At 41.3% G+C, this 60948-nt stretch overlaps 1 protein-coding gene across 2 annotated transcripts; it reads left to right on the top strand.

The window, feature by feature from the left end:
* The first annotated feature begins 439 nt into the window (after positions 1 to 439).
* On the top strand, positions 440 to 38842 carry GLIPR2 (GLI pathogenesis related 2). Of its 2 annotated transcripts, none has more exons than XM_063304265.1 (6): positions 440 to 521; positions 5747 to 5994; positions 17256 to 17364; positions 29412 to 29515; positions 31468 to 31545; positions 33321 to 34732. In XM_063304265.1, the coding sequence occupies exons 2-6, from the start codon at positions 5982 to 5984 to the stop codon at positions 33431 to 33433; spliced, it is 417 nt and encodes a 138-aa protein (XP_063160335.1). In that variant the 5' UTR covers positions 440 to 521; positions 5747 to 5981; the 3' UTR covers positions 33434 to 34732. The 2 variants fall into 2 exon arrangements, with proteins under 2 accessions (XP_063160335.1, XP_063160334.1); XM_063304264.1 differs by lacking the exon at positions 33321 to 34732 and adding an exon at positions 38360 to 38842 and having other exon boundaries at positions 469 to 521.
* Positions 38843 to 60948: the final 22106 nt, after the last annotated feature.

Below are 60948 nucleotides of genomic sequence, written 5' to 3'. Positions count from 1 at the left end.
GAGCTGGGACGAGCAACGGGAGCTCACCCCGCCGCGCGGTTTCGAACCGCCGATAGGATCTCCCAGGTCTTCCAGCAGATAGACAGACAGACAGACAGATAGATGGGAGTATTATCAGCCCAAATCTATGTACTGCAGGATAAAGGCCTCTTCACTGAAAGTTATGGACTGTAGGACTGCTGGGGGAGGTATGGTGTTTCGCGGAGCCGACTACCACAGCAAAGACCAAGGAACTGGTGAGTAGACCAGTTCCTTGGAACCTCTCCAGATAAGGAAAGGACAGGAGATGGCCCACATGTGCTCTGGATGGCAGCTCCTCATGAGGAGACCACAGGACAGCGGTTTTACATGGGATTGAGTGCTAAGAGACAACAGGACCAGCCTTCTTGCTTGCAACCATGGCTGAACTTTTTAAAGGACATTAAGTTCACAAACCTCACTTTCTAATTACTTTCAGAAATTGCCTATTAACCATCTTATTGGAGACATTCAGAATGACAAGTTTGAAAAGTCTTCATCGGGTGAGTTTGTCTTCAACTCTGAACAAAAGAAAAAATAACTATAAGCTTAAGAACTTAAATAATTTGAAATAAACAGCAAAAAGCTAAATAAGTTACAAAGGGTCCAGATAAATTTGGATTACTGACTTTTACTATAAGACTTTGGAATTAATTATAAAAAAAATAAACAGCTTCTAATGGGAAACAGACTTATTTTGTCTATCCTGACTAGTGTAAGCCATAACAAAAGATAAGTAATGATTTTAGAAACTGGACACTAGAGGGGACTAAAGACTCTAAGCAGAAGAAAAAAAAATACAAGCCTGTTCTTGGTGTCAGTTAATACTGGGACTTACAAAATGACACAAAATGTTATAACATCGGAAATATTAAAGGAGATCTCTGAAGAATGGAGCCAAAAATTAGCAACTACAATATCAACACTGTCAGTAATGATATCTGCTTCTATGGATAGATTATGTCTAAAAGATGTTAATGAAAGAATGAAAGATGTGGAACAAATTTTATCTGACAAGACAGAGAAAGTACCGAAAGTGGAATTACAAATGACAGACCAAGAGAATGATTTGGAAAAGGACGCTTTGCTGGATATACAAAAGAAACTGGCTGAAGTTTTAAAAATTAAAAGGGAAATACAAATGATAAACCAATAGAATGACCTGGAAAATGTTTTCTTATTGGATCTACAAAGGAGGGACCTTGGAGGTCCAACCCCCTTGTTAAAGCCTTGAAGAAATCTGTGTGATGAGATAGAGAATTGAAGAGAAATCAAATCCTATGACAATGTTTGATTGAATTAAAAATTAAAGATTAAGACAATTAGAAGGAAAAGGAAGGAATATAAAGTTGGTTTATTTGATCTAGGTTAAATTAAAACTTTTTTTTTGCAAAGTTCTAGCAACACTTTATGGACTTTTTGCTTATACTAGGATTGAAAAGTTGATGTTTATTTTATTTATTTTTATTTATTTATCAAATTTTATCACAGCCCATCTCCCTCCCAAGGAGGGACTCTGGGCGGTTTACAATAAAATAAAGTTAAAAACCAAAACAATTATAAATACAATACAATAAAATGTAATGGAATCAAGATGGGCGAGAGTTTTTTATCAGCCTGTGAAGTGTAGTAGATCCATCTGAAGTCACTCTAGGGTGCTAGCCATCCCCAGGTATGGCTATTCCCCCTTCCATTCCAAGACTGCTGGCAAAACTAGGTCTTTAATCTTTTTCGAAAGTCCAGGAGAGATGTAGCCTGTCTCACCTCTGAGGGAAGGATGTTCCAAAGGGCGGGAGCTATTGCAGAGAAGGCACACTTCCGAGACCCCACTAGGTGGAATTCTTTTATGGATGGGGTCCGTAACATGCCCGTCCTGCATGACTGGGTGGGGCGGATCGATGTAATTGGGATGAGACAGTCCCTCAGTTATCTTGGTCCCGTGCCATGTAGGGCTTTAAAGGTAATAACCAACACCTTGAATTGGGACCCAGTGCAGCTCATGCAACAAAGGTGTTACATGTGCAAATGTTGGGACACCCCAGGATTGCCTGCGTGGCTGCATTCTGGACCAGTTGTAGCTTCATGTAAAGCGCATTACAGTAGTCTATATGGGAGATGACCAGGGCATGAGTGACTGTTCAAAGGGCCTTTTGGTCCAGGAAAGGGCGTAACTGGCACACAACACGAAGTTGCGCAAAGGTCCTCCTGGCCACGACTGCCATCTGCTCCTCGAGCAGGAGTCGTGAATCCAAGAGGACCCCCAAATTATGCACCAGGTCTGTCTGGGGCAGTGCAACCCCATCCAGCACTAAAGATGATAATTTCCCAGAACCCGAGATGCCATTAATCCACAGCCACTCCATCTTACTAGGGTTCAGTCGAAGCCTGTTGTTCCCCATCCAGACCCCCACAGCCCCCAGGCACCTGGAGAGAGCGGTCACGGCATCACTTACTTCACCCAGGATGGAGATATATAACTGAGTATCATCCGCATATTGATGATACCTCATCCCATGGTGATGGATGATCTCGCCTAGAGGTTTCATGTAGATATTAAATAGGAGAGGAGAGAGAACTGAACACTGAGACGCTCCACAAAGAAGGGGCTGCAGGCTGGATCTCTTGTTCCCTATGTTTTATGGATTTGCTTATAGATAAAGGATGGGATATGGGATGAAGAGGTACCTGTTTGTAACCTTACAGAGGGTGAAGAGTTACTAAATTTGTTTATACTTGTTGTGATGAAGGTTGGAAGTCACTTTATATATTTTCTTTTTCTATATTATATTCTTCCCTTTCTTTTTCTTTTTCCCTGCACTTTTTACTATTTTTTTCTATCCTTTTCTCTTTCTTTAAGTTTAGTTTGTATTGGTTTTTACTATTGTAATTAAAATTCTTAATAAAAGTTATATTTAAAAAAAAGAAAATTATGGACTGTAATCTACCATTTTGGTCTGGTATGGGTCAAGAGATAGATGTTTTTTGATCTAGGGCTGAGCGTGACTGGTCCAAAATTACTCAGCTTCCTTCCATGCTCCTAGTCCACTCCTTTAACCACTGTACCACACAGGCTCTTTTATTTATACACACATACACCCTAGGTCTTCTTCCAAAGTCTTTTAAAACATTGTCTTATCCATATCTCTGGAAGAGGGAGGGAGGAAGATCAGGAAAGATTTCATAGAAAAAAGTTTTGTCTTGAAAGATTGCCCTGGCCTCCTTTCCCCTCTCCTTTTTTCCCCTTTTTGTTTACTTTGAGAGCTTCATGTCTTCTTGTTTGCCTGGTGGCATTCAAGGCAATTATTTACTTTTAGCTCCAAGGAAGCATTTTACCCAGCCTTGAATGGGAAAACAGTAAACATGGAAAAACAAACAGACTTTTTACTGGAGTTGATTTAATTAGCAGAATAATGTTGGGTTTTGTTCCTGTGACTCATTTCTGTCCTGCTTCCCATTTTATTTCTTTACCCAAAATTCTCATTATCTGACTACAGATAATGTAGTTTATCTGAAGTTTCCTTCCTTCCTCATTCTCACATGATTTTTGTTTCCCTCTGAGCTGAAGCTGTTGCTTTTTCTCTGGGATTTCAGTAGAATAGAAAACTTACATGGATACTAATTACATCACATGAAATGTGATGAAATGTATTCATAAACTGAAATGTATTCATAAACTGAAATGTATTCATAAACCACTCAAGGAAGCAAAGAGAAAATTTGTGCATATGAAAGTGTGTGAATATGTGTGAGAAAAATCTAAAACATTTTTACACTATCCCTAAGCAACCTAAAAAGTGGCAAATCCAAGCAATCCAAAAACACAAGTGCAACCCAAGAAAAAAGCACATCTCCATTCACATAAAACATCCCACCTACATCACAAGGAGGAAAAAAAAATCAATAGGGCTATCGATCTTCCAGAAGATTGCTAGTCCTTTTAAAAAGAAAATTAAAAAAAAAAACTCTACTCCATATCTTTCTCTACATCTTTTTCACAAGAATGCCTTCTCAGGAATGTGTGATTTTCACAGATGTGGAAATTCTAAGGGAATAGGCAAATTCAACCATATTTTGAATTGCCCCAAAGGATAAATTCCCTTTGAAAAGAAAACAGGGGCAGTGGAGGTCAGAAATGTGGTCTCTCTTGCAGCTAAGAGAAAATGGCAGTAGAGTTGCCTTGCCCACTGTGGTGTAGAGAGAATGTGACAGCAGCAGACTTAGGTAACAAACAGGAGTTGAGCAGTTTGCTGGCCCTGACCATGTCAGGTCCAGGCTTATCACTGAGGCATCCTAATTCATCCATATGGCAAATTTCATTTCAGGTGTAGAAGGAAAACTCCACTTCCATACTAGATCAACTAAAGATTATTCTAGGCTGCCTCCTCAGCAGACTGGGAATGAAACAGAGCTGATGTAATGAGGATGTATCCATTAAAAATGGAAAATGGTTAACAAAACTTTCTTGTGCTGCAGTAAGTGGAACATGAAGATAAGCCTTAATCAAGGAAATGGAAGTAGCAGAGACATTGGAAAAAATTATGTAATGTAGTACACAGTGTAGCTGAGTATAGTTAAATGCCTATCTTGGATAACCAAAATGTAGATTTTAATGAACTCAAAGGTATGATAGATAGGAAAAGTATATTGGAAAACAGGAGAAAAACTGGAGAAGGGCAGAAGTAGCTAATATGGCTGTACAAAAAGTTAAATGAATATTTGAAAAAAAAAACACATAGAAGGTAGAAAGAGCGACAAGTCATAAAGATTCTGTATCAACAGTTTGGAACAGCAGAGATGGTGCTCAGAAATTTAACATCTCTAATAATCTGTCTCAGTGTAAAGCTCCTGGATATCTTACATGATACTGTCCGCAAAAGAGAAAATTATATAAATTGTTTAGTAACTTACAAGCACCCTGACAGTTGAAAAAGTTGCAGTTAGGTTGAGTTTTAACAAGGTAAAATTGTTCTTGGGCTGTTACTTTGTACTTGACTATGGGCATTTCCTCATGGCTGTTTTAATGTCCGTATCTCCTACCCTTGAATTGGCAGGAAATTATGTTGATATAGTTTGAGCTGCTCTCATGGCTGAGCAAGCCCGCTACATTTATTTTGGCTTGGACTGCAAGAGAGACAGTAAGTGAGGTGCTGTGTTTGGCAGGATGTGAGGATGAGTCCTAAACCTATTCACTTGGTTACATCATCAAGGCAGTAACAGTGATCTCTGATATAAGTAGGACAAAGCCCACTGGGTATTTTGCTTGCATGAGCTCTATTAAATTTAAGAATTAATCAAAGCAATGCTTTGTAACCTGATCAGAAATATATTTATGTGGAATAAAAACTGGCTCATATACTCTCATTTTCTTGTGAGAATAAGCCACCAGGGACAAACACTGTTGATGATATTTCTAGATAGTCTGAAATTACATTTTTATTCCATTAGTTCATATATCTAGTCATAAGAAATGCACGTACAGCAATGAATATAAACAAGTTTTACACTGTTAAAAATGCAATTTGTGGAAACTTCTTAGACCAGTAGTGCACACACTTTATTCAGGATTATAGCATGGAAGAGATTCAACTCATCTGGTGAAACCTGTTCACTGAATATTATGATGTCCTCAGCATATTTTACTCTAATATACTTTCTTCCCAGTTTCCATTTGCTTTCACTGATACATGAAATCATTCAGTGTTTTCTTGTGTTGCTGTGTTACTTGCAGGATAAAGAATCTTTGATTACAAGGAGGCTTCAAGTTTAGAAGAAGAAAAAAAAATCTTTATTCCTTATATGGCATCATTAGGCTATTTGAGCACTGTGAATGGATGATTGCACTTTATTATGCACAGTCTGTTTCATGCAGTCAAGGAGCTCAGACTACCAGGAAATTGCAACCAGTTTCTAGCAAAAGGGAGCACTTAAAGAAGAAGCAGCTTCTTTAAATCAAGAACATAAGTATGGGAAAATCAGGTTGGTAAACAATTATATTTTACATTGTTCATAAACTTTTGTTTGTTTGTTTGTTTTCCCCCATAACTTGATATGTACTTTACATTTTTAAAGATGATTCATTTAGCTTTATCTACACCATTAGGAGTAGGACAGGAAGGAGTTTCTTTGTAGGAAAGAACACAGTTACATTTAAAATGTGGTATCATTTGAACTTCAAGAGTGGGTAATAATTTAAAAGCTAATTTGCAGGACCCTACCAACAAACACCCCCCCCCATTTTTCTGAGAGACACATACTTAATTTAGAGTTAAACACTGTTGTAGAAAGATGTGATTAATGCTGTAAGAGAAATAATGAGTAGTGGAGGAATATCTGTCAGTTCAGATGCTTGCTCGGTATGTTGCTGGTTCTTAGAATTAGTAGCTGTTCTGGCTAGGCTAAGAGGAAGCAAAACATTCTTATCTCTGATTATGTTGCTTCAACAAATGGTAACCTTTTGCATTGTTTTTTATAGTTCATACTTTATGTATTTATTTTGCAGTTTTTATAGTCCAGCCAACTGAGCCAACTCTAAAGATTCTGAGCAAGTTACTACACATTGAAGGTATAAAAGCAAGGATACATATAAATCAAAATGATGAAACTCAATATGATAATAAATTGGGACACCAATAAAATTTAGTTAGGGTTGAAGGCCCAGTGAAATAAAACTGTCTTTAAGGATCCTCTGAAAAACCATGAAGGAGGGAGATGCATGATTCTGGAAACAATGTAATTTTTGTAGAAGCTGCTTTGAATGGAACATTATTCTTTGTTTTTGTGGCTAAAGTGTCATGGATTAGACATGCAGTGCAAAAGATACTTCTTTCCCTGAAGGTAGATAGAAGTCCTGACCCCCATTTTGGGCTATGCGTGATTGCAGCTTGTAATTTCTGGCAAGTCTTTTAAATTTGTTAAAGTGGCATTATGTTGCTGTAGTTTCTTCAGAATAAGAGATATAGTAATAATAAATCTTAATTTAATTTAATTAGATTTGATATGGCCGCCCATTCCAGAAGACTCTGGGCGGCTAATAAAATCCCCAGAAAACAATTAAAACCAGTAAAACAGTTAAAACTCACGTAAACAGGCAGCCTGGGCCAAAATAGCTAGAACAATAAACAGTACAAGTACAACAGGCCCCTCACAAATACATAACAAACACATTAACCCCAGGCCTGGGAACTCCTCTTAAACGTTTACTAATTATGATGCTTTCACAATCCCTATCAGTAATAAATGTGTCAGTTCCTAAAGACCCATGGCCAAATAACACAGTTTCAGTTCAACATCATCTAATGTTATTTGGCATTATAGAAAACTGTTGTAAGAATTATAGTCACTGAAGTTTGATAGGCCAAAGAGGAAGCTTTATTAGTTCCAAAGCCACCTTGAGCCTATATTTGATGGATGATGCAGTTTTTTTCTGATACACTGCTAAACTAGCAGTATATGTTATTCCGTTTTTGGAGAAGGGAGAGATCTCTTATGAATTCAGCAGAGAGATCCAAGCCTCATTGCCTGATAATTGCCCTTCAGTTTCCTTCATTACTCATTCCCGCAACCAATTCCATTTATGAAATTCTTAACAGGGAAAGATGGATGGCAGCATACATTGAACTACATCCTATGCATTTGAAACATTTTTTCAGTTGTAGTACTTTTCAGCCAAGGATAGTGGCTCAGGAATCAAAAAGTTTTATTTGCCTAGCCTAGGCGAAGCTAAGGGGGTTCCTTAGCTGAGCTGAGGGATTACAGGTTGAACCCCTGAATGCCATTATTCTTTTGGTTTAGATAATATCTCCTCTTATTGTTTTGTATTCTAGGAGGTATATCTGAAGAGAGTGGATTTATTATTTATTAAAATTATTTATTAAAAAAATTCTATGCTGTATTTTGAGCTTAACAAAAACAAAATGCCACAGTTTATTTATTTTATTTTTTATTTTCTTTCCCACCTTTATTATTTTTATAAATAACTCAAGGCAGCGAACATACCTAATACTCCTTCCTCCTCCTATTTTCCCCACAACAAGAACCCTGTGAGGTGAGCTGGGCTGAGAGAGAGTGACTGGCCCAAGGTCACCCAGCTGGCTTTCATGCCTAAGGTGGGACTAGAACTCTCAGTCTCCTGGTTTCTAGCCTGGTGCCTTAACCACTACACCAAACTGGCTCTCCAGTTTACCTTCAAAACATTTCAAAAGAAGTACAGTTCCTTTTCTTAAATTAAAAGCCAGAAAAAATAAATGAAATAAATATACTTTTACATTTATATTTTAAGTGTGCCACCTCCTTAAGTAAAATGTAAATTTGGAGTATTCCTTTAAAATATATTCTTTCTTTAAATCTGTAAATGCAATTCTTAGCCCATGCAAAATGGCAGAATTTAGGAGAACATTGAATATTTTCATGTGATTTTTGCTTAACTAATAAAAACAGGATAGAACATATAACTAAATTCATGAAAACAGATCTGCCTAACATTAGTTAGAAATGGGAGCTGGTTACATACTGATGGTTTTTAGCTGATGGTTTTGATGTTGCAATCTTAAACCACTCTTTCCTGGAACAGTTCTGCAGCTGAAAAAAGTGACTTTCTTCCTTTCCCCTTTTCCCCAGCTGCAGAATATTTTTTCACTGAGAGGTTGCTGGGTTGTTTTTTTCAGAGCCCACTGAAGGCTTTGAAAAATAAGTTATTTAATTTTCAAGTGGGTAGCTAATAAGTAAACAAGCAAAAATGAAAGTGGCACCAGGACTACTGACAAATAATCATGCCTGCCTTTCTAAACTGATTGTGGAGGGAGGAGACAGCAGCCACTGAGTCAGCAGAGAGACAAATATAGCTCATGACTGCAGTGCAAGGTGGGGCAAATTGTGCCTCCACTGCCAAGAAACACTGTGCCTGTTTATCAATATAATGTTTGGTTTTATGAAGAGAAACTAACTCTGTGTCTTGTTATCTAACAAGCACAGTTGAAATGTTAGGAGTGAAAACTGGACTCTGCTTTGTATAACTGAAGAAAACTTTCAGAGAGGGAGAATAAAGGGATCACATCACTTTAGGAGCAAAAAGTCTTCAGCAAGAACAGAAAATTGAAGATGGAAATTTAAGGAAAGCATGTAGGAGGGTGCCGCAACAGCTGAGGAAACATTATTTTTTAAAAGTAATAGAAATGTATTAATAGCTTAAACTATGATTTACACTCCTCCTAAATATGGAGGATCAATTACTATTAGGGAAACACAGGGTAAGATTATGCAGCACAAGGGAACATTGTTAGCCAACAGAAGCTGGACTATTTAATGCCCCTAGTTTTGCTTGTTAATTTAGATGAAGCCTTTAGCCCTTTAAGAAATTAAGACATCTGCTATTCTGCACATTTGTAAGAAAGTGTTATTTTTGCTTTTCACTATTTTTAGCCAATGAATGGTCATAAAAATAATTGATAATGTTGTCCAAAGAAGCACCTGAGCCATTTTTCATGGATAAGAATTGGTGGGAAATAATTTCTACCCCATTAAAAGAAACAACACAGAATTCCAGGATGTTGGCATAGTCCTGATTGGGTACTAATGTATTTACAGAAAAATTAAAGATAGCAGCGAAGAGAGGAGTTTTCTTTGTAAATTACCATCCTCTGAAGGAGAAAATTTCATCAAGACAGATCGGGAATTTCTTTATCAACCATGCTTGGCAGAGTTTACCCAAAGTCTCCCATCATGGCTTTTTGAAAAATCTGTTTTTGGAAAGCATCATCTGTATCTTCTCCTTGAATGAATGGTCAGCATCAGACACTAACAGCAATGTTGCTTTTGTTCTATTTCTTTTAACCTCCATGTTCTCAAAAGCATCTAGTTCATTCTCCTGAATTTCTGTACAGATGTAGGTAAGTTTAAGATAGAGTGCAACTCCTTTCTTTCTGTTGCCAAACACATTCTTTTCAGTTATTGAGAAGTGCAACACAACTTGTATCAGCATCACCTTCCAGGGAATATTAATACTATTATTAATAAATACTTTTGGTTTCATGTACAATGCCCAGAAGGATGAATGAGCATATACAACTTCTCTGATTACAGTTCTATTCCTTATTTTTTCCTGCCATGTTGCCTGCCCTTATTCACCTGCTGAGTGAAAGTACCCTGAATCACTTTATTCTGGCAAAGAATGAGATACTAGATTTGAGTCTCAGCAATCTCTGTCACATGCCCATATACATTCCAGGACAGCAATCCATAGGTCTGATTTGTAAGGCTGTGCAAATCTCTCAGAGGAGGCTACTTTAGAATGTGTGGGAGCATGTATAAAGCACCTCTTTTAACTGTTAAAGCAGCCACATCTTTTTCCAAGCTCATGCAGCAACTTTGGAACCTGCTCCTGGCTGAATCCACAAGTGTGTGGATTCTTAAAAAGTATTGCCTAGAACTGGACTCAGTACTCAATGTGTGGTCTGATTAATGCAACTAGTTCATGCTGCTATCTCATATTCAGTTTGTGATCAACTATTCCTATAGTGTTTTTCAAGTATTATTGCTTAGCCAGGTCTCCTCTTAAGTCTTCAGAAATAAGGTTGATACAAGCCTATTTATAAAGAAATGTGTATAATTCCTTTTAATAATATATATTAAATATAGGGGAAAAATAAAAAAAATCATAGAGATGAGGATCTTCAGATCCTAGAGAACTGATTCACCTAAGTTATTTTATTTTATTTTATTTATTTTCTATCCTGCCTTTATTATTAATAAATACTAAATGCTAAATGATATTTCATTTACTGGCATCCAATTACAAATACATTTATTTGCATCTCAAAGGCCCAAATCAGACTTTTCTATTCCATGCAACTAAGATCTAGAAATTATTGAGCATGCTGTTCAAAGTCATCACTAAATGAATGTTCTTTTCTTCCCATGATTTATTTGAACAATGTGATAGCAGTAGGTACAAAATAATTCTATAAATCTGCCTTGTGGCAGAGCCAGAATTAGATAGTTTAAGAAGGTTAGCTCTTGTTCTTCTGAGCAAATTATCAAGGTGTAATAGCCAGAAAGCATACTAAAACTGAAGGAATATAAACCTGGCTTTGGGAATGGAGAAGGAATGAGCAAACCATTAAGAAGGACACATTCAGAAAAGATTACATAGTCCTGAGAAAGAAGAATGTGTGAGGGGAAAAAACTCAAAATAACCTCACCTTGATTTTGTTTGGTATAAGATGGGGCAGAGAAAAACTCTGAGTGGCTTTCAAGGTTCTGTTATTCTACCAGACAACAACAAAGAACATTCCTGGAATCCCTGTCATGCCTGTTTCTTGACCTGCCCTGTTCTGAAGGCTACAGAAAGTTTGAGGAGCAGTGGTATCCTTGGAAGGGGAGTGTCAAAGGTGGTCTTTGAAGCATTGATATCATATTCACATACAAAGGGCAGGACTTTGTATGGTCACAACCATCCTCTTGACTGTTTTGACCCCCCTCTGTGGATATCCCTGCTTGGAAATAGACCAAGAAACACTGGATGATACATCAAGAATGCTGTTGTGGTACACCGGCAGCAAAAGAAAACAATTATCCCAGCTGAAAGATACAGTTAAGTAGTTCAAGGCATCTTTCTTTCTAGGAAAGGGCAGAACTTTCAAAAAGGCATGAAGTAATAATAATGGGAGATTTCACTTAACCCAGCATTTCTTGGGAGACAGGCACCTTCCCTCTTAGATAATTTCTCCTGCTGACTATTTTCTTCAGAAAATGGTGGAAGAGACAATGAAAAAAGTTATCTTTGGGATGAGGAAGTTCAAATTATGGAGAAATTGGAGATCTCCCAAGATTTAGGCTATTTAATAATTGTTTCATTTTGGTGCCTAAACCAGAAACCACCTAGGTATGCTTGAGGACTATTAGTTGGAAATCGTTAATGTATGAGATGCACTACATGTAATGATATAGCTCAAATTCATACAGTATAATCCTTTGTTGTAAATCTTGCATTTTTTTAAAGGCAGCTTCCATCTTAGTTTGTTGGAAAATCCAGCTGTTCCCTTTCATGAGTTCTGAAAAACATCTATTGTGCTGAAAATACCAAACTGACAGACTGTAATTGGAAGTCCTTCAGGCTCCAGTGGATATTGAGACAGGGGGTGGCTTAGTTTTATATTGTAAGCAACAGATTGTTCTGTTTCTAGAACAGATGAAGCCTTAAAGAAAGTTATTCCTTGACCATTGCCCTGATAATTCATGCTTTATTTAAACAGTTGATGGATTCCATATGTTAGAAGACTTTCTAATTTTTGTGGGTTGGTAGAAATGTTCAGTTTGAAATACTTTTATAACTGTACAGGCATATTCATATTTTTTTAAAAAAATCTAAATGTGTATATTTGGGCTTGGTTATATTTCAGAGAGATGGAAGATCTGTGTATTCACATTATACATTTTAGATATGGAAGATTTAGTGTAAGATAGTATTAAACAACAGCTTATTTTAGTAATAAATTTGCTATATAAATGTTCTTTCCAGATGACTGAACAATGTTAAGAACATCAAATTAATAATAAAAAAACATTTGGGGACTGCAGAAAGAGCTATAAACTGGGTCCAGAACACACAAACTGCTTCCTGTTTTAGACCATTTACTTCTGGAAAACTGCTAGATATCCTCCCCACCCCACTCCTGGCCAGATCAACGTGGTCTGGAGGAAAGTTGAAAATTCCAGAGTTCTGTGGACCATCTGTGTCCAGAGATGGAACACTTTGCACATACCTAATCAAAAGCCCTTCAGCAAAGGATCGTTACCTTGTCATGGTGCTGGAGCTTGAGCACCTCAATGATGCCATGAGCTAAACCGTGAAGGGCCACCCAAGACGGGAACATCATGACAGAGAGGTCAGGCTAAATGCGATCCCTGGGGAAGGTAATGGCAACCCACCCCAGTATTCTTGCCATGAAAACTAAATGGATCAGTACAACCAGAGATATGTCGGTATAACATCGGAAGATGAGACCCCCAGGTCGGAAGATGGTCAAAATGCTACTGGGGAGGAACAGAGGATGAGTTCAACTAGCCCCAGACGTGATGACGCAGCTAGCTCAAAGCCGAAAGGACGGCTAGCGGCCGATGGTACTGGTGGTGAACGGCGAATCTGATGTTCTAAGGATCAACACACCATTGGAACCTGGAATGTAAGATCTATGAGCCAGGGCAAATTGGATGTGGTTATTGGTGAGATGTTGAGATTAAAGATAGACATTTTGGGTGTCAGTGAACTGAAATGGACTGGAATGGGCCACTTCACATCAGATGACCACAACGCATCAGAGGCTTTGGCTTGGACTACAAAGGGCTTTTGGGGATCAAGATGTTTTAAGACTGGCTCAGAGGTAAAAAATTCTTTTAAGTGCTCAAATGCCTCTTGGCATTCAGCAGTCCAGTCCAACCCTGCTCCTGGCCGCTGTGCCATTTTGGGATCACCCTTGCCTTTGGTTTATAGGAGGTCGGTTAGTGGCAAGGCTACTTGGGCAAAATTAGGAATGAATTGGTAGAAGTTGGCAAATCCCAGGAAGCTTTGTAATTGTCTTGTTCTGGGGGGCTTCCATCCCACTACGTCTTTGATTTTTGCAGGATCCATTTCAATTCCTTTACTTGAAACTCTGTACCCTAGATAATCCAACTTCTCTTTGTGAAATTCACATTTAGACAGTTTGACATACAGCTGGTTCTTTAATAGTCTCTTCAGGACCTCTCTTACTAGCGTGACATGTTCTGCCATTGTGTCAGTGTAAATTAAGATATCATCCTAGTACACTAATACTCCACTGTGTAGGAATTCATGAAGCACCTTGTTAATCAATTGCATGAATACTCCTGGTGCCTTTAGGCTGAATGGTATCACAAGGTACTCAAAGGACCCCAATTGGCAATTAAAAGTGGTCTTCCACTCGTCCCCCTCTCGTATTCTTACTCTAAAGTAAGCCTCCCTCAAGTCCAACTTCATGAATATTTTCCCTTTTGAGAGGTGAGCTAATAGGTCCTTCATCTGGGGCATGGGGTATTTGTTGGAAGTGCACACCGCATTGAGCCCTCAATAGTCTGTACAAAGCCTTAACGACCCATCTTTTTCCAGAAAAGTACCGGGGCAGCCATTGATGATGACGCAGGCTGAATGAAACCTTGTGCTAGGTTCTTACCTATGAATTCTCATAGTGCCCCAATTTTGGTTTGGGTCATTGGGTACAATCTGGTTTTCTGTAGTTTGGCTCCTGGTATCAATTCTATGGCACAATCGGAACTTCTATGGGGAGGAAGTTGATCACATTCTGTCTTGCTAAATGCTGTTTTCAGGTTTTTGTATTGCAGTGGAATGCTGACACCTCCCTCAGTTGCTGTTCTGCCCCTGGTCTCTGCTAACAGTCCCATTAGTTCGCCCTCTTCAGGTGGATCACTTGATTTTAGCCTTGAGTAAACCCCATCTGAAAACCCCATCTTGCCAGATTTCCAGTCTACTTTGGGGTAGTGGTCCCATAGTCAAGACTGTCCCAAAATGATTTGCTATGGGAGCTACCAGGAACTGTAACGTCTCTTTGTGCATCCCTATCTGCATCTTCACAGGTTCGGTGTAAAACTCCATGGGGCCCCCTTGCATATCTGATCCATCCAGCTGAGTGAAAATGATGGGTTCTTTTAGTTTCCCCACCTTCAGTCTCAGTCCAGTTACAATGGCGGGATGCATTAAGCTGTGGGTGCATCCACAGTCTAGCATGCCTGCCAGGTCTGCAGTCCCCCCTCCCTTTAGGGTTTGGATTGGTAGCCCCACGAAAACAGGAGGACAGTTTCCACTTACCAGAGGATCTTCATGCCCATTACTTCGAGCCTGGCCTTTGGCACAACTTAGGACAGGCTCCCTTCGATTCCCGCCAACTTTTGGTTCTCTTTGCCAGAGTTTTCAGAATCGGTGAATTGGTTCTCGAACTCAGCTTCCATGAGGGAGGCCATTGTGCCTCTGCTCTTCTGCGTTGGCAGCTTCGTAGGGCTGGGTTTGGTTTTTGGCTTGGGAGCTGCTGCTTGGTGTGGGCACTCTCCTATACAATGCCCCTCCTTTCCACATTTGAAACACAGTCATTTCTTAGCCCTCTGCTCCTTCTCTTCCTCCCAGCTCCTGCTGGGTTTTTTGGAAGCAGCAGGGGGACTGGCTGAGATTGCAGGTACTCTCCCCACCACTTGTGTGCGTGAATGGCGTTTAAGTTGATGCTGGGTATCCTCTACCTCTCCTGCTAAACAAATCCACTCTCTTAGTGTTTGTGGATCTCTGCGCCCCAGGGCCCATCTTAGGATCTCTGACTGTAATCCTGCATTGAAGTAATCCACCTTGAGTGACTCAGGCCAGTCGGTCAGCTTCCCAGCAAGCGCTTTAACTCCATAGCGTATTCTGACACCAACTTAGGTCCCTGCTTGATAGTGCTGCAAGCCTGCTTTCGTCTGGAGTTTTGCTAAAGGGTCTTTGAATTGCTCTCTCAGCACAAACATGAACATCCAGGGCTTCTAGCTCAGGGGCATCTGTGTCGTGCAGTTAAATGTACCATTCGGCTGCCGTGCCCTTCAGTCATGATCCTACAAACCGCACTTTAGCTTGCTCCATAGCAAAAGCGTCCTCATATTCTTCCATGAATGATTCTATATTGGTTAGGAAATACATGAGTTGTTGTGGGTCTCTGTTGAATTTAACATGGAACTCTTGTGTGGCCCCTGGCTCTATGCAGCTTCGTTCTCCTCCAGGTCCTCCTGGGCTGAAGCTGCCAGTTGTGGTACGAACTTCCCCCCACAACACTGAGGGTCGCTTTCTTCCTGGTCTCCAGCTTCTTTTGTCTCTGGGGTAGGTCCTCTCTGGGTCCTTCCTGGCTACCGGAGAGGATCGCTGGGATGTTGGCTTCAGGGCAGGTTGTGGTATCAGTTGCTCTAGTGATTTCGATATCTGCTGCAACAATGCCTCCATGCCGGACACTCACTTGGTCAACTTGGAAACGTTTTGATCCAGTTGATCTATTCGTTCTCTTGAACATGCTTTCATTCCTCTCAGCTGGGTATTTACCCAGTGACTAATGACTGGCTCTGTGCCCTTCCTGACTCCTGCTGATCAGTACCCACTCCCATTCAGTTGCTCTGTTGAAGGGGGTGACAGCGATTAGGGAAAGCCCCGCTGAACGATGGGATGCCTCCGGCTGAGGGTCTTGTTCTTCAATACGTTCCAGGTCTGCAAAGTCGATTAGTGAATCTCCTGGGTCTGCCTGGGCAGGCCTTGTGGAAGTCAGCTTCTCCTCTTCCTCATCATTGGATGCATAATCTGCATAAGCCTCTGACTCTAATATTGTCACTTCAGGTTACAAAGGTTGAGCGGGTGTGCGTTCCTGGAGGAATGTTGGGTCCTCCAGTGCAGCCACCGCCACTCCAGTGGAACTCTCCTCCTCCATGAGCCGATCAGTGGGTGAAGTTGCCATGGTAGACTTGAGTCTTTCTCAAGTCTTTGAATGACTTGAGTCTTTCTGTGAGGATTGTGGGGGTCATATATCTCAATAGCAAGAAATCTCACTGCAAGCCATTCAGGTCTCAGGAAAGAATTCCTTTATTAAGATCTAGTCCCTGTCCATTCAAAGTCTCAAGTGATTCAAATCCTCTGGATCCCTCCCCTTTAGCTTCTCCCCATTCCCGCCTTGTGTTTGAAATTGGAGCTTGATAACTGCTTTGTTTACAACCTCATTCCCAGCTGCATTCCTCAGGTTTCAGTTACAGCGATAGCCACAATTGAGTCCCATTCCAGCTGTGTCGGTTGGTGCTGTCTCCAGCAGTAATCCATCAATTCCCCTCCCTCCTGTACAATTCATGGCAGAGGACAAGAACCAGAAACATTTTACAGTCTCTGGTACAAGCATCTGACAACATATTAGCTTAGGGTTAGCAAATTAGCTTAATTTATGCCTAAATTAATGAACTATTCAGTAGAGTACATTGTTGGACAGAATAATGAATGAATGGATGGATCAGATTGATCTCAAACTTTAATTCTGAAATGTATCTCTTCTCTTCAGTGTTTATATAAGATATCCAAGTCACAAATATTGTAGAATAAGTCTTCTGTAAATTGATGAAACTGATTTTGTTCTTTACACCTCAAAATGCAAGTCACTGTAGGATTTTGCAGTTTGTCCACTGAGGTTTGGTAATATTTCTAATGCTTTATACTCCATTAGCTTCCAAGCAATTTTCAGAAGAAGTCTTAAGAGCCCACAATGACTACAGGAAGAAGCATGGTGTTCCTTCGCTAAAACTCTGCAAAAAATTAAATAGAGAAGCACAGCAGTAAGTACAATTAGTTCTTCTTAATTTAGAAATGTGGTAGTATTATTATACTTGGATTGCAGACTATACTTTTGATAATATGGATCTCAAGAATATATTTACTCAAACCTATATTTGATATTTCTTTGATATTTAAAAAGTATTCAGCTCCAAACATAATGCCATCTTTTGCAAGAAAATTGGTGACATGCTATAATGTGGCATGGTAATTTGTATAAAAATGCTTTTGTTTGGAACAAGGAAGTTACATGCTAGAATAATTTGAATTAGTGAGATCACTTTAGAATATTTTATTTATGCATTATATGAATAACTTCTCTTCAAGTGTCACAAATGTAGCATATGATTAATTTCTATGTATGTCCTTTTGTGTGTATGCGTGGACCTTCAAGTCAGTCTTGACTCTTGGCAACTGCCTCAATATGCCCATGAATTTTCCTAGCAAAATTTTCAGGTTTTTTTCTTCAGGCTTTGTGCTTAAATCAGGACTTGAACTCATAGTCTCCTGGTTTCTAGTCTGGTGCTTTTAACCAAACTGGCTCTTGCTGTATTATTATAATAATATAATAAAATTATTATATATAGTAACGACATATTCTTTTCCAAGGTCATCTCAGTACTTCTCTACAACATTTTTTTAAAAGGCAAACATTGGAAACTGGCTAATATTTATCTAAATTGGCTGAATCTAGAGAAGGCCCCTTCATGAGTGGGTGCACCACTGTCTTTTTAAAAAGAGCTGGCATTATCTCCTTCCTCTAAGTGGTGAACATTTTCCTGATTTAGCCCTTCACATGCATAGTCTTATGTAGAAGCCACTTGAAGCATGGATCTAGCCCACAGGTGAAAGCTGAAAAGAGTTCATATAATTTCAGAAGAGGCTACCTCACTCATCTCATCATCACCACTACCCCTTGCTTAGTTCAGGACTTTTCAAATTTGAGCAATTTGTTTTTTTGGCAAAGTGTTGCACAACCATCTCACAGCAGTTTGTCTGTAGCTGTTTTCACACCTTACTTCCCCAAAGGGAACTGTTAACCCTGCAAGAAGCAGAATCCATCTGTAATCCCAACGTTGCCCCTTGAGGGATAAGTGGCATGCACCCCAGTGTGACCACTCCTGATATTGAAAATGAAGCTCTGCTGACTACCTTAACCCAGCAATTTTTCCTTTACTGTTTGGGGTGGGGAGGAAGCCACCAACCAGTTGAAGGTGATACATAATAGCACCTAATATACAGGACAGCTCATTGAACACTAATGGAATATATTTGAATGGCAACTCAGCAGTGAGGGTGAATACTGCTACCTGGAGGACCCATTGTCCCATCCCAGGTCATGCATTGTAGAAAAATGAATTTACTTTTGAGAGAAGAGAGAGGAATCACACATGCTATCTATGCTTTCCTACTGCCTGGTTGTCTGCATTCTGCAAGTAATTCAAGCTGGTGGTTGTTCTTCAGATGCCCTGGCAGACAGAAGAGACTACCTTATTCTTTTGATTCATGTATGTGCTCCTTTGCATTATTCACAGATGGCATAGTTGGGTTCTGATGTTAATTCAAAGAAAGATTTAGTTTCTAGTCCTCAGATTATCCTTAGTGCTCTTCTCTGCACTGTAACAGTTCACCTGAATCCTTAATGTTTGGAGCTGGACACAATACTCAAGGCATGGTCAGTTTAATGAATGCCTATTCTAAAACACTCTCAGACTCATGAGCAGGAATGCAAAGATATCTGATTTATTAAAGAATAGTATGCAGGATCACAAAGAAAGCTGAGAATGATAAAAGCGCGCCAAATGCAAACTAAAAACCCTCGGTAGAAATGAGAGCCCTCCCCCCGTAGAATCTTCCCAAGTTCACAATCCCAGGTGCTCCTAATGGCTTCTGATGGTCTGTGGGAAAAGTCCTTGAACAGAGCACATAACCCAAACACATTCCATTGAAATTAACATAGATACAGAGCTTGGTACAAGGTTTCACAGCAGCTCCCTCCCAAACAGAAATGCACGTCAGCGCCATGGCCTGTGAAACGTTACGATGTACAGTGCACATTGAAACAGTGAACATGACATACTGCCCCCCCAAAAGAAAGAAAACACTAAGCAGCAGGCTTTAAAGGGTACGCCAAGTGGAAATGGCGAATTAAATCAGGAGCATTAACATGGCGAGCAGACACCCATTCAGGATGAGGAAAGTGTTTCCATCGGACCAGATACTGGAGGGTGCTGTGAAGCTTGCGAGAATCAACGACCTCCTTGACCTCAAAGTGCTGTTGACCGTCAATCATGATCAGAGCAGGAGGAGGAGGTTGGGGATGCCAGTGGGAAGAGTGGTGGACAGGCTTGAGCAAGCTGCAATGGAAAACAGGGTGCAAGCGTTTCAAATTGTGAGGCAGATCCAACTTAACAGTAACTGGATTGATAAGACCAACAATAGGGAAAGGACCAATGAACTTGGGAGCAAGTTTTTTAGAGGGTTGTGGGGACTTGATGAATTTGGTAGATAGATACACTTGATCCCCAATCTTGAAATTGTGTTGCAAAGAACAATGCTTATCGGCTTGAAACTTGTAAGCAGCCTGGGCATCAGCCAAAGCCTGTTGAATCACCGGCCAGGAATCAGCAAGCTTAACAGCCCAGTCAGAGGCAGAACATGTTTGGGGAGGGGGTTGTGGCAGTTCAGGGATGGGAACAAAGTTGTGACCAGAAACCACACAAAAAGGGGTTTTCCCAGTACTCTGATGGACAGCATTGTTGTAAGCCACTTCAGCAAAAGGCAGCAAGTCCACCCAATTGTCCTGATGGTAGTTAATGTATGCTCTAAGAAATTGTTCAAGGGCAGAGTTCAAAATCTCAGTAGATCCGTCAGTCTCAGGATGGGACAAGGTGGACAGCGCCTGTTTGGTGCCAATCAATTTTAAAAATGATTTCCAAAACTGGGAAGTAAACTGTCCTGCGGTCGCTGACCAAACGGGAGGGGCTACCATGGAGACAGTAGATGTGGATGAGAAATAGGCGCGCCAATTGCGGGGCTGACGGGATGGACGCACATGGAATGAAATGGGCTTATTTGGAAAAAAAATCTTTTACAACCCAAATGACAGTTTTCTTCTGACTGGGAGGAAGATCCACAATAAAATCCATAGAAATCTCGTCCCAGGGATGGGACGGGCTGGCCACAGGCTGCAGAAGCCCCTGCGGTTTCCCCCCTTTTTGCTTTGACATTGCACAAACAGGACAGGAAGCCACATAGTCTTTTACATCGTGTCTCAAGGTGGGCCACCAGAATTGACGACGAACCAAATGCAATGTTTTAACAAAACCAAAATGCCCAGCAAGTTTAACATCATGGGAACACTATAAAATGTCAGGTCATAAAGTTTTGGGTACATAAAGGTGGTGTTGCACCCATGCCAGACCGTTTTCAAAAGAAACAGTGTCTTTATTAGCTAGCAGCCAAGTGTCAGATTTCAGCGCCTGGAGAAAGTCTTTCTGCAATTGGCAAGGAACTTGCACGTTCCACTTCCCAGACTGGGTTGGGGGTGGGGATGCCTGCGCACGGGCCTGGCTCCAGGTGACAGCAACTAAGCCCAGTTGTGGTTCAGTGAGAACAGTCCCAAGCACATCTGCCACGTGGTCAAGGTCCTGAGGTAAACGTGACAAAGCATCGGCCAGAAAGTTTTTCTTTCCCGGAATAAATTTTAACTGGAAGTTAAGAATTGAGCCCAGCGAATTTGTTTAGGACTGAGACGCCGGGGAGTGCGGAGGGCTTCCAAATTCCTGTGATCGGTCCAAACTTCGAAAGGGCATTTAGCGCCTTCCAGGAGGTGACGCCAGGCTTCCAAAGCGGCTTTTACAGCAAATGCCTCCTTTTCCCAAACATGCCACCGGCGTTCGGTTTCAGAAAATTTTCTGGACAAATAAGCGCAGTGTTTTAAGTGATTTTCAGAATCTCTCTGTAACAATATAGCCCCAACTGAGGAGTCAGAAGCATCAACTTGGACCACAAAGGGGTGTTCAGGATCGGGGTGCTGTAGAATAGGCTCAGCAGTGAAGAGGGTTTTTAACTTCTCAAATGCTGCCTGGCATTCAGGCATCCAATTCAGCACTGCCCCAGGGTTTTTTACTTTGCGTGTCTCCCCCAAGCCCTTGGTATGGAGTAAATCAGTGAGGGGCAAAGCAATCTCAGTGAACCCCTGGATAAATTGGCAATAGTAATGACTGACTTCAGCAAAGGATCGTTACCTTGTCGTGGTGCTGGAGCTTGAGCACCTCAATGATGCCATGAGCTAAACCGTGAAGGGCCACCCAAGACGGGAAGGTCATGACAGAGAGGTCAGACTAAATGCGATCCCTGGGGAAGGTAATGGCAACCCACCTCAGTATTCTTGCCATGAAAACTAAATGGATCAGTACAACCAGAGATATGTCGGTATACCATCGGAAGATGAGACCCCCAGGTCGGAAGATGGTCAAAATGCTACTGGGGAGGAACAGAGGATGAGCTCAACTAGCCCCAGACGTGATGACGCAGCTAGCTCAAAGCCGAAAGGACGGCTAGCGGCCGACGGTGCTGGTGGTGAACGGCGAATCCGATGTTCTAAGGATCAACACACCATCGGAACCTGGAATGTAAGATCTATGAGCCAGGGCAAATTGGATGTGGTTATTGGTGAGATGACAAGATTAAAGATAGACATTCTGGGCGTCAGTGAACTGAAATGGACTGGAATGGGCCACTTCACATCAAATGACCACCAGATCTACTACTGCGGACAAGAGGACCACAGAAGAAATGGAGTAGCCTTCATAATTAATAGTAAAGTGGCTAAAGCAGTGCTTGGATACAACCCAAAAAACGACAGAATGATCTCAATTCGAATTCAGGGCAAGCCATCTAACATCACAGTGATCCAAATATACGCCCCAACCACAAATGCTGAAGAAGCTGAAGTAGAGCAGTTCTATGAGGATCTGCAGCACCTACTGGACAACACGCCTAAAAGAGATGTTATTTTCATCACAGGAGACTGGAATGCTAAGGTGGGCAGTCAAATGACACCTCGAATTACAGGTAAGTATGGCCTGGGAGAACAAAACGAAGCAGGACACAGGCTGATAGAATTTTGCCAAGACAATTCACTCTGCATAACAAACACTCTCTTCCAACAACCTAAGAGACGGCTTTATACATGGACTTCACCAGATGGACAACACCGAAATCAGATTGATTACATCCTTTGCAGCCAAAGGTGGCGGACATCTGTACAGTCAGTAAAAACAAGGCCTGGAGCTGACTGTAGTTCAGATCACGAACTTCTTCTTGCACAATTTAGGATCAGACTAAAGAGATTAGGGAAGACCCACAGATCAGCTAGATATGAGCTCACTAATGTTCCTAAGGAATATGCAGTGGAGGTGAAGAATAGATTTAAGGGACTGGACTTAGTAGATAGGGTCCCGGAAGAACTCTGGACAGAAGTTGGCAGCATTGTTCAGGAGGCGGCAACAAAATACATCCCAAAGAAAGAGAAAACCAAGAAGGCAAAATGGCTGTCTGCTGAGACACTAGAAGTAGCCCAAGAAAGAAGGAAAGCAAAAGGCAACAGTGATAGGGGGAGATATGCCCAATTAAATGCAAAATTCCAGAGGTTAGCCAGAAGAGATAAGGAATTATTTTTAAACAAGCAATGCGCGGAAGTGGAAGAAGACAATAGAATAGGAAGGACAAGAGACCTCTTCCAGAAAATTAGAAACATTGGAGGTAAATTCCAGGCAAAAATGGGTATGATCAAAAACAAAGATGGCAAGGACCTAACAGAAGAAGAAGAGATCAAGAAAAGGTGGCAAGAATATACAGAAAACCTGTATAGGAAGGATAACAATATCGGGGATAGCTTTGACAGTGTGGTCGGTGAGCTAGAGCCAGACATCCTGAAGAGTGAGGTTGAGTGGGCCTTAAGAAGCATTGCTAATAACAAGGCAACAGGAGACGACGGCATCCCAGCTGAACTGTTCAAAATCTTGCAAGATGATGCTGTCAAGGTAATGCATGCTATATGCCAGCAAATTTGGAAAACACAAGAATGGCCATCAGACTGGAAAAAATCAACTTATATCCCCATACCAAAAAAGGGAAACACTAAAGAATGTTCAAACTATCGAACAGTGGCACTCATTTCACATGCCAGTAAGGTAATGCTCAAAATCCTGCAAGGTAGAATTCAGCAGTTCATGGAGCGAGAATTGCCAGATGTACAAGCTGGGTTTAGAAAAGGCAGAGGAACTAGAGACCAAATTGCCAATATCCGCTGGATAATGGAAAAAGCCAGGGAGTTTCAGAAAAACATCTATTTCTGTTTTATTGACTATTCTAAAGCCTTTGACTGTGTGGACCATAACAAATTGTGGCAAGTTCTTAGCGGTATGGGGATACCAAGTCATCTTGTATGCCTCCTGAAGAATCTGTATAACGACCAAGTAGCAACAGTAAGAACAGACCACGGAACAACAGACTGGTTTAAGATTGGGAAAGGAGTACGGCAGGGCTGTATACTCTCACCCTACCTATTCAACTTGTATGCAGAACACATCATGCGACAAGCTGGCCTTGAGGAATCCAAGGCTGGAGTTAAAATCTCTGGAAGAAACATTAACAATCTCAGATATGCAGATGATACCACTTTGATGGCTGAAAGTGAAGAGGAACTGAGGAGCCTTATGATGAAGGTGAAAGAAGAAAGTGCAAAAGCTGGTTTGCAGCTAAACCTCAAAAAAACCAAGATTATGGCAACCAGCTTGATTGATAACTGGCAAATAGAGGGAGAAAATGTAGAAGCAGTGAAAGACTTTGTATTCCTAGGTGCAAAGATTACTGCAGATGCTGACTGCAGTCAGGAAATCAAAAGACGCTTAATCCTGGGGAGAAGAGCAATGACAAATCTCGATAAAATAGTTAAGAGCAGAGACATCACACTGACAACAAAGGCCCGCATAGTTAAAGCAATGGTGTTCCCTGTAGTAACATATGGCTGCGAGAGCTGGACCATAAGGAAGGCTGAGCGAAGGAAGATCGATGCTTTTGAACTGTGGTGTTGGAGGAAAATTCTGAGAGTGCCTTGGACTGCAAGAAGATCCAACCAGTCCATCCTCCAGGAAATAAAGCCAGACTGCTCACTTGAGGGAATGATATTAAAGGCAAAACTGAAATACTTTGGCCACATAATGAGAAGACAGGACACCCTGGAGAAGATGCTGATGCTAGGGAGAGTGGAAGGCAAAAGGAAGAGAGGCCGACCAAGGGCAAGATGGATGGATGATATTCTAGAGGTGACGGACTCGTCCCTGGGGGAGCTGGGGGTGTTGACGACCGACAGGAAGCTCTGGCGTGGGCTGGTCCATGAAGTCACGAAGAGTCGGAAGCGACTAAACGAATAAACAACAACAATGACTGAACCTGAGGAAACTTTGCAATTGCCTCCAGGTGCGGGGACATCCCCAACTTAAAATCGTCTGAATTTTTGCAGGGTCCATTTAAGTGCCCTTGTCAGATACCCTGTAGCCCAGATAGTCAAGTTGGGTCTTGTGAAACTCACATTTGGAAAGCTTGGCATAAAGTTTGGCATCTCTAAGCTTGCTTAACACCTGTTTGAGGAGGCGTTCATGTTCCTCCTCGGTTTCAGTGTAAATGAGAACATCGTCTGAATAAACCAGGACCCCTTTAAACAAATGATCATGTAATACTTCATTAATCAATTGCATGAAGACTCCGGGTGCCCCTGCCAACCCAAAAGCGAGGACTTTGTACTGAAATGAACCCAGTGGACGATTAAAAGTGGTTTTCCACTCATCTCCAGCTCGTATGCGGATGCGGAAATAGGCTTCATGAAGATCGAGCTTGGAGAAAATCTTGCCCTTAGACAAGTGAGCTAACATGTCCTTCATGAGTGGAAGAGGGTACTTGTTGCAAATTGAAATGGAATTTAACCCCCAATAGTCCGTACAGAGTCAAAGCGTGCCATCTTTCTTTTCCCGGAATAGCACAGGGGCCCCAACTGGGGAATTTGCAGGTTCAATAAACCCCCTTGATAGATTTTTGTCAATAAAGTCCTGTAATGCCTCAAGCTCCTTCTGAGTCATTGGATAAATTTTTGGCTTGGGCAATTGAGCATTGGGAACCAACTCTATTGCACAGTCAGTTTTCCGATGGGGGGGGGAGTAGCTGATCTGCTTCCATTTCCCCAAAGACGTCTGCAAAGTCTTGGTATCAATCGGGCAAGCCTTCTAAATGTGCCAAACTAGGGCGCGGCGTGGCAATTGCAGCCTTCCAATCCCCGCACGTGAAGCTCTCTCTGCTGTAGGAGCTTGGTAAAACCCATCCTTAAAAGTCAGAGTTCTGTGTTCCCAGTTTATATATGGGCTTCGATAGGTCAACCAGGTGCCACTACAAATTTTAAAGTCTCACGGTGGCTGCCCATTTGCATTGCGACAGTTCCAGTGAAATGGGTTGCCGGCACCCCCCCCCCCCCGCCGTTGAACCATCCAACTGTGTAAAGATCAAAGGCTGCTGGAGGAGGAAGCTAGGCAGGTCCAAAGCAGCAACCAGATCAGGGTGAATTAGACACCTGGAACACCCAGAGTCAACTAAAGCCCAGACCTCTGTAGTCTTTGTGCGGGAGCCCAATTTCACTTTTACTGCTAAAGTGGGACAGTCAGCACTCACCATAGCATCCTCGCGCCCATCCTCCTCCACCTGCCCGCAGGTGCTCTTCATGGCAGGTGGCTGGCGTTTCCCACCGGCTCCTTAGAGTCATCTTCAGCCTCTCCCGAGAAGTAGAATACTTCCTCAGCGTCGGCTGCCCCCTTGGCTGCTGTCATCCGCCGTGAGGGGGGGACGATTTGGCCGGCAGCTTGCCCACTCAATCTCCAGCCTTGGGTTTTGGGCAATCAGCTGCTCGATGCCCTTCCTTTCCGCATTGGAGACACTGACCACTCACATAGCGCCGATCTCTCTCCTCTTCCCAGGCTCTATAGCCTGGCCGGGCAGCAGTTGCTGCACTTTGGGGTCCCCTCATGGTGGCTGGTGGTTTTTCAGGTCATCTGGTTTGCATGAAGTGTGTGCTCAGCCTTGCCGGCCAGACAGATCCATTTGTACAATGACTCTGGGTCGTCTCTACACAATGCCCGTTGTAGGACGTCCTGGTTGAGTTCTTCTTTAAACCGTTCTATTAAGGTTGACTGAGACCAGTCCGGGATTTTCCCAGCTAAAGCCTTAAACTCCAGGGCATAATCAGCTACAGACAGCTGGCCCTGGGTAAGATCCTTCAGCGCCTTTAGCTCTTGCCTTGGCCAGAGGATCCTCAAAATGCAGCTTTAACGCCCCCATAAAGTCCTTGAAATACACAAGTTCAGGGGAGTCAGCCTCACTTAACTGAACATACCAGTCAGCCACTCGACCCTTCAACTTGGTGGCAATGGCAGTTATCTTAGCCTCTTCGGAAGGGAAGTATGCTCCAAACTGCCTCATGTAACTTTTAGCATTGGTTAGAAAGAAAGATAACTTGGTTGGATCCCCATCAAACTTGACAGAAAAGTCTCTCACCCCCACTCCTGTTGGAGTGGAACCGGTGGCTGCTTGAGTGTTTGGGCCCCAGGTTACGGTAGTTGTCGCTCTGTGGGGTGGAGATTCATCCTGGAGCTGCCTCCGGCCCCGCTCCACCGGTGGTCCGGGTGGGAGGATGGGGGATAGTTGTGTGAAGCTGGGACCTCCGTCGTGCCTCCCCTGCCCCCCCAATGATAGAGACAGGTTTCTTAACATGTACTCCATCGCTTCTATTTTGGCCTCCACCACTCTTAGCCTTTCAGGGGTTTGAGATTCCTCCCTCCCTCGCGTGTTAGGCTGTCTCTCCGTTGATACCGTGGTAGATTCTATGTCTGGGGTCAGCGGGAACCGATGCTTCCAGGATGCCTGGGACGTCCCTGGCTGGAGTTCTCCCATTGCATCCCAGTTGATCAACTCTGCGGGCGATTCGCTGGGTACCGGTTGCTCTGGTTCTCCCCCATCGTTAGATTCCTCCACCTCAGGGCTGGAACTTGAATCCTGCCAGAAATCTGAAGGTTCTGGGGTGAGGCTCAGTTCTCCGCTCTTGACCGTCGACTTGGGCATCAAGCTAGCCAGCTCCTCAAGTGGCCCCCATCATGAGCTTGGACTCGGCCATCGTTAACTATTTTCCCTCACAAGAAACTGATCTTGGTAGGAGCTAACGGTACAACTTTGGTGATTCTCAGCTTTATGTAATGAATGCCTATTCTAAAACACTCTGACTCATGAGCAGGAATGCAAAGATATCTGATTTATTAAAGAATAGTATGCAGGATCACAAAGAAAGCTGAGAATGATAAAAGCGTGCCAAATGCAAACTAAAAACCCTCGGGAGAAATGAGAGCCCTCCCCCCGTAGAATCTTCCCAAGCTCACAATCCCAGGTGCTCCTAACGGCTTCTGATGGTCTGCGGGAAAAGTCCTTGAACAGAGCACATAAGCCAAACACATTCCATTGAAATGAACATAGATACAGGGCTTGGTACAAGGTTTCACAGCAGCTCCCTCCTAAACAGAAACGCGCGTCAGTGCCATGGCATGTGAAACGTTACGATGTACAGTGCACATTGAAACAGTGAACATGACAGTCAGACCAACAAAGAATCACAATACTGCAGCTTCATTTTACACTGATAAAAGTTTCTGAACATTCAAGGGTAGGCCTATATAAAACTCAGTGCTGAATATAACTAAAGCATGAATAACTGTTTACTCCAGGAAATAAAGCCAGACTGCTCACTTGAGGGAATGATATTAAAGGCAAAACTGAAGTACTTTGGCCACGTAATGAGAAGACAGGACACCCTGGAGAAGATGCTGATGCTAGGGAGAGCGGAGGGCAAAAGGAAGAGGGGCCGACCAAGGGCAAGGTGGATGGATGATATTCTAGAGGTGATGGACTCATCCCTGGGGGAGCTGGGAGTGTCGACGTCCGACAGGAAGCTCTGGTGTGGGCTGGTCCTTGAAGTCACAAAGAGTCGGAAGCGACTGAACGAATAAACAACAACATGAATAACTGTTGCTAGATCATCCAAATTCAATGACGGTCATAAAGCGTATTTGTGCAAACCCACTCCAAACAATTGCTGCTACCAGAAGACCAAATAATGTTGTAGGATCAAAATAACACTAAAGCTTGCTTACATTAACAGCTATTGTGCCTCCTCAGGTTGGATACAGTTAAATAGCAGTTACAATTGTTGCAAAGCCAGCAGCAAAGGCATTGTACTAAATAGAGACCTACTTCAAAGGGAATAATGTTCTTACCGTAGAAGACATTGTCCAAATCAAACTTTGTGGCAAGAACTAGATGCAGCAAAAGTGCAAATTAGAACATGATTGAAAGTAGAATACAAGACATTCCAGGCTGGGGCTGTCAAAGAAAATTGCTTCAACCCTCAGTGGAACCTTAAATGCAGGAAGCTCTCAGCCTCTACCAGAGCAAAGCTGGTAAATTCTGATTTCCAGTATCAGGCTGTTCTCAAATAGCACAGCCTATGGCAGATGCTTCTCTGGCAACCAAATATGCTTCTATCTCCCTGTTTTTTGACTGTTCACATGAAGAAGATTGTGTTGTTCCACAGACTATGAAGATAAACTTGCTAGGAACAGCGCAGTCCTGAGTTCAGCTCACAGCACCCTGCTAGGGCTGGGACTCTGTAGGCCTAGTCAGACAGTCACATTAAAGAGCAATCCACTTGTCCTTAAACCAGCAGAAAATTATGATTCATGGGGTAACAGAGGCTGCCCAATAAAACAGAAAAGGATGGCAGGAGAAGTGGGGATAGATGGCCTTTTTTTTCCACGAGTGTAAGATGTTCTTCTCAAATTAAATTGTATGCACTTCTGGCTAAATATTTTATGCTATGTGCTTTCCATATTTAGTAAATACTTGCTTATTGTTCTGTAATGTTGATCAAAGTATGAACATGTTATTGATCAAGGTATTCAGAAGCACTTGCTAGCACAAGAATTCTCAAACACAGTCCGGAGTCTAGCAGTGGAAAATGTGGAGAAAATCTAGCATGGGCTTCATACAATCAATCAGGTAAGATAAATCTTTGTTCTTATATAAGAAATGCATATATAATGGCTCCATTAACCCTTTTACTCTAAAGAACAAGCCCTGCTATATAGTGTAATCTTTAGGTAGCGCATATGGACAGAATCCCAATTAATAAATCTAGTTAAAGGCTCTACTCAACAGCTTGTTCTTCTTTCATGGACATTGTACCCTATCTAGAGTTCTAAATGTGATGCAGTAAAAGCTCCTAGGTGAATTTTCTCACATGCTCCAGCAAGGAGACAGCTCTATGCATACATTCATTTATGTATGTTCATTTTACTCTCATGGAACGTGATAGCTGAACTCCTATAGGCAGAGAAAAACAGGACACATTTGAGTTTGTTGGACTGTAGCCAAAGGGAGTAGCATATATAAGGAATGCTGAAGTGTGTAATGCAAGAAAATCCCTTTTTAAAGTTTTTGGAAAAGGGGAACCATGCATTGTGGAGGAAGATTCTCAAGCTTCCTTTCTTAAAAGGCATTTCAACATTAATTTCTGTTGCATATTTGATTGCAGAACTTTTAAAAATATGTAAAGATTCCCCTAATTTTAGTCCTTTTCCTTCCCATGTGAACTCAATGCAATTTGAACTTTCCTCAAACCTAACCTATTGACATCCCCTCTCTTCCTTTTCCTATTCTGATATTTCATCTTACTCCTTTCTTGAACAAACCTTTCTGATTTGCTTGTGTTCATCCATAAATCTGACTTATTTATATATCAATCTGCAGACTTTTTGAAATTCATGTTTAAATATATAACTCCAAAATTTAAATATGTATCTCTAAATATGTGCTTTAAAATGTAACATGTGATGTAAATATTAGAATATTTGGGAAAGGGAAACATAATGAATAATCACAGAATTTGTTAAAATAGCGTGGGTAAAACAGATGACATTATTTGCTATCAAAATTTGTGACTACATCAAGCACTCATATTCTTGGTTCTTTCATACATTTTTTGTGGCCATGAGTAAAGGGAGCAAACTGCTCTTAGAATTGTCTTGTCTCTCTACATTGTCTATTGCTACTCTGCCTAAATTTGTTATTGCTGGATAGTTTTGGTGAACCAATGATGCTATAGAAATGGTTAGATTGTTAGACTAGGATGGGGAGACCCAAATAAACTCCTCATTTGATCATGAAGCTACAGACTAACTTGAGGCTAGACAATATTTCTACTTAGTCTGCCTCACAGGGTTGTTGTGATAAAATGCAGAGAATGGGAAGACAGTAATAAATGTTTAGAAAATGCTAGACAAGAGTGTCTGAGTGACTGAAAGAAGTGGTTGAATGTAAGTGAGCCATATGAAACCATAAAAGGAATATTGCAGGACACAGCACATATTTGCACATCTCATATTTGTTTCCCATCTTTATCCATGGAATTCAAGGTAACATACATAGAGATTTTTCCATTTTTAACAGCAGTGTTGTTGGTTGAGCTAGATGGCAGTTTGTCCAAAACTGTGTCCCCAATCACATGCACCACTTACGATTTGGGGTTCCTATATCTATATTTTTAAACAACCCCAACATAGGTTAGTATCTCAGCATCATCATTCCTCCTTTACCTTGCTCTTATATGCCTGTTGATGTTAATTAAATGAAAGATTTTGGAAAAGTTCAGACAAATGTCTTAATATTTACAGGTTATTTACACATAAACAAAAGTTGTTTTGTAGGAGCTACTCCTGGGCCTTTTAAAAAAAATCTTCCAATTGTTTTATCTGCTTAAAACTTCCTTAAACCTATTTTAATTATTTTTTTAAAAAACAGATTATCATGGTTAGTGGTCAGTATCTTAACCAAACTAGAATTAATAAAAAGAATTTGATAATATGTAACTGTCATGCTTTGAACAGAAGAGGGAATATTTTTCAGAGTTCACTCCATTCCAATTCTTCTGCACTGTTTTATTTGTCTTGCAGGAAGTGAAGTAGCTGACAGATGGTATAGTGAAATCAAGAATTATAATTTTCAAAGCCCAGGTTTTTCCTCTGGGACTGGTAAGTGTAGACTTGGCACTGCTTTTGTAACACAGCACAAAGAGAAACTTTTGGTTTTCTCTCAGATTGTAAAAATTAAGCTCATGCTGACAGACAAACAAGAACATGCTGTTCAGATATTGATAAAAAATATTTTTGAGTCATAGGAGTGTGTGGAAGCTGATAACATTTTAAAATATTCCTCTGTCATAATTCAAAGGGTCATTGATTCCAAATACAGGTATACTCTAATTTCTCAGAAAAGGAACAGATTACTTAGAAGATTTATTAATTGCTTTACGTTTACTTCTGTATTGGACTTGCTTTTCAGTGAATTTGCTTTAAATAAACTATAGATGCTACCTGGGCTGTTTTGTTACTTTAATATATAAACAAATGAAAGACAAAATAAGAAAACTACCCCCTTCACCACTGCCTCCCCAAAATTAAAACAGAAGAAACAATTTTTAAGCGCATTGTTAAACCTGGATTATAGGTAGTCCCCGACTTATGACCACAACTGGGACTGGCACTTCCATTGCTAAGTGAGGTGGCCATCACACCTGATTTTACGACCCTTTTTGCCATGGTTGTTATGCAAATCATCATGGTTGTTAAGCGAATCCGGCTTCCCCCATTGAGTTTGCTTGACAGAAGTTGGCTGGGAAGGTTGTAAATGGCAATCACGTGACCAGGAATGCTGCAACCGTCTAAGTGCGAGCCAGTTGCCAAGTGCCTGAATTTTGATCATGTGATCACAGGGACACTGCGATGGTCGTAAGTGCAAGGACTGGTTGTAAGTCACCTTTTTCAGTGCCATTATAACTTTGAATGGTCGCTAAACAAATGGTCATAAGTCGAGGACTACCTGGACATGGAGCACTGATCAGTCTTTCTTTATGTTGGTCAAGAGAGCCAGGTAATATATAGAATGTTAATACCATAAATACTTGCATATAAGCCCTTCTACATATAAGCCAACCCACAAATTTTTAACTAAAATACCATGGAAAATATGCCACCTGCAGATAAGCCAACCCTAAAAATTTCCATATGTTTTAATTTTCACAGTTGGCTTTTCTGTGGATAACCCTATTCATTTTTCATGGTAGTTTGGTTAAAAAATCGAGTCATCTTATCCATGGATGGGCTTATATGAGAGTATCTATGGCATATACGGGTACTTTAAAAAAGTATTATCGTATATACTTGCAGATAAGCCCATCTATGAATAAGCCCAACCCAATTTTTTAGGTGTATTTTGGTACTTAAAATTCTCGGTTTATCCATGAATATATAAGATATACTGTATATCATCAACCGAAGATTATAATCTTCAGGTCTACTGTTATCCTAATATGGAAGAGTAATAGAAAAAATTATACAATCAGCCCACAAGGGATCTGTCACTGATTCTAGGCTAAAGTTTGGGGGAAGAGCCAAGTTTTAAGGGTTCATTTAAATAGGTCAATAATCTCTGCCTATGCCTCAACAAATAGTGCTTCTGATGAAGAAACAGATTACATGTATTCAGTAACTTCTACAAGATCTGACAACTGTTCATAGTCTAGAATTAGCAAAGACCCTTTTAAATCACAGATGGTAAAACAAGAAATCAAATAGACTATATCCTGATTATGCAAAAATTTCAGAATTCTGTTACTGACAAATATTTTGGTGGAATAAATGTTATCACTAAATATGCTTTAGTATATGCTAGAATAAAATAATAACCCAGTTAAATATAGAAAATCAAACTAATTAAATGTTTAAATAGGAACAAGTTAAGTGCCTAGATACTGATGACATCTTTCAAAAAGAACGTGAAAACAATCTGAAGAACATAAGTGCACATCAACATGAGCAATTAGAGAGCCACTGGTCTAATGTGAAAATACATTTCTTGTAGTGCAAATAGAGTGTAAATAAACCTGGCTAGTTTATTTAATTCAGTTTAAGTGTCGCCTGATTCTAAACCAACTCTGGTTTAGTTAAAAAGCTAGACAAGATAAGGAAGTCTATTGGAACCAAAAGCAAAGAATTAAAAAAAAAACTAGAGCAAAAGGTGACTGTTTCAGCTCATGAAAGAACTGATGAGAAAATATACAGCAACTATTAGCAGTTTTATAGATGAAAATGATAAACTTCTGTGCAACAAGAAAGACAAGTTAGAACAGTAGGAGAAATATTTCAAAGAACTTCTAAACTACTCAGCTTGACCAGCTCTGGATTCTAATACTACTAAAATTCAATTCAGAAATTTATTTTGTAGATGAAATCTCGCCAAGATTGGACAAAATCCAAAAAGCCATTAGATGCTTCAAGAATGAGAAGGCACAATAATCAAATGAGCTGAGGCCAGAAATATATAAGACTGCCGTGGTATCCTTGTTTTCCAGACTTGAAGTTTTATTCAGGAAAATATGGGAAAATAAAACCTTGCCAAAAGAATGGGAAATGGCAATTATACCATTATACAAGAAAGAAAGCAAAATGGAGGTGGACTGCTGAAAGTTAGAATAGTAGATGTGAAATTCTACTTCTCAGTCTGAATCTGTTATCTAAAAGTAATAAAAGAACTAGAGAAAATCGAGCTGTATTTAGATCTCGGTATAGATGCGTTGACCAAATATTTGCAATCTGACAAAATTCAAATTGCAATTCCAATAATTGCCTGTAACACACATAGCATTTATCAATTCTAAAGCAACATGTACCATGACAGCATTTGGGCAACACTTCTGGCAGATGGAGTACCACCTAATATGTTGAATCATTCAGATCCCTTACCTGTTTCTAAACTGTTGGATTAGAGCAGTCTCCAGATCAGATCCTGAACATAACTAAGACAGGTGAATATGAGTGATTTTGTAGGCAAAATGTTGTGTAAAAATGCTGTAGCCAGGTTGGAGATCTATTTGCTTACTCCTTCCTGAAAGGGTTTGCAACCTTAAACAAAGCTACCTGCTGTTAGCCTACTGATGGAATAAGGAAGAACTACAAGTACCTTGCTGTCCTTACCACAACAGGGTAGGCTTGCATTAGGACTCATACTCATGCTCAGTAAGGTTTGTTTTTCATCTTCCTCTCCCAGTGCTTTGGATGTCTCTTCTGATGCTTCATCTAGTTTATTTGATTTCTATGGCTGCCCATTCATACACAGTTCCTTATGCTGGTCTATGACTGTTATAAAGATTTGATTTGACATGATATACATGACTGCATACATACAGACCTTTGGGGGGAGATGGGCAGTGATAAAATTAGATAAATAAATAAATAAATAAATAAATATTGAGCCTGAGATACCTTGGGACAAGCCCACGGTCATCATGGAGCTCATGAGAACATGTATTAAAAAATGTAAGTATTATAAATAAATAATATATGATATCCCTGTGCTTTGCTGTCTGGGTACTCCTCGCTTAACAACCATTTGTTTAGTGACAGTTCAGACTTACGACAGTGCTGAAAAAAACAACTTATGACCGGTCCTCACACTTAGGACCATTGTAGCATCCTTGTGATCACGATCTGGGCACTTGGCAACCGGTTTGCATTTATGACTGTCACAGCATCCCATGGTCACGTGATCACCATTTTTGACCTTCCCAGCTGGCTTCTGGCAAGCAAAATCAATGGGAAACTGCATGATTTGCTTAACAACCACATGGTTTGCTTAATGCCCACAGTGATTTGCTTAACGACTGCCGCAAAAAAGGTGAAATTGGGTTGAATTTGTTTAATGCTTAGCAACCGAAATTCTGGTCTCAGTTGTGGTCGTTAAGCAAGGACTACCTGCAAGATACATCATCATAGAGGTTTAGTCCTACAGTATGTAAAGGGACAATAATTTCTGAAGATCTACTTGCTATATTTCCCACAGCCTGTGTTATGACAGAAGGATAAACCTCTGTCAAGAGGAGAAAAAAAAGGAAAACACTATACACCACAGACCTTCCAGGCCTTATACTGCTGCTAGAATCAATTTCAACTTCCCTCCAGTACATTTCTCTGAAAACATTCCCCAGCACATCAGGAGACTGGGTAACATCACTGGAGTACTATATTACGTCATACATCTCTCTACTGTGCTCCTCCCCCTCAACCATAACAACTTTGGGCTATTTTTTACTACAAACTTTATTTAAAAGAAAAAAAATCAAAAACAATCTTTTTAATTGCAAATATTAATATGCGACCATTTCCTGTTGAGAGAAATGCAGAACTGTTTCTATAGAACAGCTGTTTCCAAATGAGTTAAAAAGGGAAAAATATCTAAGATGTAGTGTTCCAATCGGACCACAAGATGGTGGTGGACCTCTACAAATTATTCATTTATTGCTATGGTCAGGCTCTTTTCACAGAAAAATAGATTAAAGCTAGTTTAATGAAGACAATCCAAAATATACGGCAACTGTGGGTATTATATATTCTCCAGTTTGTTCAGAGACATAGATGCACAAGACTGCAGCAAAATAAATCGAAGGTCTAAACATGCCTGACTAAAATGTTTCCTATATCAACAGAAATAAGCAAGACTGGTTCCATGTTCCTGGATTTCCCTTTTTCTTGGAATTCTAGAAGTTAATTCTGAAGCTGTGGGAAGATGTTAAATTGCATTTATTTCTTGCCTCAGTCCAGTTTCTCAGAATTCTGCCTCTTGCTTATTTTATTTTTTTTCTATTCAAGAGGGGGTGGGATTGGTGCATCTGATTATGTCTAAGGGCCAAAGATGTCTCTATGTGACATATTTTCCTCTTGAAATATACTGAAATTCAGATGCTAGTTGGCTTCCAGTGAATTTGGACAGAACTTTGCAGTCAGCACATTCACTACGTAGGCACTACGTACCTTTATATGACCTCTCAGACTAGAGAGAGAGAGCTGTTACTATGTCATGCCCCTGTACTGGAGGTTTCATGATTCTACACCCCAGAGTGGCAAAGGAGAGGGATTACTTCAGTATACATTTCTGTGGCTTTACACATTACTTGATTCCCTGGAGGTCAAACAACCTAGACTTCTAAGGCTGTTATAATTCATACAGCTTGGTGCACAAGAGGGTGGTCTGTGAGTTCAATTCCTAGCAGGGAATTGCTATGCTAATTGCAATGGCTCCATGTACCTGATGAGTCCCACTAAGAATGAAACTGGTCACATACTGCCTTCTGGTGGTTAAATAAAGTGTAAAAGCACATTCATTAGAGCTGCTTATATTAATTTAATCTCAGTGTCATCCTTGATACAGTTCCTACAGAGGTGTCTAGAGTTGGGTCTAGTCCAAATAGATGGAATCAATTACTGATGTAGCCTAAACAGGTTAACTCTTAGACTCTTTACCATCTCAGTGATAAAAAACTAGTTCACCAAAACTCTGAGCAAAATTAGCAGAAATGGGGTGTTATGGATTGGTAAGTAGTTAAAAAATAGAAAACAAAGATCAAAGTCAATGCAATGAATGCAAGAACAATAAAGGGACATAAACAGTAAGGACCCTCAGGAATCTGTATTGGAACTGCTATATTTTTAATTTGTTCATAAATGATCTGGAATTAATGAGGGAGCAGTGAGGTGATCTTGTTTGCTGATGACATCAAATTACTTAGCGTGATTAAGTAACAATAGAGAACATTGATGTGTTCCAAAGAGTCTCTCCAAACTGAGGAATGGGCATTGAAATGGGACAATGAATGAAATTAAATGGTGGGAGTTCCGGGAGAAATGGGAACTTTTTTTTCACAGAGTGCATAACGAATCTCTTAAAGTTGCTATCACAAGATTATGGCCATGGCCATCACACGGAGAGCTTCAGAAGGAAATTAGACAAATTCATAAACGATAAGACTAGTAAAGACTGCTACTAATTGTGGTTATAATTTACATTCAGTAACAGAGGAGCAGGCCCTCCTGATATCAGTTTGGGGGGGGGGGGAGTGAGAGGCTAGGTGCAAGAGAACAAGCACTAGAAGTTCAGTTCAGGATTCCAACATTACTTTTTTCCCAATGGAATCCAAATCTAACAGTAATAACAACATTCCCAAACAGTGATACAGTAAAACAAACAATGCAGTTAAATATGTGTCTCCTTCAGTGTCAGAAAAGCAATTCAGCTTGTCAGTAATGACTCTGAAGTGAGATTGAAATCAAGAACTCTGTTTCAAGCCTCTGTCAATAGGGTATTTACAGTCAAATCAATAATTTCTATGATCAGTAGCCTATTTTGTATTTGCTGTAGGAAAAAGTATTTACATGGGGAAGTATGTGTTACAATTAGCCAAGAATAGTTTAACAGTTTGTAATTTTGGTAAAAGACTAATTTATTATAATTTGAGGCAGTTCTCCTCTATTTATTTTGACATGGTCAAACAGGAACTTAACTGAGCATTCCTCGCATGTTTAAGTTAGTCCATAAGATCTTAGGAACTATTAACTCAGGCAATCAACCAAGCAGCAAACAACAGCCCAATCAAGGAACTCCCAAGGAGAGAACAACACCCCTACCAACACAAGCAGGGCAAGCCACAGTATATAAACTGAGAGCAAGGCCCACTCCCTCTTCGCACTGAAGATGTTGCCTAGCCTGGCAGTGAAACATCTGCAAGAAAACAACAAGGCTCAGAAAGCACCAAGGACTCCACATAAGATCTTTATTTTTAGAAAGTTACAAAAGCAAAGCTGACTCATTCATATGTAATGTCATGTAATTACTTGAAGCAATTTTTGATAAACTACTAATTTGGTATTTATCTTTACTTAGCATGGTCTGATACTTATGTCCAGAGTATTTTTTACAGCTAATGCATTTCTTTTTGCAATACACTTGATCTTTCAGGTCATTTTACAGCAATGGTTTGGAAGAACACAAAAAAGATGGGAGTTGGAAAGGCAGCTGCAAATGATGGCTCCACATTTGTGGTGGCTAGATATGAACCTGCTGGCAACATTGTAAACCCTGGCCAATATGAACAAAATGTTTTTCCACCAAAAAAATAATAATCTTTGTGGAAAGGGGACTATTTTTAACAGGTTATGAAAAAGAAAACTGGGGTTCATATAATTACATTGGATAAACAACTTACATAAAATGAAGTTGAATGGTACTGTATTCCTTACTGATTATTTCAAAAGATCTTTAATGGAGAAGCAGTTCTGCCTACCAAAATTCACTCTTGTATGGAACCATCATTGAAGTATGACACAAGCCAAAATATGGAACATACATAATCAAGAAATGTAAGAATGTAATGGTTTATATAATTTCGTATTTGTACAGAATCTCTTTTCTAAAATGTATTTGCAAACTTTAATATCAAAATGCTATAATTTTAATATTGTTATTTCAATATGTTAGATTTTCAAGGATTTCTAAAAAAAAATAAAGCTTGATTTTAATTGCTTATAAATGCCATTCATCATCATAGGAATTATTTTGCAGCAGTTTTAAATATGAGAGCCAGTTTGGTCTAGTGGTTAAGGTTCTGGGCTAGAGACCAGGAGTCTGTGAGTTCTAGTCCTGCCTTAGGCATGAAAGCCGGCTGGGTGACCTTTCTCTCAGCCCAGCTCGGTGCAATGTAGATTAGCCTCCTTGTGGTGCACCCCGGGCAACGTGACTTGTCACAGCTACATAGTCTACACATCTGGCTGCTGGACCTCACAAGGATTTCCCAGCAATTAAAAAGCAGCATGAACACCGAACTGCTATGCCATATGATAAAAAAAAAGTTTTAAATATGCCAGCCTGAATGCACACAAAAAAGAACATATATGTTCTAACATAAATTGCATGAGAAAATTAATCTGGTGCTTCTACCAGGTGTTTGTAGATGTGATGAGCATGGACAACCTTAGCAGGGTTGTAGGCATTCTGAAAACACAGCTGTCTCCACAGAACACAAAGTCTATGTATCTGTGGGAGTCTCATGTGACTCCTTATGACCTTAAGGGTTTGGTATTATACAAAATGCAAGTACAGAATAAACAAACAGTTTTATTCCTTGGCCTGGAACTATATTAAAGCTTACAGGATTAGCATTCAGTAAGCATTTCGCCCTCTCTTTACTCTGCAAAGACCTTGTGTCAGTGAACTATAGGGACTCCTACTAGGGCCAGCTGACATGACTGGGGAATTGGTTTATATCATTTTCCAAAGGTGAAAGTTTGCAACATCTGAATGACAGAGTTATGGGGGAACTGCTCCATTGCCACAACAATGCAGCCCAAAGAATTGTACAGGATGGGAAGGGAAACAGAGAAGAGTGATATTCTGGTCATTGATTTGAAGATCTAGAGGCCTACCTACCTGCATATAGAGGAATAAAAGTCATGGCAAGAAATCATGGCTTCTGCTTAGAAGCCACACTTTTGAGAGAAATTAAAAAAGACCTTAAAAGGTGGGAAAATGTAAACTCTCCTGGTTAGGATTAACAGTGACTGTTAAAGTGATTATATTTCCCAAGATAATTTTTTTATTTGAAATGGCACCAGTTTCAATCCCAGATAAAACTTCGCAAGACTGGCAAAGAACAGTCAACAGAGTTACATGGAATGGGAAAAATCACAGAGTAAAATTTAAGATTTTACAAGATTCAAAAGACAGAGGAGGATTTCCATTTCCAAATTTTAAATTACATTACCATGCAGTATAATATAGTATGCATATTACTTATCACAGATAACAGAATAGATAAAATGGCCAAATAGTACAATGTCAATATTAGAAGAAGTTGGTCTAGCCAATGGACTTCATAGGTATTTATGGTGTAAGGAAACAAAAGAAGACAAAAATCTGAAAGGACATATTATAAAACAAAAGTTGATAAAAATATGGAACTCCTTAGTAGTTAATTAATACTAATTAAAAATCCAATAAACTCTCACCATTGACCTCACTCTCAAATATGTTCTATTTGGGGGACAGTTACAGCCAGAAAAATGTAATTACATATGCAGATATGGTACATTCAGATTTCAGAAGTAGATTAAAGTCACAGCAAGAATTATCAAATGAGGGTAGGAAATTATCATGGTTGATTTATTTACAAATTGCCGTAAGAATAAGAAGGAAAGATTTTAAGAAAGATGATTGATTTTGAAACACTCATACACAATTGAGGCCATATATTAGGATGCATATATAAACTGTTATTAAAATAGAATAGGGGATAGAACAAGTCAAAGTTTGTATGATAAAGTGGATGGGAAATTTTAAATAAACAGTGATGATACAGCAATAGGAGGAGTTAGGGAAAAAATCAGTATAATTTACAGCAAGTTATAACCTAAGGGAAAATTGGTACAAAGTGTTTTATAGATGGCACATAACTTCAGGAATAATTTCTAAAATACAGTGGTGCTTAAAAGTATGTAAACCCTTTTGAATTTTCGTATTTCTGCATAAATATGACCTAATGATTTATTCTCCACACAAGTCCTAAAACTAGATAAAGAAGACCCAATTAAACAATGAGTCAAAAACATTATACTTGTTCATTTATTTATTGAGGAAAATTATCCAAAGCTACTTAGTGCGTGTGGCCAAAGTATGTGAACCTCTAGGATTACCAGTTCATTTGAAGGGGGAATTAGAGCCAGGTGTTTCAATCAATGGGATGAGGATCATGTGTGAGTATGAGAGGTCCTGCCTTATTTAAAGAACAGAATTCTGAGTATTCACTATCAAAATCTGATCTTCACAACAATTTAATTAGCCATTCTTCCAAAAGAGAGATCAAAGATCTTTCCCAAAAGTACATAAAATCCTTGCAGTTGTTAGCATTTACAGTGCTAGTTCAGTGACTTTTGAAGGAGTATATGGTGAAGTTCAATAAGAGTATCTCAGCTTGAAATGGATTTGCAGCCTTCAAGATCTATTCCACACTACTATGAATCATTTCCTTGTATTTTGGGGCTGTACAACATTGCCACCACAATGTTGAAAAAAGGACCCAACCTGTTCATTACCTTTCCAGAATTTTTTAGAGAAAGAATTATTAATTTTGGCAATCAAGTCTGGTTTAATGTACAATGATAAAACATACTAATTCTCTCTAATTAGTGATATTTGAACTAAATTTAATATTCTTTTTCCATTGGAATTCCACTGCTGCATATCTATAACTATGTTCAAGTTCTGCATCCATTTAATCATACAGTTTTTTAACTTGTTCAGATTCTGATAATGGATATTCAGTATTATGTATTATAAGATTTTCAAATTCAGTCAAATATCTCTGTTATTCCTTGTTTCTGTAGTTCTTCTGTTGCAGCGCTATTTATTTGAAGATACTGAAACCAATCAAATATAGTAGTTTCTTATAGCTTGTTTATTTCTGTTTGTATCAGCCCAAATACATCTATGTAGCCCCTCTGGGAAATCTGCCCCTTCAGTAGGGTTTTTGAGCCATATGGACATATAATCCACTCTGAAATCCACATTAAACAGTGCCATGATAATATAGTCTAAAATTCAGGGTCTCTAGGCTACTTCATTCTCTTAAATCCTGCAAGTTCTTGAATTTAATCCTTCACCTTTTGTTACACTATATATAATTTTTTGTTCTTTAAGCCGGTCAGTTAGTACCATACTCTCAACAGGACTTCAAATAATTTGAAAAAGGTGGTTAGGTCTTGACAGAATAGTCACTTTAACAGATGCAATTCTTCCTTATCAGGGCATTTTTAATTTTTTCCATTTGGAAATATCTGTTACTGTACCATATTTTTCCAAGTTGGTAGGTAATTATTCTTAAATATTTGTTGTTTCTTGTAAAAAAAATCCTAAATATTTAACCTTCTTAATATCAGAGTCAAATCCTGTTGTTTGGTACACACATTGCATTTCTTCCTCTGTCAAATTCAGTATCAACATTTGAGTTTTTTCTTTATTGATGATAACTTGACTCCAAACCATATATGTTTTACCTGATCCATCAGCAATATTAGAGAGTCTCTAAGCTGAGGAATTGTATGTACAATACTGTCAGCAAAAAAAATCAATTTATGTTCTTGCATAGTTAATTTAATTTCTGAATTTCTAATATTCTGACATAGTTGGATTGCCAATGATTCTAAATCTAGTAGACATAGAGGAGAAAGGGGACACCCTTGTCTTGCTCCCTTTGATATACTGTAGTACATTCCGGTGAAATGAGACCACTTTCTAGAATTTTGACTTTTTAAAATAAATACTCTCTATCTATTTAAGAAAATTCAAGTCCTAAACCATCCTTTTCCAGAACTGCAAACACAAAAGGCCACTCCAAATTCTCAGGGACTTTTTCAGCATCAAGAAATACCATGGCCAATTTCTTACTCTTCTGGTTTACCGTATCAATAACACTTAAAATATGTTTATTTCTCATATACCTCTTCAGAAAAAAGCCTGTCAGAATGTATCATTTCAGTTAAAAAGCCATTTAATTTCTTGGCAAGAATTTCGGTAAAAAGTGTATAATCCACATTCAGTAGAGAAAAGGGCCTCTATGCTTTAGAACAGGTTGAATATTTTCCTTCTTTATAAATCAGAGATGAAAATGTCTTCCCACGATGAAGGTGGTTCTTGGCATAACTGAATCTTGTTCATTATGTGAGTTATAGGTTTAATTGGAAGTTCTTGAAAAGGTGTCGTGGAGGTGTAGTGAAGGCCTCACGAGGCATTGCAAAGGCCTTGTGGAGGCATCGCAAGGTGTCGTGAAGGGCCAGCAGCTGCCTCAGCTAGGTGCTCAACAGTGGGGGGAAGAAGGCAGCAGTCAGTGGGGGCCAGAAGGGGTAGGCAACAGGAGCCAAGCGCAAGGTAGCCAAAAGGGCAAAGATGGAGGGAGATAAGTGGTTGGGGGAGTTGAAGTGCACACTGTGGTCATAAATGCAGGCGGGCTGCCAAGTGTCTGAATTTTGATCATGTTACTGTGGGGTGCTGCAATGGCTATAACTTGGAGGACTGGTTGTAACTACCATTCGTTTGGTGCTGTTGTAACTTCGATTGGTCACTGAAGAAATGGTTGTTAAGCAAGGACTACCTGTAATTGTTTCAAGTAATTCAATAATACACCTTTTTGTTTTTGATTTCTTTGCTCTGTTTGATACTAGAGAGATAAATAAACCTCTCATGAATGCTTTACTTGGCTCCCATACTGTAGCAGAGGAAACTTTATAATAACTTTATTAAATTTTAAAACAAAGAGATAAAATCTAACAGAAACTAATAAAGAAAGAGAAAGAGAAGTGCACAAAAAGAAGAAAACAGAAATAGAAAAAGGAGTAACTCCTGACCCCTTCACAACAGATGTAAGTAAAACTTACATTAAACTCTAAGGTTACAACATAGCAACCATTTTTTCTATTGTCAACTAATATTATTAATCATCACATCCATATATCATAATTTCATTCTTTTCTGTTTCACACAAAAAGTCCAAAAGGGGTTTCCAATTCGCTATAAAATTAGTTAATGTCTTTTCTGTAATCAAAGCTGTCAATTTAGCCATCTCAGCCAACTCCATCAACTTTATCATCCATTCTTCCATTGTAGGTAATATTGAGTCTTTCCACTTTTGAGCATATAAAAGTCTCGCTGCAGTTATCATATATAAAAACAAAGTTCCATATGACTTTTCCAATTGTTTATCCATCAGTCCCAAAAGAAATGTCTCTGGTTTTGATTGTATATTAATCTCTAAAATCTTCTCAATTAATATATGTAGTTGATTTCAAATTTTTTTAGCTTTTTTACACGTCCACCAAAGATGATAAAAAGTCCATTTTTGTTCACATTTTCAACAAATATTTGAAGTCCCATTGTACATTTTTAACAATCTTTCTGGTGATAAATACCATTGATACATCATTTTATAAAAATTAAGCAGAAGAAATTTCAGAAAAGAAATTATAACATCATATAATAAAAAAAAAAATTGAGGGAGTTTGCCAATGTTTCTTTTGACTTGATGAAATTGACTTCTCCAGGAGAGGGGATAAAACCCCGTTCATATGTACTAAAATATCTCCCTATGCAATTTCATGAAGAGATTGAGAAAAATAATAAAATTTCGTTTGTCATTTGCCACATAAACTGAGGCAACTGTTACCTTTCCAAATTCAGTCTGGAAATGTAATATTATAAATCTTCTTTCTGCATCCTTGTTTTTCTAAGGACCATAGTAAGTTTTTTACATATATGGCTACCTCATTTTTTTTCTGTCTGCCCAAGGACACACATTTTTGAGCAAGGTATTTGCATTCCAGCAGATTCACATCATTTTTATATGAATCTCTTGTAAACATATATGTGTTTTCTCTTTCAATTTATATTTTCCTTTTAAATGGACTAGTCAAACAGTTAATATTAGTAGAGAATATTCTGAGTTGATTGAATGATTACAATTCTGAATTTGTTATTTTTCTATAAAGATTGGTGTTTAAATTACGAAATTAAACGTTCAGCATAAATGAAGCAAAATAAGAGAAATCATTTAACTGTATACAAAGTGGATAATTCATACTTCATACTTGTCACATATACTTTTCTTTTTGTTACTTGGTATTAAAAACTCTATTTTATAATGCAACTTCTCCTGGACAGAAATCTTACCCTCATGCTTTAAACAGAATCATTTCATAGTCCTTGCGTTTGAAAGTCAATTGCTTCAGGTTGTGCTGAGTTTTAATTGTGTTATTCTTGCTTGTTTACAAATGCTAGTATCTCATTTGGAGTTGAATTGCAACATCCACCCCTATTTTGTGTTGAATTAATTTTAGCAACTGTTAAGTACATTTATGTCTGCTTAAGTCACCTGTCTTCACACACACCCAGCATCAGTAAATAGGGCCAGGATGCCAGTCTTATGGATAGTTTTATTTATTTATTTATCAAATTTTTATCACTGCCCATCGCCCCCTCAAGGGAGATGGGTGGTGATAGAAATTCATCATACATACATGTTGTGGAAATAATATACTGTACGTATGCATATATTTGTATGCATGTATGTATATATATTGTATTATATTTTATTACAAAGATCTCATGTAAAAAAACTTGCAAGATTTGGCCAGATCATAAATTTCTGTAATGACGATTATTGTTTTGAAGGTCAATAGGCACGATCTAGTAGTGCCCTATATGCTTAAAAAACCCACTTTTGGCTTTATAATTCAAAGTGCTGGAAAGCACTAGTAAGAATATTGTGCAAAAATTAACCATCATGACACACAAAAACTTATATTGGAGAAGAGAGCATTTTGCATGCATACATGCTGGATAAATGCACATGAATCTGCCATAAAATGGGTGGCTTTTCCTTTTCCTCAAGCATTCTGTCACTGCTGTCTTTCTGTCCTGCACTGTTGCTTTTAATATTTTCAAAAACATTGATAATTCAAATCATACAGGTGTGGGAAATCAGTACTTCTGTTCCACAGAATACAGTATAATAAAATAATGCTGCCGTCCTACTTGTTAAGGCTAGTATTTACAATTCTCCAGTAGATGACAGTGTTGCTCTTCAGCCAGAAAGAGATGAGCAGTAAGTATTCAAACAGTTTGGTGCCATATAAACACAAATGCCTTATTGTAGATTCCAAATGCTTTCTGTTTTTATGAAGAAACGTTTTTAAAATTAGGCCATTCCATTCTGTCAGCTATAACATAAAAGAGCACAACATTTATTCCTTGGTCACATCTAACTGAAGACAAGGCCCAAGCCAATTTAGGAATTGCTAAACTAGTACTGTTACTTCAATTTCTTGAGGCTGTTCTGTGTTTCAGAAGGGCTTGAGTGGAACACGCTCTATGCTTTTCAGAAATAAGACATACTACAGAATACAATGGACTCGTTTCCAAATAAAGACACAGGATGTGCCCTTACAAGTTACTTGATGTGAAAATATTTTACAGGGGACTTTGGCAGATTGGGAAGAAATAATTCAATATTGCTATCCTGCCTAGGAGAATGTGGCTGCGTAGGAGGAGGAAAAAATACATTTTTTCAGAAAGTAAAATATTCCTATAAAAAGTTAGAAACTAACAAGTGTGAAAAAAAAATTGTCATCTTTTTATTCACTATACTGAAACCACTAAAGTTGCTTCCCTTAAAACATGGGACATAATCTGAGATAATCACATCGTAATCTTTTTGTATAGGAAACCAAAATTTTTGTCTTAGTTATGGAAGAATTGATGGTTGCATTTTCTACTTAATTTTATCATTGCAAACTGTTATGTAAACATAACTGTAAATGTAATTTGTTAATTATATTGGGATTTTAAAATTTATGACAAGAATCAATACTGAAGAAAAAGGAGTACTAGATCAGGATCACACACGTATTGTTTCTTTAATATTAGCCTTATTTCCTTATCCCAGTAGATTTATGTGTCCAGCTTTTCCATTATAAATCAATTATTTCAATATTGCTATTGTTTCTTTTTTATTATTATTAATTTATTCGATTTGTATAGCCGCCCAGCTCACATATGTGACTCTGGGCAACTCTCAGTTGTATTTCTATACAATTCCTAGAGGCAATGCAATACATACTCAGTTGTATTTCTATACAATTCCTAGAGGTCAGAATGCAATTAGGTAAGTGGTTGGAAAAGTGTGTAGTAGTTACTGAAGAAGCTACAGATAAATTGACATTGATGTTAAACAATGCCCCACACTGGACAACTTCATGTTCCAATTAATACACTTCTGTAGCCCAAGTGTGTGTGTTCGTGTACGTGTATGTGTACGTGTATATGTATATGTATGCGTATGTACATGTGTTAAGGCCGATGAAGCTCTTTCCCTAATAAATAAGCAGAAGTTCACATATTATGTATTTTAGAAATTCAGCTGGAAACCATTTCCCAGCAGGGACTTGTCCTTATGGAACAACTCTACCTACTCATCTTTTGCCTGCCAACAAGCTGTGAAAACTACAAAGACAGTCCTCCCCAACTAATTCATTATGTTCCCAATCTTACCATTATTTTCAGTATAAAAGAGTATCTTAAAAACCCTAACAAGAGCACCAGAAGGATATTGAGATGGCATTGGAGCCAAAATTCAATTTTATATATGAAAATGATAGCCCAATCATCTTGAGGAGGGGGTGACCAACGCCTCTTTAAAGGTCGCCGGAAACACCCCCTCTCCCTAGGATGTAATAACCATCGCATGGACCCAACCACATGTCATCTCCTGGCTTGCTTTTACTAGCCAGGAGGGGCACAGGTCTAGATGGCATTTACTGTCCATAGGAACCTGTCCACTTCCTCAGGTCCAACAGGATGAAACTGCTCCCAGAGAACTGGGTAAGCCTGTTCCCCTGGTATCTCTCCAGACCACGCCTCACGCCTGGAGTCCAACTTGGAGTGGATCCGAGGGATTTTGTCCTGCAGATGCTCAGCAAATTCCTCTGTCACTGAGCCCACCTTCCCCAAAACGGATCGCATGATCTTAAACAGGGCCGTCGGGCGGCATTCTGCAGATGCAATAAGAGCAGAGAAATATTGATGTTTCGCTGCTTTTATCGCCACAAGGTAGGCCTTAATAGCGGCTCTTACCTGTGTTCGGTTGAATTCAGTCTTTGTCTTCCTCCAGCGGCGCTTTAGGCATCTCTTAACCCTCTTCAGCACCCTCAACTCCTCCGTAAAACACGGGGAGTGCCGGGTTCGATGAGACAAGAGAGGCCGCACAGGTGCAATCCTGTCCAAGGCTCCAGCCCCCTCCCTATTCCAGGCTGCAGCTAGGGCCTCCGCTGGACCGTGCAGCAGATCACCAGGTATAACTCCCAGCTCCCTCTGAAACCCTACCAGGTCCATCAGTCACCGGGGGCGGGCCAATCGAATGGGTCCTGCCTCCCTGCGGAGGGGGGTGGCATGCGAGAATCTCAGGGCCACCAGGGCATGGTCTGACCATGACAATGGGGACAGATCTAACTCTCCCCTCAGATCACATTGCCACTGCTCTGACAAGAAAACCAAGTCTGGGGTGTGACCACTGTTTCGAGTTGGGTCCCGAATTAACTGGGACAGGCCCATGGCTGCCATGGTAGCCATGAACTCCCAAGCTGCCTCCAAGGCACGCCCCAAGGATTGCAGGTGGAAGTCCCCCAGAACCATAAGCCTGGGGAACTCCACCACCAGCCCCAAGTCGGCTTCAAGCAGCTCAGGCAGGGAGGTTGCCACGCAGCAGGGAGGTTGGTACAGCAGCAACACTCCCAACTGTTCTCAGGAACCCAACTTGAAGAACAGGGTCTCATAGCCAGCTACTTGTGGAGCAGGGCCCCTGAAGACCACAAGAGACTCTCGGATGACAACAGCCACCCCTCCTCCACTGCCCTGGGATCTTGGCTGGTGCCATACCATAAACCCAGCTGGGCACATTTCCGAAAGGGGCACCCCCCCTTCCGGGCCCAGCCAGGTCTTGGTAATACATGCCAGGTCTGCCCCCTCCTCAGTGATCAAGTCACATATGAGGGGGGCCTTGTTATTAACTGACCTGGCATTAAAAAGCAGCAGCCGGAAACCAGGGCCCCTATGGATCTGCTGACTAGGGCCTGGATCTGAGCACAGAGGGCTGGAACACGCCACCAGTAACAAACACCAGGGGCATCTTCCCCAAAGATGGCCCGCCCTCCGGCTCCCGCCATAATGTCCCCTACCCATCACCACCTCAATAATGAGCCCCGCACTACAACCCCCAGTGACTTCATTAGTCCCCACTCCTGGACCTCGGGAGTCTCTGGCTCTAAATAGGGCTCCCTCCTTCCATTCATACATCTTTATTTACAGTCAATCTCCCACAGGGCGATGGTAGGCCCTCCGGTGCACCAGCTTCCGCTCTCGGCGCCCTCAGAGCCCAACCACCACCCTTCCATTCACTATGCCCCCCCTCGAACTCTCTCACCGCTCAACAGGGAGCACACTTTCATTCTTTGCCCACCCCCTGTCTCTCAGGGGGTGAGTGCCCTTTTACACAAACACACTCCTAGACTCCCCCTCTCATCTCTCACCCTGGGGGAGAGTCTCTCATTCACTCTGGATGGCCCTCACAGCTTCCAGCCACCTCAGGGGTGGTTGGGGGGAATGGGTAATTTTTTTTTTTTTTACTAAACTCCCCACTCCTCACCAACACGGTCTGCCACACCACGGCCAACAACCAGTCACTTTCTTCTTCTCTGGTGCAGCCCAAACTCCTCCGTCTCACCGCGGTTCGCCAAGGCCCGCGCCACCAGGGTTCGCGTCGTCGGCCAAAAAGGGGTCAAAAGATAGTCTCAGAAAGCCCCAGGCCCACAAACCGACGCCACCCCAGGTCGCTCCGCCAAGGCTCCCCGCGTGGGTTTGGCCCTCTAGAATCCGCCACACTGCCAGCCCAGTCCACTGCTGCACCGTCGGTCCAGTTCGCTGCCGGCCCAGTCCGCCGCCACGTCGCCAACCCGGTCTTCCGCTGCGCCGCCAGCCCGGTCTGCTGCTGCTGCAGTACCGGCCCAGTCTCCTGCCACGCTGCTGGCCCGGCCCGCTGCTGCGCTGCCGGCCCGGTCTTCTGCCGCGTTGCCCGTCGCGGTGCCAACTTGGTCTTCTGCTGCGCCGCCGACCTGATCTGCTCCCGTGCCGCCGGCCCGGTCCGCTGCTGCGCCGTTGGCCCGGTCCGCTGCCGCTCTGCCCACCGCGGTGCCGGCTTGGTCCGCCGCCACGCCGCCGGCCCAGTCCACTGCTGCCCTGCCCGCCGCGGTGCCGGCTTGGTCCGCCGCCGCGCCGCCGGCCCGTTTCGCTGCCGCGCTACCGGCGCAGTCCTTTGGGGCCCAACCGAGCTCGCCGCACCTCACCGCCTGGTCCACTGCTACCGCTCCCATCCACTCCACTCCAGGGGTCCTACACCCCCCAGACCGTCCAAGATGGGTGCGGGGAGACCAGAGCGGGGTGGGGGGGGGGTGGAGAATCAGACGCTAAAATAAATGTACTTATAGAGTGTCTCCCACCTAAAGCAGCGACCGGCATTTCCTCTCGGTCACCATCTTGGATTTTTCAAGTTCAGAAGTTAAAAAGTTCTGTTAATAAATATTAAGAACACCATTTTACATTTGGAGATGGGCTTAGTTTCTGTGGAGGCTAGAGCTTGGTTTTTACTTGTCAACTTTTGGTCAAAATTAATTTTCTTTCCTTTGGTACTCAGGGACTGCTTTAAATCAATGTGGCTTGAGAAAGCTACTGATAAAATCAGTTTATTTGCTTTTTCAATAGAGAGCCTGTACTCCTTAGGCTTGGAACATGCCAGATGCACTCTCAAGCAATGGATCTGGGAGATAGACCTTCAAGCTAATACAAGCCTAGTGTCTAGTCCTATAATTTGGGAGTTTCTTCCAAAAGGGCTTGAGCCAGCCTCCTATTTATCATCTGTTACAATATCAAATTTTTGAAGGGCTTTTACCTTAGGCAGGCTAGATGCACTGCCCTCATCAGTTGTCTTTGGATGCTATAAGAATACTCCAGTGCACCATGTACGGATGGCTTTGAGCCATATGCTCCTCTGTTGTTCCCTTCACAGGGACTCTAGGATGACTCTCATCCACCCAATCCCGAAGACAGAGCAGAGAACACAACTTCTATTTGTGTTATAACTTCCTCCTATCTGATAAGAACCTAAGTATTATCCTCCAAGGTTGCACAGTTTTGTGCCTCTATATGTGCCTCTGTATGTGCTATTTGTCTTACTGTAGTTGAAGATTCTGATTCATTTACTTGCTTGTATTTTATGTTATTTATTCTATTCTATTATTATTGTACTTTTATGTCTGTACTTTTATATTCTATATTTCATTCTTATTTCTTGTTATATATTTTATATTTATATATATGTCAATTGTATAAATCAAATATACATATGTATATGTATATTTACTTACTTCTTAGGTTTTATATTGTTCTTCCCCCCCCCCCCAATAATTTTATTAAAATTTTATATCATTCTTTCCTGGCTGTAATAAAGTTATTTGATTTGAGTGACCTGTGCATATCTCCTTGGAGCAGTTTTCCCAAGAGAAGGACGAGATGGCTTCTGTTAATTAATGAGGCCCAGCTGGCCTCAAACAGTAGCTGCTTTTCTTGACTCTTTAGGCAGTTGACAGCCTTGTCCTTGTAGAAGCAATGTTTCTAAATGCTTTCTTAAATTGTCTTCTAAGACTCAGGAAGAAACACTTCAGAGATTGACAGTACTGAATACTCTTATTTATTCTTATTCAGCAGAGTCAAACTGGAAGAATGGGGGGATGGGCCTGATGGGTTCAGCAATGGGCATTATTACAAAACAGCATCTATTATGAAAAGAACAATATTAGCAGAAGTTCATGAATTGAGAATAATATCACAGAGGATTATTTAAGAACAGAAATAGAATTTTCCCCTGCCCAGGAATTTAAGTTTGTTTTATCCTCAGTTAATCTTGTATCTTCTACAAATGGCAGGAAAGGTGCCTGGGGGGAAGGGTACCTTTGCTTTTCACTATGTTTTATGGATTGTTGTGAGCCTCCTGGAGTCATTGTATAAGATAGGCAGCCATATAAGTCAAATAAATATTTGCAATTGGTTAAATTATGCCCGCTCCTTCCGATCAATCTTGTTCTTGTAAAGCAAGGGACAGTAGGTTCAAGAATTATATAAAATCATTTGGCATCTTTTTCTTCATGAGGCTCTGCAAAATTTCATATAGGTGGTTATATTGTTACTACCTTGAATGCTATCGTAGTGAAAGAACAAAGGAGACCAAAACATGGGCTGGCTTTGTTAGCTTCCACCACCCTTCTGGCTCCTATTAACTACCATCCTCTGTGCAATCAAATCACTCCAGCAAGTTTGAGTTTCTAAAGTCTCAATTAAGAACAATATATTGTTAAATCTGGAATCTCAGCTCCCTACGGCTCATCTAATTTTAAAGGGGGATTTCAACACTAGAATAGTGTCTGATTACAACACTTTGTTTTCTCCTCATCTATAAACTTGAGACTTGTATCAATCATGATAGCTGTTCTAATGACCTAAATTTAATTTTCCTGGTATTTGTTTAACCCAGAGGGTAACTCATCTTGCTCTTACTATATTGAATGGGTAGGGTTATGAAATTAATATTTTGAACCAACTAGTGAGTTTACATTTATTTCTGGTTGTGGATCTAGTACCTTCAACTGGTTTGATATTCTCCCCTTTACTGAGATTTTTTTCTGTAAATCATCAAGCTCAAACTGATCATTTAGCTCTTATACTTGAATCAATATACTCCAAATATCTGACTGTATTTTTCTCTGTAATACTTTATAGGCACAAGTGATTGCAAAGATCACAGAGCTTAAATTGTATTCAATTCCCCTCAAACCTTGAAGCTTACAGGTACAGCGATTGATGTGTGTGATATCTCAAAACCTGTGGGTAGCTTTTCTTCTTGGTGTCTACTGTATATGATAATCTGAGTGCAAAGAAATCTGTTTTCTATAAGAGGAACTCCTCCCACATCTGGTCAATAAGGAGTGTTTCTGAGGTAAAAAAAGGTACAAAGGTTGATGTATACCCAATATAGGGATGCAAAATTTCCTCACAGCATCCAGAGGATTATCAGCTGAAAATACACTACAAGTCTTTATCAGATAAAAAAAGCAGCTTGTTCTGCAAAGGCAATGGAGATTTTTGATGCCCAAAAGCTCCTTGATTAGTAATACTAAAGTGCTCAAGGAAAATATGTCAGAAGCCTGAGATAATTTGAATGATTCAACATATTGTATTATACATTCCAGTGTCTTTAAAATGTCTTTGATTTCTCTTTTGAAACCTGGGAAAGCTGCAATACACACAGGATGAAGATATGTCTTCGTATACATGTGTGTAGATAATAACAATGTTCAATGTGAATGCCCTGGCCATTTCCTTTCTCCAGAAAATCAGTGGGATTGTAATTCTGCAGGTGAGCTTTGGCTTGTGGAGTTATGGTTTGAGTTGGCTGGGTGATGAACTGTTGGCAAAGGATAGGAAACTCCTTTGTAATGACCAGCCCGTTTGAGCATTCACTCAATGACAGTCTAGAGACTTGTGCTCAATTAACTGTTTAATGAAATGAAGGAAATACAAGGAAAAAGTTGCGAATGCCCCTTTCCTGTGCATTCTGCAGTTTAAAATCACAAACTTCTCCCCCACACCCACTCCCCACCTAGGTATGCACCCCTCCCCAGTACCAGCAGATGGCTTGAATGGTTATTGCCTGCTGACCTTGGCAAGGGCCATCTAACCCAAACAATATATTTCACACTCCAATCTCATTCCCCCTCCCTGCTGGCAACTTGCAGTCTGCTGACACGGGTTTCTGAATATCTTCAAAATGGCAGCGAGTTTGATCAGATGTTAGATTGACATTTGGTCGAGGAGTCTGACATCCTTCAAAATACTGAAAATATCCTGTTTGGCCAAAGCAGGTAAGATTAAGAGGAAGCCTTTAAATCAGGGGTTCCTAATTATTTTGCCATCACACCTCTTTTTAGTGTAATCTTAATGTACAAAATGTACAGATTTAAAATCCAAGAACCCAAAATGAACACAAATAAACAATGAAAACAATACAATGAAACTTCGGGAAAGGCAGATTTATTGTAACAATGTAACTAAAAGGTTTTTCACACCGCTCTTAGACTCAGTCTGCACTTCCCCAAGGGACATACACTTCACAGTTTGGGAAACCCTGGTTTAAAGGGAATCCTATGTGGGCTGGAGATGAAAAGGGACCTTAGATAGCAACTTGTGTGTGTTGAAGAAGGAAGAGGGAGTGTTATTGTAATGGGACAAGTGAATCATTTAATGAAAAATCAGAAATATTCTTTTCATTAAGGTAATGGCTTTCATGGTCTACACATTAATAGCCAGAGAATGGGAAAGTGGGAACAGGAGGCTGAACTACAGCAAGACAAATATGATTCCATAGGTATATCAGACACCTAGTGGGATGCTTTGCCAGACTGAGATATAGCAATGGTTCAGAAAGGAACAGAAGCAGGATAAAGGATAAAGGAGAACAGAAAGGATAAAGAAGTTGCACTGTATGCTAAAAGTATCCACTCCTACTCAGAAATCCAGGTGAATGAACTTGACAATGCAGTAGAGAACAACTGTGAGAGGAAGACTAATTAAAAGCAATACTATTATTCATGCCTACAATTGCCTGCCTAACCAAGGGGAAAAAATGGAGGGTACCTTCCCAAAACAAACAGCAAATCTTATAAAGAAGTATGAAGGAGAACTGAAATTCTGGTCCTTGTTAAAAGAGCCACCCAACAATTCTGTAGAGTAGAAGGGCACAAATTAGAGCAGGTTACTGCATTTAAATACCTTGGGGTGGTTTTCTACTCTAAAGGCACCTGGAACTCACACCAGAATCATGTAGTGCAACTAGCTCTTAGGTCTACAAGTGCTTTCATTCATTCATTCATTCATTCATTCATTCATTCATTCATTCATTCATTCATTCATTCAATGCAATTAATCCCTGTGGCATTAAAACTTTCTGAGACCAAACCACTGGCCCAAATCCTTTATGGTGCACAAGTAGGAAATAGTGCAAACAATTTTTTTGAGATCAATCCTCGCTGCACCCAGTGCAACAGCAAATGCCTGGTTAAGGAATGCCTGCAATCCAGATAAGGGCTTGGAGGATGATGATAAATCCAATTCTTCACAGTCAGACTGACTCCTTTAGTTTTAAAAGACAATTTTCCTTCACCCTGGAAACAGGTTGTAGTGCAGAAGTTAGCATTATATGGGCTTTTTGTACCATTCCTTTTTTTTTCCAAATAATTTTTATTAGAGATTATTTATTTATTTATTTATTTATTTATTTATCTGATTGATTTCTATAGCCGCCCATCTCAGCAAGTGACTCTGGGCGGCTTACAACAATAAAACTATAAAACAGTTAAAACAATTACAGTTAAAGCAATTAAAATATAAAATAAATACAAAATAAATATACATGGCTGCCAAGTAAGCAATGTATGGATGTTAATACAGCCAACAGGCAGGACCATCCACATGCTTGAGGCCCCAGTCCTGGGCACAAAGCCAGGTCTTCACGGCCTTACGAAAGGCCAACAGGGTTGAGGACATCCTAATTTTTGGAGAGAGAATGTTCCAGAGGGCAGGTGCTACGGAAGAGAAGGCACACCTTCTAGTTCCAGCCAACCGACACTCCCTGGCTGATGAGCCCCTTAGCATACCCAACCTGCTAGATCGAATTGGACGGGTAGAAACAACTGGGAGAAGATGGTCCCTTAGGTAACCCAGTCTCAAGCCATGAAAGGCTTTAAAGGTGACAACCAGCATCTTGAATTGCACCCGGAAGCACCCAGAATAAACCAATGCAGCTCACGTAACAATGGTGGTACATGAGTCGAGTATCCGACACCATTTACTATCCATGCAGCTGCATTCTGCACCAGTTGAAGCTTCCAAATGCTCTTCAAGGGCAGCCCCATGTACAGTGCATTATTGTAGTCCAGATGGGAGGTCACAAGGGCATGAGTGACTGTGAGCAAAGCCTCTCGGTCTAGGAATGGGAGCAGCTGGCGCACAACCCGAAGGTGTGCAAAGGCCCTCCTAGCCATGGCTGCCACCTGCTCTTTGAGCAGGATCCGTGAGTCTACGAGGACCCCCAGATTGCACACCGGGTCTGTCTGGGGCAGTGCAACCCCATCCAGGACCAAAGATGGAACAACCTTACCACCAGGAGGCCCACCAATCCAAAGCCACTCAGTCTTGCTTGGGTTGAGTCGAAGCCCATTGCATCCCATCCAGGCCCTAATACAGCCTTCAGGCACTGGGTCAGGATATCCACGGCATCACTCAGGAATGGTCACACTTCCCCCATCTTACTCCTGCCAGAGGTCATCTAAGAGTGCGATCAATGCTGTCTCAGTCCCATTACCCGGCCTGAACCCTGACTGACAAGGGTCCAGATAATCCACTTCATCCAGGGTCCTCTGCAGCTGCCAAGCGACCACTCTCTCCACAATCTTCCCCAAAAAGGGGAGGTTGGAGACTGGACGAAAACTGTCCAGGCTGGTTGGGTCAAGTGATGGCCCCTTGAGGAGAGGACGCACCACCGTGTCCTTAAGAGCTGGCAGGACCACCCCCTCTCTCAAAGAGGAATTAACCACCGCCCAGACCCAATCACGTGCCTCTTCCCAGGCAGCCTTGACCAACCAGGAGGGGCATGGCTCTAATACAGAAGTGGTTGAACTAGTAGCTGCGAGGGCCCTGTCCACTTCCTCAGGTGCAACCAGATCAAACTCCCCCCAGATAACCATGCCAGACTTTGCCCCTTATCCTCTACTGACCCTGCCTTAAAGCTGGAGTCCAATGTAGAGCAAATGCGAGTGACTTTATCCACTAGATGCACAGCATATTCCTCACAACGACCCTGTAGGTGAAGCTCAGTATTACTCCCTCTGAGGAGGGACCAAGTCACCCGAAATAGGGCCACCAGGCGGCAATCTGCAGACACAATAAGAGTGGAGAAATAACGTTTCACCACCCTTACCACCATGAGGTAGGCCCTAATAGTGGCTCTAGCTCATGTTCAGTCATCTTCACTCCCCGTCTTCCGCCAGCGGCACTCCAGGCGTCTCTTAGTATCTTAATATCTTAGTATCTTAATATAGACTACAAAAAATGTAAGAATAAAAAAGAGAAAAAAGTGAAAAAGAAATAGAAAAAAGAAAAAAAGGGTAACTTCATCACAAGTATAAACAATTTTGGTAACTTATCACCATCTCATAATATACAACATATAATACATCCTAACTATCTTGCTTTAAGATGATATATATTTTATTTCATGGATTGTAATATTTTAGATTTACACTTGCACAGGTAATTAATGCACCATTATAGTAGTGCATGTCACATTTTTATGTGTTTTATCTTCTTTATGCTAGTATTTTAACTCATCTATTTGATTTTACTGTGGGGTTGTATTTTTTTTTTAATTTTTGCTGGTCATTGACTGAATAAACTCAAGGAGAACTGATGGAGAATTTTAATTACCCTGACATCTGTTGGGAAATAATCTCAGCCAAGCATAAACCATCCAAGACATCACAAGAGAAAAGTTCTAACTTTTACTTAGAACTAAGCAATAGGGACAGTTAGTTAAGGGAATGGAAGTGGCAATAATAATGGTCACTGAGGAAAAAAGTGGAGGAGAGCAGAAGAAGCCAGATTTCTATACAAAACACTTAGGTCAAACAAGGATACATCTAGAATGAGGCAAGAGAGACTGATCACCAAGGAAAAGTATTATTGTACATGTTACTAGGAACTGCAGAGATCACATTAGGAAGGGAAGAGCTGAAAATGAGCCAAGGGCTGGAGAAGAATTTTAAGAACAACAAAAGAGGCTTCTTTGGATATATTTTAGAATTAAAGAAAAGGACAAATTGGTATATTTGCAGCAGCAGATGGGGCCAGTGCAGCGGGCAGTGCAGCAGCAGACCAGGCCAGTGGCGTAGCAGCAGACCAGGTTGGCAATGCAGTAACAGACCAGGCCGGCAGCAAACTTGGCCGGTGGTGCAGCAGCAGACTGGGCTGGCAGTGCAGCGGACCCTGGAGGACCTCAGCTACGCAGGGAGCCTTGGCGGAGCAACCTGGGGTAGCGTCGGTTTGTGGGCCAACGATGCGAACCCTGTCAGCGCGGGTCTTGGCGAGCCACGGCAAGACAGAGGGGCTTCGGGCTGTGCCAGAGAAGAAACTGGACTGGTTGCTGGCCTTGGTCTGGCAGACCTTGCTGGCGAGGAGTGGGGAGTTTAGGAATAAGAACTTGCCCATCCCCCCCAACTGCCCCTGAGATGGCTGGAAGCTGCGAGGGCCTCTCCAGAGTGAATGAGAGACTCTCCCCCAGGGTGAGAGATGAGAGGGGGAGTCTGGGAGTGTGTTTGTGTAAAAGAGCACTCAGTCCTGAGTGATGGGGTGGGTGAAGAATGAATGAGTGCCCCCTGTTGAGCGGTGAGAGAGTTCGAGGGGGGGCATAGTGAATGGAGGGGTGGTGGTTGGGCTCTGAGGGCACCGAGAGTGGAAGCTGGTGCGCTGGAGGGCCTACTGTCGCCCTGTGGGAGATTCACTGTGATCAAGGATGTATGAATGGAAGAAGGGAGCCCTACTTAGAGCCAGAGACTCCCGAGGTCCAGGAGTGGGGGCTAATGGATCAGGAATCACTGGGGGCTGTAGGGCGGGGCACATTATTGAGGTGGTGATGGGTAGGGGATGTTATGGCGGGAGCCAGAGGGCGGGCCATCTTTGGGGAAGACGCCACCGGTGTTTGCTACCAGTGGTGTGTTCCTGGCTCTCTGTGCTCTGATCCAGGCCCTGGTCAGCAGATCCATGGGGCCCTGGTCCCCGGCTGCTGCTTTTTAATGCCAGGTCAGTTAATAACAAGCCCCCCCTCATTTGTGACTTGATCACTGAGGAGGGGGCAGACCTGGCATGTATTACCAAGACCTGGCTGGGCCCGGAAGGGGGGGTGCCCCTTTCGGAAATGTGCCAGCTGGGTTTACGGTATGGCACCAGCCGAGATCCCAGGGCAGTGGAGGAGGGGCGGCTGTTGTCATCCCAGAGTCTCTTGTGGCCTTCAGGGGCCCTGCTCCGCAAGTGGCTGGTTGTGAGACCCTGTTTGTCAAGTTGGGTTCCCTAAAAGAGTAGGGAGTGGTGCTACTGTACCAGCCTCCCTGCTGCGTGGCAACCTCCCTGCCTGAGCTGCTCGAGGCCATCTTGGGTCTGGCAGTGGAGTTCCCCAGGCTCATGGTTCTGGGGGACTTCAACCTGCAATCCTTGGGGCGTGCCTCGGAGGCAGCTCAGGAGTTCATGGCTACCATGGCAGCCATGGGCCTGTCCCAGACAATTAAGGACCCGACTCGAGACAGTGGTCTCACCCCGGACTTGGTTTTCTTGTCGGAGCAGTCCCAATGTGATCTGAGGGGAGAGTTACAGGTGTCCCCTTTGTCATGGTCAGACCATGCCCTGGTGGCCCTGAGATTCTCTTATGCCACCCCCCTCTGCAGGGAGGCAGGACCCATTTGATCGGTCCTCCTCTGGCAAGTGATGGACCCAGCAGGGTTTCAGAGGGAACTGGGGGTTATATCCAGTGATCTGCTGCACAGTCCAGCAGAGTCCCTAGCTGCAGCCTGGAATAGGGAGGCGGCTGGGGCCTTAGACAGGATTGCGCTTGTGCAGCCTCCCTTGTCCCATCAAATCCGGCACTCCCTGTGGTTTACGGAGGAGTTGAGGGTTCTGAAGAGGATTAAGAGAAGCCTAGAACACAGCTGGAGGAAGACAAAGACTGAATTCGACCGAACACAGGTAAGAGCCGTTATTAAGGCCTACCTTGTGGCGATAAAAGTGGGAAAAGGTCAATACTTCTCTGCTTTATTGTGTCTCCAGAATGCCGCCCAACGGCCCTGTTTAAGATCACTCGATCCCTTTTGGGGAAGGTGGGCTCAGTGACAGAGGAATTTGCTGAGCATCTGCAGGACAAAATTGCTCGGATCCGCTGCAAGTTAGACTCCAGGCATGAGGCTTGGTCTGGAGAGATACCAGGGAAACAGGCTTACCAGGTTATCTGGGAGCAGTTTCATCCTGTTGGACCTGAGGAAGTGGACAGGATCCTCCGTAAATGCCACCACATGCCATCTAGACCTGTGCCCCTCCTGGCTAGTAAAAGCAGCCTGGGAGGTGACATGTGGTTGGGTCCAAGCGATGGTTAATACATCCTTGGGGGAGGGGGTGTTCCTGGCTACCTTTAAAGAGGCATTGGTGGACCCCCTCCTCAAGAAGCCATCGCTGGACCCTACTGTTCTGGACAATTTTCGTCCAGTCTCCCACCTTCCCTTTTTGGGGAAGGTGGTTGAGAAAGTGGTGGCTTTGCAGCTCCAGAGGGTCCTGGAGGAAATGGATTATCTAGACCCCTTTCAGTCAGATTTTAGGCCCGGTTATGGGACAGAAATGGCATTGGTCGCACTTATGGATGATCTCTGGTTGGAGCGGGATTGTGGCAGTGCATCCATCCTTGCTCTCCTTGATCTCTCAGTGGCTTTCAGTACCATCGACCATGGTATCCTTTTGGGGCGGCTCAGGGAGTTGGGGGTGGGTGGCATAGTCTTACGATGGTTCACCTCCTTCCTCCAGGGCCGATCCCAGTCAGTGTTGATAGGGGAGGAGAGATCGGCCCTGCGATCCCTTCTTTGTGGGGTGCCACAGGGATCAGTACTCTCCCCTCTCCTTTTTAACATCTACATGAAACCGCTGGGTGAGATCATCCGTCACCATGGGATGAGGTATCATCAGTATGCTGATGATACTGAATTGTATATCTCCATCCTGGGTGAAGTAAGTGATGCCATGACTACCCTCTCCAAGTG

Source organism: Candoia aspera, chromosome 4 (assembly GCF_035149785.1).
Source record: "Candoia aspera isolate rCanAsp1 chromosome 4, rCanAsp1.hap2, whole genome shotgun sequence".
Classification (NCBI taxonomy): domain Eukaryota; kingdom Metazoa; phylum Chordata; class Lepidosauria; order Squamata; family Boidae; genus Candoia; species Candoia aspera.
The sequence above is the reverse complement of the archived record's forward strand: the minus strand, read 5'-3'. Positions and strand labels throughout refer to the sequence as shown.

Excerpts from the sequence above, each read along its gene's own strand:
- GLIPR2 (XM_063304264.1), top strand. Across the intron at positions 17,365-29,411 it reads TTAAATAGAGAAGCACAGCA|GTATTCAGAAGCACTTGCTA; the intron begins GTAAGTACAATT and ends TTATTGATCAAG. Across the intron at positions 29,516-31,467 it reads GGCTTCATACAATCAATCAG|GAAGTGAAGTAGCTGACAGA; the intron begins GTAAGATAAATC and ends TTTGTCTTGCAG.